Source organism: Maylandia zebra, linkage group LG4, assembly GCF_041146795.1.
Source record: "Maylandia zebra isolate NMK-2024a linkage group LG4, Mzebra_GT3a, whole genome shotgun sequence".
Classification (NCBI taxonomy): Eukaryota; Metazoa; Chordata; class Actinopteri; order Cichliformes; family Cichlidae; genus Maylandia; species Maylandia zebra.
In genome coordinates this window covers 33,732,780-33,804,000 of record NC_135170.1, presented here as the reverse complement: position 1 = coordinate 33,804,000, position 71,221 = coordinate 33,732,780, and the positions used below count along the sequence as shown (strand labels likewise).

Genomic DNA, 71,221 nt, shown 5'->3' with positions numbered 1-71,221 from the left:
TATCTATAACGTGTACAAATTGAAGTGATTTATTTTAGATTTAAGATAGTTTTTTTTTCTCCAAAAGTTTGTTTTTAAAGAAAAATGTTCAAAGAATCATTTCACTTATATCACTCAGCATGTTTTGAAGTAAACAGAGGTGACAATTCACACATAACCTCGAAGAAACATTTTTCATAACTGAGATTTTAAACTTTCATTGTTATTTACATTAGGCTTCCACTGACAATCTTGTTTTAAATCAACCAAAAAGCCAACCTAGATGTGTCAGGGATGTGCCGAATTGAAGGGTGGATCATTGCAGATGCAAGAATGTCTTCAACGAGGTTAGTCAGGGTGTCTGTTTACGCCCCAAGGCAAGGCAACTATAAATCGACGTCTATCCGAATGGAGTTTGGTTGGACTGGTGCAGCAAGTTTCTGAGTGGAGAAAAAACATACTCCCGCTCAGCTTCCGGCTTCTTCCCCATGCTAGCCGCTGCTGTTTATCTTTGCTGCTAATAAATTAAACTAAACTTATACTCAGCTTGATAACAGCTCAACGTTTTGACAGAGAAAAGGTGGAAACATAAAACAGCGACAGTTCAGGCTCTGCAGCGCTCACCACATTCATTCAAACTGGCTCGCCGAGTCGCTTTTCCTGCAGCAGAAGCAGCAGTTTGACTGGAGATTTCCTACCTTGTCATAGAGCCGGTAGATTTTCACTCCCATCGTCTCCACGAACAGCTCCCATCCTCCCTCCAGCTGCGGCTCGTCCAGCTCCTTCCACGCATTCTGGAACTCCTCATCCGTAAACCGCAGCGACATGATGGACTCTCACTGTGACACACCGGCCAGCCCGCAGCCAAGCACCATACTTCCGCTCCCGGCCTTCAAAATAAAACACGCAGTGCAAACAGGAGCATTTCTGAGATAGGACGTACAGGATGTTTGGACATCACGCTTCTGTACAGATTTGACCTCTCCACACTTCTATTCAGAATGATATTTAATTAAGCTGCAAAATGAACGTGAATGAGAGCAATTTAAAAAAAATGCTGGTATTATTATGAATTTTCTAGTAATGTTAATAAAGTGCAATTATATAATAAAACTAGCTAATATAGATTTCATATGGATTTTATTTAACTTTTCAGTTTCAGTTTAACTCAAAAAAGTATAGCAACAGTCTCAAGGCGCTTTATGTTCATGCTAGAGACCCTACGATAATACAGAGAACATCTCAAGAATCAAACAATCCCCTATGAATAAGCACTTTGTGACAGTGGGAAGGGAAAACGCCCTTTTAACAGGAAGAAACCTCTGGCAGAACCAGGCTGCCATCTGGGATGGCCAGATTCAGATAGTGGATTCTGATAGTTTGATACTAGTTTCAGGACAAACTCTAATAATTAGCCATAATTATGATTTTTTTTCTTAAATTGGTCAATATATATAAAAACTTGTATGAGTCTGTTTAAGAAAAAAAAGGCTAAAGGGCTAGGTTGGAGAAGAAGAAGAAAGACCTGGACCCAGGTAAGAAGCAGAGAGGTAGAAAATGGATGGATGGATGGAAAAGCTCAGTATATAGGTGACTTATATATATATATGCATGTATATATTGTGTCTATTTCTTACTTAGTGTATTGTCTGTCTTTGTTACTGTTTATATTGCAGCACTGTAACCAAAATAATTTCCCCTAGGGATCTATAAAGTATTCTGATTCTGATTCTGATATAAATCTAAAGAAGTGAGGCACTGTTTATTGCAGGGTGTTAGAATGTTTACTCAGGCTACATACAGCCCAACCTGATGTTATCAGTGAACAGTCATAATGATAAAAGATTATGGAGTGATATGCCATTATTTTTCTTTCATTCATTTACATCGCTTACACAGTATGCCCTTTATCAGCTGATAAACTCAAGGCGTAACAAAACAAACAAAGCAAACCTTCGGACTTCAAAATAAAGGCAGGCAATCAACGCGTTTTATTTTGAAACGCACCGCCGGATTCACCAGCTTTCCCCGATGGTTTCTATCTTCGCTCTGCAGTCAGAGGCGCATGAAACAGTCCCGCTAGAATGAGGATGGCAGTGCGGCTGGCAGCTCCTAACCTGACGACTCTACGGTGCGGCAGTTCTCATGAATGGGAGTCAGATTCCAGCCCGGAGAGTCCGCTGTGAGCTTCAACACTGAGCGAGAACAAACAACATTCACTTTTAATTAGATTAGTCTGGTTAAATAATTCATCAGCTCATAGACAAGTCTCACTGCAGCAGAGGGACACTTTGCAAACTTTGCCACATGGAAAACGGCTCTGAGGTAACGAAGCTTTCTTCTTTATTTCCCACCTAAAACAGGCTATCTGCACTAAATTTACTACACATTAACAACATATATCGTTACCAGCTGAAGCCAGGCTGTGTTGCTGCTTGTTGCTATAGCTGAACTGGATTTGGTTATTTGCTAAGATTTTATAGATTTACTTTTAACTTTATAAATCCTCATTTTTTGTTACCCCAATAAACAAACTTTCATGTTTACCACTAAGAAAGCCTGCAAGAGTTAGTTTGGAGAGTTCCCCACTCTTCACATTTTCTTGTTGTTTAAAAGTCCTGTGGCTTCACAGCTTGCAGCTTTCCCCCCTACAGTATCCTCCCTTCTTTAAATGGTCCAGAGCCACAAACTACACTTAATTTCTTCAGTCTGTCCCGATGCTGGTCATTTTCATTGCAGCTGTGTATGAATAATAGATCAGTCACTTTACAGGAACTTTGTGTACTGCTGAACTAAAGGGTTAGGGTTTGACATTTATATGATTTATGTCCTCTATTTTTTTTTTTACTTTTAAGAGAAGACGACTCAAATCAAGAAAATATTTAATCACAAAAATATTAAACAAGATTCATAAATAAGAGTGGGGGGACATACTGGTTACAGTTACACTGCTTCTACCATGAGTAAATCATTTACAGTTATTCAAATTTATTAATTTTTTATATAAAACAAATTTTAAAAGCTTTTGTTTGAGGGAAAAAAATACATTTCTTGACTTGAAGTAACAGAAATACACAGATCTGTGCTCTCTTTTCTGGTTGTTTTGTTTCATTGTTTGTGGATAGTAAAGATTTTGACATGTGTGCTGATGTACACAGAAGTTTCTTCTTCATTTATGCGGTGACCCCGCTCTAAGGACTTTTAGATACTAAAATCCATACAGTGTGAGACATCAGATACCAGCAGATACCAAACGCAGCGTCTAAATTTAATGCTGGACATTAAATGGCTTTCTTCATCTTGATAAAGTTGTTTTCCTGGAGGAAAACAGGGAAGGTGATGAGATTTTATTATCTTGTGTTTTTCAGTGTCATTACACAGTTAAACCAAACGGGTCTCCCCTCTGTTGGGAAGTAGTTTTGGTGGTAAAATGCTGCGGCTTCTGTATTATTTTGAAATAGTGAGCCCCAAAGTATTGGCTGCAGAAGACACAATCCTGTAGGTGTAGCACTGACCATTGGGCGAGGAAATTCTGCTCATGTTTAGAAACTTGATTAAATAATTTCAATTTCAAACATCTGGACTGATAAAGTCCCAGCAAGTCTTTTCTACCCACTTATTGTGACTCAGCTTTCCATGCAGCAGGCGTGTGTGTGGAGGCGGGGTGAGCGCTTGTGAAGATGTTTGTGATTTCGAAGCTCCTTGCATTTCATGGAGCAGTTTGTAATGTCATATCCTGCGCTCTCCAGGGAATGTCTCAGCTCGTGCTGGGACGAGTGGTCCGGCGTCATTCTCCTCTGACTGGGTCAGAAGGAGGCGGCTGGGATTGTGCAAAGAGGTTACATGGGTTTATTAAAGCAGCATGTGGTCAGGAGGGGGGAGTTGTGAAATGTGTTGAATTATAATAAAAAGCTTCTGCCAGAGTTTCTTTTGCTGTTTACAGTGTTGAGCAACACGTTTGAGCACTTTCACTGCTTCTTTCTCCACAGACTGGGAGATCCTGATCACAGGGAAAAGATCAATAACGAGGAACCATCTGTGGTCTGTTAACAGAAGACTGCTGGATCCTGAAATGCCAGAAGACGCTAGCAAGGAGGCCATGAGAACACCAGCGACACCAGAGAAGGCCAACAACGCCGAGCGCCCTGCTGTCGCCATGACAGCCCTAAACATCCCCCTAGTTAATGAAGTGCAGCTGACCGCAGCCACCGGCGGGGCAGAGCTCTCCTGCTATCGCTGCACGATCCCGTTTGGTGTGGTAGTGCTCATTGCGGGCATCGTGGTCACCGCGGTCGCTTACAGCTTTAATTCGCACGGCTCCACCATCTCCTATTTTGGCCTGGTGCTCCTCTCTGCAGGACTCTTGCTTTTAGCGTCCAGTGCCATCTGTTGGAAGGTGCGGCTGGAGAGGAAGAAGGAGAGGCGGCGGGAGAGCCAAACGGCCTTGGTTGCAAACCAGAGGAGCATTTTCACTTGAAGCGGCAGTTTAAACAACGCAGCTCCAGGTTTTCTGAGTCTGAAAAGGCCTGATCTCGACACTGTTTGATGAAGAACCAGCTGAAGGCAGATGTTGTCCAGAATGTTTCTTCAGTTTCCGACCTGTAAAAGCTCCGACTCTCAAGGCTCAGAATTCAAAGCTTTACAGACATTGTGAGGGATTTATTTGTCAAACAGACGTGGAGCATCTGGTAAGCTGGGAACACAGCCAGAAGGAATGTATCACAATTAAGATGAATTACCACTGTGCGGAGTGGCGTAGAGGAAGTCTCCCATTAATCGGCTGTTGGATGTGCTGCCTTTGATTGCAGCGGGAAGGACTGTGGTTTGAAAAAGTCCAGAACAATGACTCTTGCCTCATTTGCTAGGCTTCAACTTGCAAATATCTGTTTAGAAAGTCTCATCTTGCAGGAAATGGGGCGAAATGACCTGCTTTTGAAGTATGGTACGTTATAATGGCTGAGAAGGACTATTAAATTTTGAATATGCATCCTCTTAAAGCACTTTGATCCTACATATTCATCATATTATGTAATACATTTCTTTAAAAAAAATAATGCAAAGATACATCCACATTTTATGTAGCAATACTTAATGTGGACAACTACATTTTTACTGTCTATAGCTCATATTGTGTAAAATTAAACTAGCAGCTTTGTTTTAGCGTAATCATTTGCATGTATTCATTGTTATCACATGATCATGATGTTTAATAAAATCATTTTATCAAGCATGTTGTTAGTGTCGCAACTGGACAGAATTAATTTAGTTTTGTCTTGTTTTGTTGTACGTCTTGAAAGGAAAGACTGTATATAAAAGATGGGTGTAGCCATGTCACCCATTGGTTTGAAATTTGAAGAGCTAACATAAGTGTTTTAGCTACGATGTTGGGTTTGTGGAGCCACGAGTGACGGTATTTAGACCAAAGGGGGGAGTGTAGCGCTAGCAAGAATGGTTAGCTAGCCGCATCCAAAAATTCTGACTGCATCACACATACAGACACACCTGCTAAATAAAAGATTAATAAAATACTAGCATTTCACCAAGTGAAACTGGACCATAGACTTCTTGTACAGTTCAGTGACTCAAATTAGCAGAGGAAATGCTTAGCAGATAGCTAGGCTATTAGCCACAGCACCTACATTTAAGCAAGTTATTTAAAAAATAAATATACCACCCACCATAAAGTTTTTATAAAGAGAGAAATCATCCATAAAGCCCCCAAAATGTCCCCAAAATGCTGCAGTTTTGCTTTTTAGGGTTTTTATTTCCACTCGCTTTGTTTCTTAGCCCCAAACACTGTAGCCACTTTAGCTTAGCAGAAAAATGTGAAACTGCTAGCCTGTGTGTGTCCAGATTATCAGTGTTCTAAAGTGTTCTTTTTTTTTTTTTTTTTTTTTTTTTTTTTTTTAAATGACATCAGAAACAGCAGTATGCGATATTACGTGATGGCAGAGCTTCAGTTCATCCTTTGTCATTTTTTTTTTTTTTTTTTTTTTTTTTTTTTTTTTTTAATAAATAGGACAGGGGGAATGAATGAGAGAAAGAGGGGGAGAGAAAGAAAGAAAACCAAAGGGGAGAAGAGACGGTGAGAAGGGGGGGGAAGAGAGAGAAAAAAAAAAGAACTCCTGGGTCACCTGTATGGAGAAAAAAAAAAAACAAACAAACAAAAAAAACAAACAGAGGAGACAGCAAACAACAAAGAGCAACATAATAATAGAGAAAACAAAGCACCATCACAATAAACTAGCTAGTCATAGATATCAATATTTACTAAGTAATAAACGATATTGTGCAGCACGCAAGATAGACAGCGCACAGTGTGCTTTGAGGCAGCAGCCAAGAAAGCTTTAGTCCGCGTCTGTGAATACCCATGTGTGCATACCTGTGTGGATCAGCATGCTTGCATTCCAAAGGTTTCTCCATGTAATGATCTGCTAGGGAGTGTGGGGGGGCCACAGCCCCGTCCTCCAGGGTGTGAAGCGGGTATGGAGGAGATCAAAACTCCAGACATCCAGAGGCCCCCAGAACACAAGAGACCATGGAAGACCAACAGAGGGGCAGCCGCGCCACTGTTCCAGTAAGAGCTGAGGAGAGTCCCAGATGAGGGCTCGCCCAGCAGCCGCGGAGCAGAAGTCAGGGGGAGTTGCAGTGACGCGCCCGTGAGCTCCGCCGGCCCCCAGCTGTGCCTGAGTGACCGAGCCCTAGGCCGAGAGGCCGGGGGCACCCCACCTCCAAAGGGGCCCGAGCGAGCCCCAGGCCCCAGGCCCCGACAAGCGGCCGCCAAGGAGTGAGCCGGTGTGTACCCGGACGCCCACCCCCAGAAACAAAGAACCACCAACACACCGACACCTGAGGGAGTCCGCCACCGGCAGGGGAAGTGGTGGTGGGTGGAGATAGGCCTCCAAACCTTGGAGGGCCTGAGGTGTCCCCAGAGAGGTGGCGTCTGATACCCAACCTGACATATAGACACAGACATACAGGCACACACAGACACAAACATCCATTCCCACCCTCATGCTCTCATATGCACTCACTCCACACTCAACCAACGTGGAGACAGACATAAAGAGACGCTGTACACACAATCACACTCCCCAAGCGTACTCTACAAACCGGGTCTAGGTACCCTTGCCCCTGGAGGGGGGAATTGCACCCAGACCCAGGTGGTGTTACCCTTTTCCCTGCGGTGGGGAGAGGCAGACCACCCCGACTCCGCAGCAGCAGGGAGGCCCCACACCCCAGACCGCAGTCGGACGGCCAACTCCTCCTACTAGCCCTCCCGCTCCAGCAGGCCGCAGAGAATGGGGGTGGGAGAAGACTCCAAACCTCCCTCCACCCGCTCATTGTAGTGTTGATGCATATGTGTTCTAAGGTGCATTTAAAACCCAGGAGGGCATGGAGCTACCTGCCAAGGAGCAGCAGGTAAGCGCATAGTCCCTCCTGCTAGCCCTCAATGACTAAGTGTATTTAAAATTGAGAGGTGGGCAACGACGTCAGGGGTGAGGTATACACCCTGATGGTAATTTGGACTCCGTGATTGTGCCCACCCCCAAGATCCTATATGTATGTGTAATGAGAGTGTGAATAATGTGAATGTCTAAGTTGTGGGATAAAATTGAGGCAGAGGCAGCCAGAAGGGGACGGGGGGGGGGGGGGGGGGGGGGTAGCCTCCTCTGCACCCTGGTGACATGCCCCTACTCCAAGGCCCTGCATGTGTGGGTGGTTGTGGAGGAGCGGGAAGAGGGAGGCAGCTGGAGATGGGGAGGGAAGGAAGGGAGGGGCAGGTAACCCCTCCCTGGGGCCAGCTCCCCCGCTGACCCCAGTAGGCACTCCCACCCTCCGCGACCCGCCAGGGAAGGGGGGCCCAGGCCCATCAGACCGGGGCCCAGTGCAGTAGCGCCCCCCGGCTCCACAGAGCCCTGGACAGTCCACCCAACCCCACCACAGAGAAAACTGCACCCACCCCACCATCCACACATCTTCCAGACTACATAAGACGGTAAACGCCCAGGCTGAGATCTTCCTCCACCTCTCCTGTATCTCCCCCTCCTGCAGAGAGTTCCTGAAGAGAAGAAAGCTCCTGCAAGATGTGACCATCCCCCCCACCAGTAGAAGAGCCCCCCAGGCGGCTCGACGCACCGGCGGCACCCTGCTCCATGTTCTAAGTGTTCTAAAACCCATTGAGTGACATTTAATTAAATATAATATGTAAAGCTTATTTTTCATTTGCTAAGATCACCAGGTTTTTGGTAACATGTGTATGCATAGATCAAACACTTAGCAAAGTGCTAATACAACATTAGTAATGTTGATTAGGGACACGAGGTTTTGGTCTACCTTTAGACACAGTGAGCTCAGCTTAATCCTCTATTTGCAGTTCTTCTAAAATTTTAACTACACACAAAAGTCACCCACCGTCACCTGGGGCATATTCAGTATACAAACAGTGTGGGTCTTTTTGCTACAGCTTGAATGACGTATATTAAAAATGGAGTAGCAACACTGTCTTATCCATCAAGCCATCGTGTCACCCCTCCACTTAACATTTTAACATCTTTGAACATGACGGACAGAACAGATGTAACTGAATCAGCAGCTAAACAAACTAGGAAACAGGTAAGGTCACAAATAACAGTATGTCAGTTTTCTCAGAGTTCTCTATAATACTACACAAAATATGTTTCCACCACCAAAGGAACTGACCACTGCTGGACAAAAAGATTCATATCACCTCCTAGGTGAATATGTATATCTGTTAGTAGAGGACTATTTTCTTAACCAAAAAGCTGACTACCAAAATGATAACACACATGATGAGAGTGAAATCAGTAAATTATTAAAAATGCATTAGGACAGAGATAATCGTTGAAGCACATAACATTAATAAATATTCAAATTAAGATTATTTTAATATTGGTATTAAAAATGTGACCAATAGGATAATTTTACTGTCAATATTCCCTGGTCACACAGTTATGCTCCAGTTTGCTGTCGCCTTACACTCATAGAGTGGATTAGTAAGTGTGACTGTTTCTTCAGGCTTGTTACATTCATAGGAAATGTGACTCTCAGAGGTTTGACGTCAGTGTTTGTATTTCTTAGAGACAGTTTATGAGTAGGAGAAGCGATGAGTTATTTTATTAACATTCAGTCATTGGCTTTCACTGCTGAGTTGAGGGAAATGTTTTGCCTCTCATGACGTACTTGGGTGTGCCTTTGAGTCTTCGCACAAATTTACTGCACATGTCTTCTGGTGACAAATCCAAAGCCAATGTATTCACTTGAGAATTTAGATTTCATTCAAAACACAGTCATCACGGCCTGCCCCGTTAAAATATCAACAACAAAGCAGAGGCTACGTTTTGGTTTATGTCAAGGAAGTACTCAGAACCTCTATGTAATTTAAATAAGAGGATGTAACTGCAAACAAGCAAATAAAAGTACTTTATGTAAAAAACAGCCACTGATACTGAATAACTACATTACTTTTACTCACATATTTATAGGATTTTACTGTTGTAGTTCATTAAGGTGGAGTCATTCTTTTCCTATTTCACTCTGGGCTACAGCTAATAATCACTACTTTCATTATGGATGATCCTGATGACTACTGAATGCTCTGTAAACAATTGTAATTTGTAAAGATTTGTGGAAAAAAGAAGCTTGAAGACTAATTTTAAATGGTATAAAGCAAATCTTGTTAAATTCTAGTTCCTGTGTGAACTAAACTCTTGGATAGATTAATCTATGGCAAAAATTTGGATTTTATAAACTCCAAAAAAATCTTAATTTGTAGGTAAATAAAAGTACAATTTTGTCCAATGGAGAGGAAATGAAACGTAACTCAAAGCATAAAAATACTTGAGTAAAAGCTGCTTTGTTGTACACTGCCACAAATGTCAAAAACATGCAGACCAACCTCAATACTTTGTTCAGATATCGAGAGTTACAGATGCAAATAAAAACTTAACTTGAATATTTTGACATTTCTGTGACATTTCTTCTTTTTTAAATTAAAAAATAATAATTTTTATATTTCTATTCGTTAAGTAAAATAGCTTTTAAGTTAATCAGCTTTGAAAATATGAGGCAATTTAGTTTTAGCTGAGTTACATTTCGGTGGATTTCCAGTTTACAGATTATTTGACATTACAAACTTGCAAATGTAAAAATAACATCAACTGACAAAGGAAGATGATTCTGATGGAAGTTGCAGAAAGTTAATTATTCTGGCAAATTTAAAAATCACAGTCAGCCTTTGCACCTAAACTCAAAGCAGTCGGAATCACTTTAGTAACAATTTAACACATAGCTTCTCTCTATTTGTTACTTTTTTCCCACCACCATCATCACTTTATGTGTCTAAATATTGGCTGTTTTTCTTCTGCTGGACGACTAATTGAATGTTTCAGGACATAAATTCTCTAAAGTAAAAGGAAGTTGAGCGCTGTCGTCTGACCCCGTCAGGTTTAAAATAGCCTGGACATGGAAGTATATTTATAGGCAGCATTTGCGTTGCTATGCGTCCCCGTGACACCAGACACTACAACTAAATGGTTTCCTTGCGTCAGAGGAGAACCTACAACACACTTTGTCACTTTTGGGAGATCACCACCACACATGCAATCGGCTGAAGACGTGCACTTAATAGACTCCGAGATCAGCTCAGTAACACGTTAATGAGACACATGACACGGTGAGGCGTCTCCTCCTGCTTGTCAGGTTAGAGGAAGCCAGACTGAAGCTGGAAAAATGGGTGACTTGAGATGAAGTTTGACAGGTGCTCTCCCCCGGCGTCTTTAGCCTCATTACACACTGCTGGCACCTCATGTAGGGACTGTGTGCGTCACTTTTTGTGCCTCACATAGTTGTCATTTCAATCAGTGCCACGCTGCTGCTGGGTTACTTTATCAATAAACTGAAAGAAGCCGGGGGCACGTAGTTTAAAAAAACAGGAAAGAATTTCAAGAGTTCCAAAGGAGAATAGAAGCAAGAAAACGAGTGACGTAAAGAATTCAATTGGAAGGAAGGAATGAGTGAAGGAATGAAGGAAAGAAGGAAGGAAGGAAGGAAGGAAGGAAGGAAGGAAGGAAGGAAAGAAGGTGATCGGAAGAGGAAGAATTAAGAGGTCAATCAAGTATGGAAGTAAAAAATAAAGAAAAGTGACTAGCACGGAAAAAGTAGAAAGTGTTACAAATGAAAAGGAAGACTTGTGGAATGAATGTGTTCTCCTTCAGCCTCTTTCAACAAAGGAGAACAAGCTGCAGTGTTAAATTCCAGACTTCAAAACAACCGACTGCACATTGTTGAAAAAATTAAACATAACGAGCTCAGCATTACAGACATCCTGCTCCTTCCTGCTGCCTCTAATGAAACAGCTGTGCAGCCGGAGCGTGAAGAGGCTCGGACAGACCCGACCTGACAGCTCTCTGACTAGCTGACCGGACTCAAGTGACATTTGCTCATTTTCGATAACAACCTGAAAATTACAAAAATTTCTTTTGTTTGACTTGGTTCAGGTTGCCTGATGAGGGTGAAACAAGCACAGCACTGTTAATATCCACTCCAAGAAAAGGCCAAAGTCAAGTTCTGTACTTGTCGGAGCAATTTTAACCGGTTTTTCAGGTGTCCGGAGATGGAGATCCACTGGAATCTTTTGTTCTGCATATTTCTTCATCTTCCATCCCTGCAGCTCTCAGAGGTCCTGCACAGTGGTGCTTTGAGAGTAATGCTAACATCAGCATGCTAACACATAATTGCCATCTCAAATTGCATACTCTTCCATACTTACACTAACTATTTTGAGTGTATAAGTGGGTTCACATTGAGTACACAACAAGTGCAGTGATGATGTACCATAGATTATATAAAAGACGGACATAGCTTCCAGGTCGGAAAAAATGAAGCCAATGTGGAAGTGCCTTAAACCGATCCGAAGGCCACCAGAAGGTGATAGCTGTAGTTGCAAAAACACGTCTACGGGAAGGTGGCTGTCTTGCTTGACTCTGTAAACACTTTGCTGTTGAGTTTATGGGCTCAGTCGGTCAACTTCAAGTCTGTTTTGTAAATCTTGGCCATTCTGTGTATCAAATGAAAGATCATGTGTAACATGAAACTGCATGCTCATTGGTCAACCACTCCTCAGCCAATGAGCATGCACTTTCACAGTCAGACCTGCCCCTTCTTCATCACGTCCAAGTTTGTGCAACCAAGATGGAGAACGATGGCGATGCTCATCTCAAAACTTCATACAGGGACTTAAGAAACCAGTGGGTGACATCACAGCAGCTGTGCCCATCTTTAATACTGTTTGACTGTTGTATTCATAACAGTCACAAAGGTGTGCACACTCCTTAAATAGTTGTCATCTTTCCTCTGTGGTGTAAATGTTGGAGTTGCCAAACAACCTGCTTCTTAAAAGCAGTTTCGTGTTTCCAAGTCCGTCCATCTACTTGGTGTTGTGTTAGTTTGAACTGTTTTCTGTCTTCTTCCCGTGTGATCTCCATATGATGGTGATTGAAACCATGCTACATCTTCCCTACAGTAATGTGTTCATGTTAGCCACACCACAGCTCTGTAACAGTAGATCATTTATAGCTATCACACCTTCAATAAATCTCCAAATGTTGCTGTTATCATTTTCTGTTGCTTTTACATCCAAAACTATTGCAACACTAGATATTGTTAAAGAAGTTATTCAGTTAGAACAAGGCACATCGTCTTTATCAACATCAGTTAGCTAGCGAATGCAACCAACTTGCCTGAACCTCATAAATTCTCCTTTTCACGGATGCCTGGATGTTTGAACTTTATTGTTACACCTGGGAGAACAGCCACACTGGTCATTTTATTGGAGCTGAAAGAATTTAGATGGTTTTTACTCTCAGTGGTGCCTCAGTGCGTGTTTGCATTTGGGAGCTGAGGGAACATTTGGACCTGCAAATGGCTAAAGATGCCTTACCGAACATTTCAGCCATTAGTACATGGATGTTGCCAATGACAATTTGTTAGCTAACTTCAGCAGGTCAAAGTACATGTGCTGTGGTAATATTTGGTGTTACGCTAAAATAATAGCATGTGGAGAAAACCACTTGTTGGTGAAGCTGATCTGTGACTTCCCAGCTTCAACGCAAAGTTCACGTTGATCAGATCCAATGTAGTTAAACACACTGAGCTCAGCTTTGTAAAACCACTATGATGGTGCAAAGTTAAATAGCCTGAGCATAACCCGGGGCTAAATCCATCATCTTTTCCCTAATTAAACATTATAGCTTTGAGCTTTTGGGCACTTTTTAACTCTAGTTTAGAGAGCGTGTGTCAGAAACTCTGCACGACATGCTTTTTCTTCAGTCCTTTCATGTGCTGCCAGTGATTCTTGGAGTGTCTGAAGAGTTGGCTGCCCACAGTCCCAAAGGTGCTGCCGGATAGGTTTGCTCTCATTCTACCACATTATGAAGAAAAAGCTTTTCCTGACCATTTCCTCCAATTTTTACATTAAATCCCACTTCACCAGGACTCCTAATGTCATTTCCAATAAAATCCAACCAAACGCAGAACTTTAACCTGTCTGCAACACCAGCCATCCGGAGACACGCTGTTCTGCGGCTCTGGATCTGTTTACATGGTTTTGGCTGATAGTTTTGGTTCTGTGTTAAAGTCATTGTTTTAGTTCCTGTATTCAGCATCACTAACTCCACGATTTATCCTACAACAACAGAAAAGTTTGCAAGGTGAACATAAAATAACATTTAGCAACTAAAGAGTAACGATTATATGCCAAAACATCGGTAATGAGCGTTACCGCGGAAAAAGGAAATAAAGACATTAAATTGATCTTTATCCGGTGAATAGAAACGCACCTCCAGTTGGTTAGTAATGTTTCCTCTTGTCACCTTTTTAATATATTAATAAAATAACATTTTGAAAAACTGTGTGAACCTTGTGTACTCAAGGTCTAAAAATCCTAGAAACTGCAAGAAAAACTAGATAACACACTTGATGACAATACGCAGCTTTAAATAACCAAATGTAAAGTTTGTTAAGAAGTTCAATGCCCTGTGATGAAATCTTCCTGCTCTGCATCAAGAAAATAACAAAACTGACTCTTCTTTGCTCTGCTGAGCAACAGAAAGTACTGAGATGTACCTTGCAGAGTCCTTACGCATCCGCCTGCTATTAAACTGCTGAGCCAGCAAATCAATTGCCAGAACACTTTCTTTAATGCAGCTGCTTTTGTCCTCTGTTAGATTCTGACGTCCTGCTTCTTTATGCACTTTTTATTTGAACCCACAGTTGAAGGTACTTTTTCCTCGTGGGGAGCAGGGTCGCACAATAGATCTGATTCATATGTGAAAGCGTCTCGTAAAGCATTTGATTTATGACTGCGCAGCATCTGAATCCTCTCTTGTGCAATGTTTGCGGTAAACAGCAGACGAGGACAAAAGTGAATGAACAAAAGGAGAGTCAACACCCTGCTCTCAAGATCATCGTGCACCAAGAGTGATTGCATCCATATGGAAGGAGAAATTGTGACTGTTTGTTTGTCTTGAACTGGGTTAATCTGTTTCTTTTCTTTTCTTTTCTTTTCTACAGGCAGATTTTTGGCATTTCGTTAGGCTGAGCATACATGGCCATTATGTTTGTCTTTATTGTTCCTGATCAGCCCTGTCCACTTAAGGAAGTTTAGAAATTAGAGTTTGTTATTCAAAGATTTCCTCTAACTTAAATCACTTATCAGCCTGTTAGATATATGTCTGATCCGAGGACATTAATCTTATATTAACTGCATGATTGGACACATACTGTGTAATGAGATTTAAAGAAAGCGAGAATAAGAACCGGTTAATTGTCAGAAGATAGCTTTTTTGTAATCCTGATGACCATTAAATGACCACAAAAACATGAGACTCCTCATTAAATCTGAAGTTTGCTGCAGCTGTTAACCTCTCGTTTCACAACAAGCCTCTCTAACCTGCGTCCAGCGTCTCATGTCATTTTCACCTGTCGAACTTTGTAAATATTTACTGGCGAGACTGTGGCAGCACTGCAGAGGTGCTACAGTATCTGTTGTCTGCACTGTCTGGAAGTTCTTCACTAAGAAACATATATACATATATAACATAACAAATTAACAACTTCACTCGTTGTGCAGCTGCTATGAAAAGGGAAATTAGCTCTAGGGAGCAGAGTTTTAGATTTTGCTCGCAAGACATTTTATCACACGCGTGTGAGTGGACTGACTCACTTTTGGACTCAAGTGGCCACTTCAGGAATCACGGTTTTTAGCACTCCTCTCTCTCATTGGCTTGATGCTCCCAGTTTGCTGCTTGGTTGTGTGGAAACAAGATTTTTGATGCTGACTGAACAGTGTCCCCTTTACGTCAGCAGTTTCTATCAGATCTCTACGCCTTTGATTACAATGTAATGCAATGCTGTGCTTTAAAAACGTTTTAAAAAGTTACAATAAAATGATAGATATAATTTCCTAAATCTTTTTTGTTAAAAACCTTTAAATTAGCGTGCCTGCAGATCATTCTTTGATTCAAATCTTTTTATCTTTTAAGTGTTTTGGCAAACGTAAACTGCCATTTCCCTCTTCTGTCAATGAAGTAAATAATTTGAATGGCTCGGGGAGGATATGAGAAGGTGTGTCTGTCGTGCCCGCAGAGGTCATTTAACAAACACGGTGATGTCATGGGAAGTAGCTTCTTCACAGCACTCAGTTTCCTTTTCATGTGAACAGCTGAGCTGCTTTGTGCAGCTGAAACTTTCCTGCCTGGGCCTCATAAAGCTGATATACCCCCCCCCCCCCTTTCCAGAATCACTTCTACGTCCTCGCCCGCAATCTATGCAACAACATGCAATATGCAACCTACATGTTTTACTTTGACTTTAAGCTTGAAAACATGTTGATTGCAGAGTTCTGTTCATGTTCAGTTTTTTGGATTATATTTACTCTGATGTCTGATAAAAGTATCACACACAGACTCACATCTGTTTCCAGCAAGCCGTAGTTCGAGCATGAAGTTCTATGTGCTTTTCTAACTGAATTTAGACCTCACCCTGCACACTAATCAACTCTGTTACTTTTTAGTTTTGTTAGATTTCACTTTGTGATTTTGAGTTTTGTATGTCAGAGTTTGTATCAAGCTGCCAGCTGGTATCATCATGTGGTTGACAAATGTGTTTCTGTTGTGTTGGTTGGATTAAAATTTGTTGCAGGCCAGGGTAACTCTGATTCGCTGATTTTTTGTTTGACATTGCCATTATAGTAGATGTTTTTATTTTGTTTGTTTTTTTAATGCTGAACCAACCTGTGAAACCATCGAGACATGCATCCCATCAGCCTCAGCTGCAGGGACCAAGCAGTAAGGACACAGGGGTTTAATTCAATTTCATTTATTGACCCCAAAATATGAAAAATAATTAACAAAGCCAAAAACTTAGACAGGCAGAACAATAAAAGAGGTCAACTCAATAAACTAAACTCAAACAAACATAAGGCAAACTAACCTGCTGAGATGACGCATGAGGGAACTTAAATACGGGCTTAGCTAAACCATAAAACACCCCCAGGCAATGAAGCATTTGGTTCAGTTTTTGCCAACCAGGAAGGAGAAGCCAACCCCCCCCCCCCCCCCCCCCCAAACAAAAGTTTGACTTTGCATTGTTGATCTGTGTGCACTCCATATAAACATTTTAAGGTGTGATGGAAAAAACTAATTTAATAAAGAAACTATATACTGGAAAATTAGTAAAATATATTTAAAGTCGGGACTGCAAAGTGAAGTGAAGCAACTAGCGGTGAGGTGCTGATCTTACCATGTTTGGCTCGCCATCACAATAGTATTTTGTGTTAATAACAAATGTCAGGCTAATGCACTGAAGTATTCAAAGAGTCAAAGACCACAAGGCCATTTCAACTTCTATTACAAACTGAATGGAACGGCACAACACAGCGTTACCTTGGAAAATAATTAAAGCACGATCTGGTCCAGTTGTGCAGGAAAAAGCTATCCAATGTCACAGTATTGATACCAAAGGGTGAAATCTGATGCTTAACAATCAACTAAAGTAACACTATAGGTATCGACTCCTAATAATCTCTTATTGTCTCTTAAGTATAAAACCAGTTCAGAAGTGCAGTGTGTGGAATTCCAGGATGCTCTCATTTCCATCATGCCAACTATTGCAGTTTTGGCTCTGCCACTCCCAAGTCCGATCACGTGGATGTTTAAATGTACTTTTTACAACATGCACAATTATTCCACGTTCCTTTTACCTTGTGAAACAGAGGTTGGAGCTAGGAGTGACATCGGACGTGAGTTGACCTCATTCCAGTAACAGTAGAAGTTAAAATGGGCAACGTTTGCTCTCTAGCAGGTACAGCCATTCAGCCATCACTAGTTGCACGACCAAGTGAATAAAATCTGCAGTCAGCAACCATCTGACAGGTCTGTGATGCTCACTGAAAACGTCCTTGCATTTGCTTTGGTCTCTACTAGATCCCCTCAGTTGTCTGTAATTTGCATGGAAGATGCAACTACTCTCCCATCAGAGCGTAGTTGAGTTGTTAGCTACAGCACTGAGGCACAACTTTTATTTTAAATCCTCGCTATTTCTCCACCTGGCTGGTTAGCAAGTGTTTGCAGTCGATCTGCTAGCAACCAAAGCAATCAGAAGGAGAGTTTTTTGGGTTCAGCACACTGTTTGTGACTGATTTCACAGAGCTACTGTCAGAAACCTGCACTGACCAACCAGTCAGGAAATACATGTCTCTATTGCAAATGATGGTTGTATCACATCCAATATGGTAGACAACTTCCACACAATGTGCACACAATGTCATGTGAGAAACCTCAAAAGCAGTGTCTGGAGAGCCTGATCAGTGCTGTGTGTGGCTTATTTAGCGAGTGCCAAATACAAAAGGAATGCAGTATTGATTTTAGAAGGAGGTCTGTTAGATAGAAAAGGCTCTAATAATATCATGAAAAAGAATTCTGTTCCATTTCTGCCAACAGATCCCTAAATCCTATGCACCGAGCTTTTAATTCATAGCATTTGGGTCTACTATGGCTTTACATCTCTAAACTTCTGGAACATTTTGAACAATGAACTGATGTCCCACTGTTGGGCCACCCTGAATGCCAATCACCAGGCGAGCCAGACTTGACCATAAGCCCCCCTTTCTCCCCCTAACTGAGTGTAAACACTCAAACAATCACTGGGAATGCCGGGAGGTGTGTTTTGATGAGGTCTGGGTGAGCTTTTTTGGGTTTTATCAGCTGTGGACATTCCTCTGAGTTTCCCCACGGGGAGAACACACAAGCTGCTCTGATGACGTACACGAGACAATGGCGAGAAGTCAGTTTTACAGCTTCCAGCTGATTTAAACTCCAGACCACACATTTAGACCGAGACAAAGATTTGACAGAGTCAATTATAGTCTGTTCACTTTGCCCAGGACCCTCTTGGACAGAATAAGCATCTGAAGATTATTAAAATGTAAAGGTATAAATGTTGAGCTTCGTGAGCTTTTGATGCTTTAGGTTTCTGAGGCAGGCACGTGCTTAAACAATATAATCCTCCTCTGAGTTTCTGTGTTATGTCAGTGATGTTTTAGCATGCTAAACATATCTAAGATGAATAAAACTGCTACATTTCATGTAACAAGTTGTCCTGATTATGGTGCCTGACCTGCTAATTTATATCTTCTTTTTTAAAATAATAATTTAAGCTAAATACACAAAGTACTCTGAACTGTCTTTGTGCATCAAGCTGCTGTATGAATACGTTTCGTTAACTCTTAACTTATATGAAGTCAGAAAAGCCAGTTTTAAAGTCTGAAATAATTGTACGTAAAGATTTCTTCTTTCCTTATATCTATTTTCTTTTTTAAAAAGTCAATGTGACTTTTTAAAGGCAAACTTAGGTTTCATATGTATATCAGCAACACCATTATTTTTAAAATTCTTGGCTAATATACCATTGTACATCTGCATTGCAACTGTATGCAGAGGATAAAAAGAAATTAGAGTTGTAGATACATTCTTTATTTTTATATATATATGTGTTGTATACGCTTATATTATTACAAACCCTCTATAACTTTGAGACGGTTTATCGTACATGCAGATAAGCACTTCACTTGAGCAGATTTTTAGCATTTGCAGCTCTCTTCAGTCACATTTAGGGCTGAGTGAAACATAGGATAGCTGGTGGCGGGTCCTTGGTGAGAGGAAACCATGGACTCTGGGAGGGGCAGGTTCCCACACCCAGAAGAAGAGACGCAGAACGTTGTAACACAAACAGTTCTCCACTCAGGAAGGAAAGGGCTCACTTGTTGGGTCTTTATCAGATCTGCGAGATCCTAAGCCAAGCCACGCTTCTCCTGCATGTTTGGGATGAGCGCCTCTCGAGTGTATGTCTCATCAGACTCTGTAATCACGAATAGAAAAGGAAATTGCATTTTATTACAGGGAGAGACTCAGTGCTACCTGCTAAAATGCGACCTGGCATGCTGGATCTTTTGCTCTGTGTATGCCCATCTCCTCAGTTTAATACCTCTGAAACACCTCAACTTAATTTGGAACTTGGAATATGCAGAGAGCAAGAGTACAGTGTGTTATTGGACGTGTTTTATTTATAATTATAATCTGCATTATTTATACGTACTCTAACAGGCCAGAGGTGTGGCCCGAGGCTCATCCAGCCAATACTGCATAATGAATAATGCAGACTTGGTCTTTAAAGTGGAGTGTGATCCTGAATGAAAAGGAGAAGCACCTGCTGTTAAACGGCTGAGACTTTGATGGGATGTATCAGGATATAAGCTCATGCCTGTGTCTTTTTTCTGACGTAAATTAGCTTCATGAGATTAGCTTTAGCAGTATTGTCTATAGCAGGTTACAATGTCAAACCAAACAAGTTTTGAACACAGTGTCGCTCTCACCTGGGCTGACTCGAGCTCAAGTTTCCTTCCTGGTTCATTTAAATTTCTGGTTTGACATACAAACAGTCTTTGTATGCAGGCACAAATTTACACATTCAAAGTAACTTAAGACCAGTGAGATTCAGATTTCCAGCTTTAGTTTACAGGATTGGCCAAATCATTCTCATAACAAATTCCAAAGATAATTTTGTAATACTTAAAGGTACAGTGTGCAAAATCTCACCACTGTTGTTCATCTATAGCAGGGGTGGGCAACTCCAGGCCTCGAGGGTCGGTGTCCCTGCAGGTTTTAGATGTGTCCTTGAACCAACACAGCTGATTTAAATGACTAAATTAGCTCCTCAACATGTCCTGCAGTTCTCCAGAGGCCTGGTAACGAACTAATCGTGTGATTCAGGTGCAGTGTTGGTCAAGTTACTTGAAAAAAGTAATCAGTAACTAATTACTGATTACTTCCCCCCAAAAGTAATCCCATTACTTTACTGATTACTTATTTTCAAAAGTAATTAATTACTTAGTTACTTAGTTACTTTTTAAAAACACAATTTACAACCTGAAGAGGTGATAAAGCGATAGATCTTTCAGCCCAATTCTACTTTTTCTACATAATCCATCATACAAAATGTAATCAAATGGAAAAGTCTCTTTTTTTTAACTTGTTTTATTAGTTTTAATCTTTTAACTTTATGCATCAAGCAAAAATGTAATTATATGCAACATTCTCTGAGTTGAATAAATTAGTTTAACATTTAAACCTATTTTCTGCACTTTCCAGCACATAAAATAAAATATTTTTTGTGTTTATACTCACTCTTTCAAATAGATGCAAGTAAAACACAGCAGAAAATAAATAAAGTCAAAGACTCAGCCGCCCTGTTGCTCTATTTTCACCTGTAAAGCAGGAGCAGGGTAGGCGGAGGTTTACCCTGGTGCAGGTGTGCCGCGGTCAGTTGAAGAATCCGCGAGTTTCTCTGTGAATTTCTCATTACGTCGTTACGCACTCTGTGCTTGTTTGGAAGTTTAGGGTTTTTTTCGCTGTAAAAAGAAGTTTTCTTCCCACGCACGATGGACGCTAATGTTTTTATCACTTTTTATGGAATCAAACTCAAAGTAAGGTCAGTACTTCCACGCTTTAAACGCTGCACGCTCATACTCTCTCCCACAATCGATATGTGATCCATTGTTGATCTGCACACAGCTGTTGCCACTAACGTCGCACTTGCTTACGTCACTGTCATGAGACATTCTCGCAAAAAATCACGGTTTAGTAACACAGTAACGCAGCGTTCCTACGGGAAAGTAACGGTAATCTAATTACCGTTTTTGCAATAGTAATCCCTTACTTTACTCGTTACTTGAAAAAAGTAATCAGATTACAGTAACACGTTACAAGTAACGCGTTACTGCCCATCTCTGTTCAGGTGTGTTGACCCAAGGTGAGATCTAAAACCTGCAGGACACCGGCCCTCGAGGCCTGGAGTTGCCCACCCTGATCTATAGTGAGTGCAGACCGTCTCTCTGCTGTTTACCTCAGCTGTCAATATGCCACGTGGTCACATCTTGTCCGATACGAATCGATGACTCAGTGAGGTTCACTCATGAACGCTATACTGATGTGTATTGTTGAATTTCTGTTGGTAAGCGCTGCTGTTTCTGCAGCTGTGTTAGAGAAACTTTCTTTGAAATGGATCTAACATTGTTGGACTTGGATAAATAAGATGTGAGAATGTAATCAAACTGTTTATCAGAGGGAGAATATGATTTTAGAACACTCGTGCCTAATATTAGCTGGCATAATGTGAGTTTATAACCAGCTGTTGTTGTTGTTTAGCCGCTTGTTGCCAGCTGTCTGTAGATGGGAGGGTCGCATGTCTTATCTGCTGACAGTAAGTAATTCTGGCAATATTAGGAATAGATAAGCATGCTTATGCCTTTGTGACTTAATTCCAGCAGATGGTGACTGAGGTAAGGAGGAAGAGGATGAGTGTGGAAATGAGGGAGGAGAGAGCAGTTGTGGAGGAGGTGTATGAAGAGGAGGAAGATATAATGAGAATGTATAAGTTTGATCTCTTACAAAGAAGAGTTTCTCATTAGTAGTGACCCGTCGTGTGTATGTGTAGATAACAACCATGCTGTAGAATAAACCCCAGATAGACAAATAGTGAGTGAGTGTTTAAATATCAGGTACTTCACCTTTGTTGGGCTTCAAAACAGCTGATTTTTAGTATTATTTTAGTCTTTACATCAGTTGCTTTTATTTAACCTTTTTTTCTCAGTCTTGGCATCACTTAAACTCTTATTTTAAAAAATTACAATGAAGAAAAGATATTTTTAATTTGCATAAATACATAAATGATGAAATGGTCAAAGGAAAGAATTGTTACGTAGCCCCGATCGTTCTCTGAGCAGCATCTCGGTTGTGTAAGACTTCATGGAAAACCCCTGCTGTTACAGGGAGAAGACGAAGGACTCACCATCTTCATCACCTCCTTCCTCTGTGTGTTTTCTGCCCCTGCAGGCCAGTTCAGCCTGAACAAAATATTCCCTCATGGCCCACTAAAGGAAAATGAGCAAATTCTAATTCCAAGGATTGAACGGTGGATTTGAACTGTTGTGTAACTGTAACTGTGTAACCCTTTCTCCACTCAGTTTTATTCTCTTGAGATTTTAACCATTTAAAGCCAAGTGTGTCATGTGTTACGTGACTTTAGTGAGTTTTTGAGACTTCATCAGTGTAACTTATATAAATCACACAATACATTTTTAAGTTGTACAAAATGATGAGGTTATTTTTTTAATTACAAAAAACTGCCTGATGTGGCGAATATGACACAGATTTAAACTCACATGTAAATATTCATATTTATTTATTTAGAAATTATTATTAGAAGCACCGTTTTTTTCTTCTTTTCATGAATGGAGATCACATTATTTGTATGTTAACATTAACTAGGAGGGATTTACAGCATGCATGCATGTCGCACATAAGCTCAGTGCAATTCAGTTTCAATTCAGTTTTATCTATGTAGCACTAAATTACAACAACAGTTGCCCCTCGAGGGAGAATGGATGGCCATACCTGTTATGTGTCTGTGAGGGAGAAAAAGGAGAGTTGAAAAGTACGAGTTGTCACTGAGCAGAAACGGGAAGCATGTAAATATAATAATAACAAATATAATTATTTCTACTACGTGAACACTACAGTGGCAGTCCAATGAGATGACGGTGCCAGCAGTGGCTTGTGGCTCATTTGAATTTGAGACCCCTGATCTCAAATTAAAGTGGTGGGTGGGTTCTTTTACATTTAGAGAAGCCAGTTGAGTCTATTAAGAGATTAAATGCTGTGTGGAGGCTGTCATTTTCAGTATGTGCACATATATATTAAGCTAAATAAGTTATCATATAAGTTATTGGTGCACCATCTCCTCTGAACATTATAAGATTGCGGTGTGTTGAGGCTTGAAAAGAGCCTATGTCCATCCTTTATTTACAGTCTATGTTTCTGCTATCAGAACAATATAAAATGATAATAAATGCAATGCGGGATCCTTTGTTAGGTTTTTAAAGGGTGGACAAACAAACTGAGAACAAAATGATGCTCTACAGTTTTATTCTCTATTCTTTTTCCACTGCTCAAACAAAGAAAGGAAGAGTAAAGCAGGAAATAAACACTATCTGCATTTGTCTGTATGAGTAATCTATTGGCCTTTTACTCCACATTTATCATTCTTACGTTGTTATCCACACCCAAGAAAAACGTACAAGCTTTTAGAAAGAAAATACCAGAAGGGTTTTTTTTGTTTTTTGGTAAGGTCATGTCTTAAGGTCACTCATTTGTTTTGGGGGATGGTTGACGCAGGGAGAGCAGAGGTGAGGTCAGGATGTGTGAGATGGAGGGGAGGATCCCCCGCAGGGAGAATCAGAGGCTCGCTGTGAAAAACGAGCAAACAACCTGTCGGTGCTTCGTGCCTGAGAGACACAGGAAGAATATAAAAACTCTTAACATCCTCGGCTCGCAGACGCACACGGCCGAAGTAAAGTGCACAATTTGTCAACACAATCCTTTCCCATGTGTCCCAGCTGTCTGTCTGCCTCCAGGTCCCGCAGACGCTGCCGGACTCCCTGGCACCAGAGTCTGGCGACGCTGGGGGAAGATCTATCCCCAAGATATGAGCAGGAGAAACTCCACCCGAGAGGCTGCTGTACACACAGACAAACCTATTACATCCTCTGAGCTAATCGTTCTCTGAGAGCACGACAACACAAACATCCCCAGGACAGAAACATCACTCTTCCTCTGACTTGCTGCCGTTTTAAGAGTTTCGATTAAACTTTTTTTAGTCTTTAAAAGTGCTCGTGTTTCTAAAAAACAAAAGGAACAGTTTGGAATGATGGTTTTTATTTGTATATAAAATTGCAAACACAAAAAGGTAGTGTAAAGTTTTACAAAGGTTAGAGATTGTTTCTCGGTGGAGTTGCCCCTCCAGCAAGCTTCAAGAGGAGCTGAGTGCTCGGGCAGGTTCAGGGGTTAAGCCTGTTTCCTGGGACATACAGAGGGATTACAGGCCTGAACGTGAAGAGAGCAGTGAGGTCATTTTGTACTCTGCACATTTAATGTGTACAATCTGCTGCTCAAACTCACTTTTAAACCGCGAGGCAGGAAACATCACGACTGATTGTCTGCAGGAGAGCTGGAGCAGATCGGTGCCTGATTTCATCCTGAACTGTTTATGTTATGAAATCTCTTTGTGGGGTGAAAATCCCCCGAGATCCAATGAGACTGTTAAACTTGTAGACGTCAGTAAAAATATATATTGTAGCAGGTCCTGATATAATTTCTCAATTTTCTGAACTGATAAGTTGTTTTTTTCTGAATTCAGGGGAAAAGTTTCAGTCCTTAAAATAACTTTCTAGTAGATACAATAGAAATAGGCGGTAACAGTGGGAGTTTTTAAGGGAAAAAAGACGCATATGTGAGAGTAAGTATTTTCTGATCCCATAAGAGCTGAGAAAACCATCTTCTACAAAGTATATAATCATGCCCAAGGTCCTAAAGTTGGAAAATCTGTAAAATAAATCAGGAAATTAAGAAGACTCCAAAGTTTTAAAACATAGCAAAGACTCGTTTAAGTACAACGTTAAAGGGAAGGAAATAACAGAAATAACAGAAGAAATCGTAGAGCTCTAAGTAAAGGCAGGAAACATTACAATAAAGAAATAAAAGCTCCTTCATCTACTCTTTTCTCTTCCTTCTTGTTTTGTAGCTGGAGTCTCTGGTTTTCTTGCACAATCAGGACTCTGAGGTCCCAGAGTGATCCTCCTGATTGATTATGTTGTCTGAAAACACGCTTGTGGGATCATCTTTTCTGATTTTCTATTAATCAAATGTCATCTGCAGTATTTCTGCTGCAGATAGTATTGTAAAAGGTTTTAAACCAATAATTTCATGACTTTGGTTTTATTTTGCTATGAGTGCTGTGTGTTTAATACTGATACCACTGGGACTACTACTCATGAAGCACATGTATCTGTATCTGTGATGACCTTTAGTGTAGCTTATTCTGTATTAAAACTTGGTTCCCAGCTTGTAATCTCACACCACACAAAGACTGTCTTCAGTGTGGAAAAACCAGAAGGTTTTGCACTAAAAATTGTAGCTTTCTTTATTTTTCATGTCATTATCTCAACACGAGTTGCTGTTTGATTTCTGCTCTCTTTGTAGAAAGGTTGTCTGGGTCAAAGTTGACCTGCAGCTTTACTTCTTCTAATGCTGATAACTGCTGCCCCCTGCTGTCCATCACACTCAAAATTTCCTGCACTGCAGCAACAGGTGCAAACACGACCTGAGACGTTCCACATTATTTATTGCTGTTTTTATTTCCTGTTTTTCCCACCTCCGTGTGCCGTGCACAAGCAGAGATGATTCCCTTCGTGGTAATCTCTGATTCTGTGACACCCGGAGGTCAACGGGTGCCGTAATCCGTCTGGATTTGAACGTTCTGCAAAATCAAAATCATTGAAAAGATATTTTAGGAAGAAAGTGTGTCGCACCCTCTGTGAGACTGAGTCTTCTGCTTGGTGTGTGAGCTCTATCTGAGTGACTTTTTAGTGGCTTCTATTCAGCCAGATGGCTTCCTCCGTCAATCCCCAGTTACAATCAAGATTAAGATTACACCACACACACACGCTAAAATACGTCACACACACAGTAATTAAATATTCCCATGATGATGTAACACAGAATCTGTTGCTGTGTTACAACTGAAGCTATTAAAGAGAGCTAGGGATGGCAGAAATTCCAGGTTGGAGGAGAGATGAGGATTAAAGTATTTTTACCTCAAAGCCACACATCCACAGCGCTCGTCTGACACAGAGAGGAGGAAGAAGACAGGAGCGAGGCAGAGAGGATGAACGGAGGGCAAGGAGGGAGGGCGGATTGAAGAGGATAGAGAGAGAGAGCCCTGCTGTCACCAGGCTTGCTTAGTGTTCTTGGTGTGTAGCGGCTGTTGACGCCTTCTGCCTCTCCGTCCACTGAGGTGCTGGTTTCAGGGCCTTCTGGGCCACCCAGCATGAGGCAGGCATCATGGGCTTTCTGGAAAACTACCAGGAGATTGACCCCGTCACTTTGAACCTTTGCATCCTTATCGCCAGCTACGTTATCTTGCTCCTCGTCTTCCTGATATCCTGTATAATGTATGACTGTCGGGGCAAAGATCCTACCAAGGAGTACGCCCCGGACCCACAACCCACTCAGCCTCCCATCAGACTGGTGGTGATGCAGAACTCCTCAGCACCTGTGGGACGGTGGGACACAGCCAACATGATCACCACCTACCACGAGCCATCGAACTCAGACTTCAGGGAGAAGAAGAGCACGATGGTCTGAGTGCAACTTACCTCTGTTTATACCCAACTCATTTTTGCACTTTTTCTGGGGTTATTTTTGTTCTTTTGTTTTGACTTTTTTCCTGGGACAATGCTACGATTTGACCTACATAGGACCAAACTCGGACGGTAAGGGAGAGTGACATGTGTTGATGTATTTAAGTACTGTGTGCATGCACGTGAAATCCCTCTTTATCTCAAGGATCTAAAGGCAAAGCCTGCAGTCACCTCTGGAAAGCAAATGTCACAACCAATAAAAGACGAAGAATAAGAGGGGCATGTCTGTTGCGCTGACTGAGAAGAGTGGGATGAAAGGTTCTGGATTAAGGTTAGAAAAATATAAAACGTGCTGTTATGCAGAATAAATATTCTTCAGTGTCTTTGGACTTTGCACCTCTTTGCCATATAAAACAGTCATCTTGGCTTTATTGAAACCAAGCGCTCAGATCTGGCTGCAGTTCAGGGGTCAGTGCTGAACAATTGTTTAAGGCAGGACTAACTGTCACCTCTTACATAACTCGAGGAAATGTGACGTGCATCGATGTAGTTGTTGAAAGTTTCTTATCAGGTTCCTGAGCGAGCATTATTAGATCCCCACGTTAAAAGTTAATTTGCTTAATATCTTAAACATTTCGATAAGAATAAGCAGCATAAAGCCGGGGTTAAGCTCGAAGGGTTTCCTTTTGTCTGCCACATCACCGAAGTGCAGATAAAGCATATCAAGGTGTGAGAAACAAGCGAGCACTCACATTAGCTGTGTTTGTCGAGCAAACAGTGCACAGTTAACATAAAGCTGCAGAGTGAGAGTGCACGAGAGGGTGTTATTAACGTTTCCATCTCTAAAGCTTTTCCAGGACTTGGCTATGATCTGCTTTTATGCTCCTTCCGGTTGTGATCAAACTGTTTACATTTTCACTTCAGGTCGTCTGTATTGTTAATCTCGTGTGCCTTTTATTATTCTAACTGCTTGTTGTTGTTTTAATTATAATATAAGTGATAACTGACAGGAATTCAGACCAGGTGTTACAATACAAACACCCACGCACAGTCAGGTCTGCGTTTCAGAAATCAGACCGACTCCTGATGGTTGTGTTGACCAATTTGATCACAGACACTGAGACTAAAACTAAAGATGTTTCCGGTAAATTATGTTTTACTTTAGTTTAATGAGATTCTATTGTATCAGTTGTAGCGTTTCCTAAAAAGAAATCAGCTAACAATAATGACCCCGGTGCTCCTGGCTCTGTAATCTGAGCATCTGAGACACTAGAACCTGTCAACCTGTAATGGTTTCTGTCTCGTACTCAGTGTCACAGGGCGGATATAAGTTTAAAATACCAAATATAATTAAATACCGCAAATGCCAACCCTGAGAGAGAAGGTATTTTAACAGCAGGTCACTGATTTGACCATTTTTAACAGTACAGTAATGTTTTTCCTTCAAAGGGTCAAAAAGGAATGTAAATATTAACATTCAAATGCGTTGCTTTAGTTATGTTGTGTGTGTGTGATGTTGTTTCATCTCTGCCCAGTGCTCCCATGCTGCCTGTTTTCTTTTAGTACTTTTAGTAGGTTTTTTTCACACATCAGTAAATCAAAAGATATTCACTTTACTTTTATGTCCCTGCAGCTTTCACCTCCTGTTCTTTGTATTTAAAGCTCCGCATGTAAGAACAAAAGATCCAACAAAAAGAAAACAATCAAATTAACAATTGATAATATAATATACATTTAATAGATTTAAAAAGCAGAAAAGTCAGTTTTCAGTTTTATTTGTCATATGCAAGTTAGCACAGGGTCAACATTGCAATGAAATGTGTTTGACGAGCAGCAGTCACTCAGCAGCATGGTACAGTAGAAGAAAATATAATAAAATATAATAAAATAATAAAAAAAAATAGAAAAATAGTAAGGAGCAAAATATTAGAGAGACGTGGTAAAAGAGAAAAGATGACTAAATATATATGTATCTATAAATATAAACATATGTACACTAGTGATTAAATAAGAAAATCTTGAAAAGAAATATGACAGGAGGGCAGATGGGATATTGCACAGGAATACAGTATTACGAACTAATTATCTAAGAATCTCCTAACAGATGTAAAAGAATTGCATTCATTTTTTAAATTAATTTTAAAGACCTATCATCATTCCCTTTATCATTATTTAAATGTGTGGAAATAAATAGTAGCAGTACAAAAAGCTGAATCGTAGCTTTAACTCATCTGCATGTATTCTTTGTGTGATTGTTCGTAACCCCGTCGGTTTATTTCTCCATTTCTAATTTTCCTTCAATGTTTCTTCACATTTAAGAGCAGAAAGATATTTTTTCTGTTTCATGTTTGAGTCCGCTGGTGAATTCCCAGGAACGTCTGTATATTATATTTCTCTTTGTCTTTCTCTTCATTTGGTAAACTATGTTGATTATTTTGTCTTTGTTTCAAACAGATTTTCAGAGACAACAGAAGAATTGTGATTATGTGTCTTTGCTTCGAGCACCCAGAGGCGACTCTTGTTGCTTTACATATAAAAACACATGTTGCTGAACTGAACTCAATTTGCTTCACAACATTTTCTCCAGCAGTTTGCAACTTTCCTGTTGCACATTTGGAGATATAAAATATTTTGTATTTAGTTTACATGATTGTTGTTAACTTTTCAGAAACAGTTTGGAGTATACACAGTAATTGTAGCTATAAAACACTGAAATCATGGTACAGCAATGTGTTTTGCAGTTTATTCATCAATGATAGCTTCAGTTTCATTTTACAGAAACAAATATAAAAAGACATCTGGGATTTAACAAAAAGGAAACAACATTAAACTTGGAAAAAAACGAAGCTAGCCGTCCTGTTTGCTGATTATTCTGGACATTGTGATTACGGCTGTGCTGTGCTGCCAGCCCTCAACAGAAATAGCTGTCTGAATCTGGATCTAAAGTCTGGATGGCTCTCAGTGTAATCCTGGATCTTCTAAGAAATGCACCATAAACAGATCACATTCATAAAAGAGGTCAGGATGATTCTTTGTAAAGGGAAAGGCTCGCCAAACAGAAGACAAATATACAACGGCTCCAGAAATAGCCTCAGTTAGATTCTCTCTGGTTTGTGCAAAAATTAAATCAATAAATAATTTTGATTGTGCAAATTAAAATAGTGCAACTAGCATAAAAGATAAGGCACATAAACCTGATATAGCATGATAGAGTAACTGAGTTTTAATTAACACCAATTTAAACACACTAATTTTTTTTTTACCTAATTAAAAAGGAAACCAATTCATAACCAAAGGTCAAAGGTCAATGGGCAAAAGAGGGCGTTAAGAGATCTTTGCTACTGTTAAAACTGCACTTTTAGTTTATAATTTACAGCCTTTTAATTATTATAAAATTACAACCTTTTAATATTTGTTTCACATAGTACGAATGCGTAGAATAGAATAGAATAGAATAGAATAGAATAGAATAGACCTTTATTATCCTGCGGATGAGAAAATTATATAAAATATAAAAGGAAGACACAAAGTGGTCCTACATACATGAGCAACTGAAGTTTGTATATACAGGCAACAATGTACTGAAATATGTATAGAAAAATTGTACAGAGATATGTATAACATGTATGAGGATAATCTCATGTACTGTACATGTGCTACAGTACATGAGAGTAAAGGTGTTACTGTGGTCATGGGGTCCATGGATGGCTTAATCTCACAACATCGACAAGTCAAAGCCGAAAAACATCAAAACCGAACACCAATCACAGCACTCCTAAATAAATCTATAACATCTATAATAAACTATCCATCCATCCATCTTCATCCGCTTTGTCCGGGGCCGGGTCGCGGGGGCAGCAGCCTAAGCAAAGAGGCCCAGACCTCCCTCTCCCCAGCCACCTCCTCCAGCTTATCCGGGGGAATACCAAGGCGTTCCCAGGCCAGCCGAGAGATATAATCTCTCCAGCGTCTATAATAAACTACAGATTATTAAATAAAATATGGACAAAATGTGAATATGTGCACTAAGCACTAATTTCATTTAAGATAGGTCACTGCATTTAGTTTGGTGGTTAAATGTACTAACAGCAGACTTTAATTATATCATGCACACATCAAAATCACACTGTAATATTTGAGTTAATGTTTCAATCACTCTAATTCTTGTATTTTTGCAGATTTCAGCTACTCTCACAATAGTTTCTCCTCCAAAATGAAAAATGTGACATCGTGATCAATACTTTCCAGAATCTAATAGACATGAGACTTTAATAAAACTGTACATATAGTATTAAAACTTCTTGTGTATCGATGGAGTTTTTTTTACATTTTTTAAATGAGGCCAAATTATTTCTGTCTAATGAGGATGTGTTTCCCAGCTGACACAGTTAAAGTACAGTCAGTTCTCGTTCTAAGTATTGGTTGTGATATAATAGATGTTGGCCTTTGACACTGAGGTGTGTAAAAAGAGGACAGAACGGCAGCAATAGTAATCCTGCCTTTGTGCTTTCCATTACACAGAGCGGCAGGCTCAGCTCGATAGATGCGAGATTAATTAAGATGGGTACGGAAAACGCTGCAGCGGGAGAGCTCCTGACCTAAATACTCTGTTTAGTTTTGCATTTTCGTGCTGCGGTGACTGTGGCTCTGCCCGTCAGACCAGTTGTCCATCATTAACAGGCTCAGAGGTTCAGGCTGTGCCCTCTCTGCATGGCAATGGCATGCCAGCGTGCAGCACAGGTGATTGGATGAATGAGAAGCTTTGTAAAATCACTGGGATTTAAAGGTGCTGATCCATTGTACTTTTATATTGTGCATCATGCTAAAGCCAAATTAAACATTTTTAAGTTTAAATAGTTATTTAGACTTAAAAACGTTTCATTCATTTGACATTTTCTTTCTTTCGATGGCAGTTAAACAGATTGTTCATGATTAATTAACACTTATTCATTTTATTATATTCGATTCAGTTTTTTCACTGTGGAAGACGAGAAAAGGAAAATAAGCTGTTCCTGTGTTTGTAGTTAATATTAAATTGCATCTATTAAATAGATGAGGAAAACTGTGACACCATGAGTGGAGTGAGTGAGTGATGACAAACAGGAGAGTGTAAAATAATCCTCTGCTCAATGTCAAAGTAAAGCCCTGTGATGGCAAGCTTTAATGTTTCTATTAAAGGTTTGCAACATGATGAGGCAAAGCAAAAACATACTGTCAGTAGTGCGACACTGATTGTCCTTTTTTTGAGAAAGCAAAAGGAAACAATTTGCAATCAAAAAGTGCATGAAATTTTAAATAAAATAAGCAACTATTTGCCTTCATTTTTAGTAAAGTTATGTTTGGGGTTTGTGATGACACTTTAAATACATTCAGTACATTTATTTCATTACGGCGACATACGTGTACATGAAAGGGATATTCTAGTCTATTCTATTCTCAAACACAGTCGGTTCATTTAGCTAATATGCAACAACCAAATGATGTCTTAAATACTCATTTTCTTAATACCTCCCCTCCCCCTCATCACCCACTGGATATTACCCATGGACTTTGCATTCTACCCTGAAACAGTAAACCAATTACAAAGCTGTTTAACCCCCTGTCACATGTACACATAAAGCCTCTTTTATTCCAAGGGCACTTGTCTATACGTTTCCCCTACAAGACAAATCTACTAAGAGCCGAGAGCCGTGCTTTCTCTTTGGTTTTCTGCTAATCCTGCATCAGTATTTACATGTGGAGGACTGAGTCGTGTTTTCCACCTTGTGTTGTCTGCAGTAAATGTTTTTAAGGAAACTGAAAGTTCTCCAGGTGCACCATAAGCATACCTGAACCCTGACCCCGGGCTATCAGGAAGATTAGATAGCGTGCATTTCTAACTGTAGCTATTCATACAGTTGCAGAGAGATTACAAAGATTTGATTTGTTTTAGCTGTGGTTACACACAAGCCTGAAGTAAAACAGGAATAACACAGAATCGGCTCAGCTTACTCTAAATTGCTGTTGCATTTCCTTTTCAAAATAAAGTAGTACATTTAGGAATTTCCATAGTTATATAAACATTTCTCAGTCTCCTTTTGATATTTCTGGATTAACGCAATTAGTTCATAAAATAATCAAACAATAAATGATTGCAGGAATGAAATATTACACTCAGCAGACTGAAACCTTAGATTTCTGACGCGCGTGTGTTTTTGGTTAAATTTTTACTGTAGCAAAATAAAATGCAAAGAGTCTGTTAGAGCAGCGCTGCAGCTGTAGTTTGTTAGTGTAATAATGTAATCGCTCTTTATCACAATCATTCTGACGGCTGGGTAAATCCTGCTCTAACAGGTGTGTCAGTGCTAACAGGACAGAAGTAACGCATCACAATCTAATTGCAGGTCCTTTGGAATAATTTCACATATATGGAGAAGTTTGTATAAAGGCTTTTAGGTCTCCAGCGTGAGCTTCATGACTCAGTGAAACATAAGCTGCTTCATTCTCTGACTGGGCTGTTGTTGGTCGAGCTGCACCGGAGGCGAAGTATTTCCACGAGACAATAAAATGACCATTTGGTTCCTTTGCTTTGATCCCTATAAAACTTTTCATCTTAATTCTGATTAAATCATTGAATAACTCTCAAATTCAGTTTGAGAAGAAGTCGATCAAACCAATTAAAAAAGATACAGTCTGATATATGATAAAAGATAACAAATAACTAGTGCTGGACTCTGCAGTTCTTCTGGGCTTTTGTGAGTGAGTTTCAGGCCATTGTTTAGCTTTCTAGTCCATACTTTTACTCTTCAAGTTAATAGTCTTTTTTTTTTTCAAATGCAACAGTCACTTATTTACAGAGCACCTGATGATTGTACTTGATCGTGTAGCAGCTGAGGAAGAATGTGACCAAAACAGAGCTAAAGGAGAGTAAACAGAAGGCTGGAAATGTGACTCAAGAGACTGATAATGATAGTTTCGAACTGTAAATGAACACAACACCTCAAATTAATTCGTTAATTATTGGTTTATTTTAGTCGAGATAGGAGGAAAATACAAATCTGCTTGATTTTCCTGAACTGTAGAGCTTTGGTGAAGCACTGGGTGTTGTTTTCCGTGACAATAGTATTGGAAGCAGTAAGATGAGGTTGCAGCTTTAAATCCAGTCACTGCCCTCATGGTGACAGGAGTAGGTGCAAATTGATACAGCTGCTCCTGCGATTCAAGAGTGCAGGTTACACAGCAGGGAAACTCCATCCAGCTGAGAAGGTGATCAGTGCAAGTGAGACACAGACAGACCTGGACTGTTTAGGGACAGGAAGCTACTCTAGGCTGCTGTGACAGGCTGCCACCTGCAGCTCTCAGGCCAGTGTCAACTAAGAGAGAAACCGAACAGAAGAAGACATTGTCCTTTGACACATGGCCTCTGGCACTCTCCCATTGTCTGTGCCAACGTCCTTTTTAAAACTCAACCAAGCACAATGAGCCGTTTGTCTTTGTCTGGATCAATCCTATTCTTTGCCCTCGCTGGTGTAGTAACTGCTGTGTGCTGATTTTTATTTACAGTGACAGGCTACACCCAAGAGGGGTGTACAATTTCCAATGTGCAATATAACCAGATTTTTGTGGTGTTTGCTAAAAATATTCAAATTCTTTGAGCTATAAAACATTCGTAGACAGAGAAGATGGTACGAATGCTCTGAGGTTAAAACTGCACGGCGTGAACTTCATTAATCCGAAGGATTTCACTCCAGTCTTACATAAACACTCTTACAGCTCTCTTATAGCTAAGGGGCACTGGTCAAGTTGTGGTGCTATTATGTAACAAGGCTGTCACAGTGTGATACTGTGTGTAGTTCACTCTCTGCTTGTGTGAGTCAGTCTGCTGCTGCATAAACTCGTGCTGCACCATAAGAAACTTTTAAGATAAAGCGGCCCATTTTTCATGTTTTAAGCCTACTGTAAAATCCGTCATATGATTAATATCTGCAAAAAGAAGCTGAAACTGAGTTAAAGCATTACATGCTAAGATTTCATGGTGACTGTATACTGTAGGGACAACAACAGTGATATGTACCACATCCCCATCTTAGAAGATCTTCCCACAGAGCTTGTTTTGCTTACTAGAACAGCAGCAGACTACTGAGTGTGCACAGCCTGGCATATTTTAGGAAACTTAGAAATCACTCTTGTTTTAATTTGCAGGAAGTCAGTTAAAAATTAAACAAATCAAATAATGGTTAGGAAACCATTGTTCCCATATTTACAAAGTTTAACGTCAAAGGTCAAACAGTTCCTAATAAACTGAAGTTTAATGATGATGGACAGCAACCGGAAATCTTTGCAAACTATTAAAAAACTATTAAAAGTGCTGTTAAATCATTAATTAACTTTCAATTGAGCCTTATGCATCTTAGAAGGTGAAAAGACTAATTGTGTTTTATTACTATCCTTTCAACCGTCATTGCCATAAACTGTGCCATTGTCACTATTTTAACTGTCAACCAAAAATGACACATCCCTCTACAGGATCCCGCCCACCTGAGATCTGATTGGTCGTTTTCCGAGGTCGTTGCTCTTCATTGGCTCATGCCGTGCCACTCAGCATCTCACCACTGCTGTGACTCTGTGCAGCTCAAAAAGAAATCATATTTTTTGTAGAGCGGATCAGCGGGTAGCAGCTCGTCTTTGGCCGGCGGGGTTGCTTATTTGCGGGGGTGTTTTTAGTTTGTCTTGGCTGCCACAGGGTGCTTATGGATCTTTATTGCGTAAAGAAGAGGCAGTGAGTCAGTATTTGCTGCAGAATGGTATTACGAAAAAGACTAAAATGGTGCCTTTGCAGCAGGGGTATTAATTTTGCCGGTGCCTTGTAGCCGTAGTGCAAGTTAGCTTATGAACAGCAGAACGTTAGCCGACTAGCTAATGCTAGGCCTTTCGTTTCCTTTGGCTTGTCAGGACAGTTTATTGTTTTATCCCTCCCTCTTTAAAGCTGGGCTTTTGCTCTTTACTTTGCTGGCTGTGGTCCATTTTTCGTTGCTTCCCGCGGTTAAAAAAGACACCGGAATGAAGCGCGTGAACAGCTTTCAGAGGTAAGCGGAAATCTGAAAAACGAGAAATGCTGTTTTGGTTGTGCCTGGATGAGATTGGAGAAAAAACAGGGAGGTTTCAACGCTACATACTTTTATAAAGCACTCAGTGTTTAGGTTCCTCTTTCTACTGGCCGTTAGCAAAGCGCTGTTTTAGACAAACGAAAGGAACTTTCACTTTAAATATCGAAACGTTTAAATTTTAACAAACTGGCGCTAAACTGTGATTTAAAATTAATAATTCAGTCTACGAGTGATAATAAATTATTTTTCGAACATTGATTTTAAAAAAGTGCTTCATTTTCTGGCCTCGACTTACAGCTTACACTTAATCTTAATTAAATATCTTAATCTTTTGGTTCGGAGACAGTAAAATAAGCTAATGGCAGATGTTGTTGTTAATTCTAGACTATTTAATATGATCACACTGAGCCACTGTTTATAATGATTTGGTTTATTTTTTAAATAAAGTTTAAAACAAAATCATAATTTACTTGAAACTGTGTACAGACTTTTTTCAGTGCAGGAGAGTAAGTGTGATTTGAGCAGTATTTGCATTTTTCAGTGTTAAGAAAAATATATTTCAAAGCATTAAATGTGAGAATATTGTTGTTCATCTGTCTGCTGGTATTTCTTTTTTTGTACTTGGAAGGTAGGATAGCTCTAATGATAAGAATAAAGGCCAGGCACATATATAAGCACATATACAACATGTAACCTATGTTAATTGTTTTGCACGGGTTGTGTAATATGTGATGTTAGAATGAATAAATAAATGTACATAAATATTCAAAAAAATCAGTGTACGCATATTGTCTAGATAAAGTTCTTCTTTTGGATGCTTTTGTTTTTAGGGACATCCACAGCTCAAACTTTGTCTCCACCTGAGCTGTCCCTCTGATGTAATTAAATTCCTCTCTTAAAGCGCAGATACTGAAGGGTGGGTTTGTTGGTGAGGTGCCGTGGGGTCTTTTAATGTTTTGTTCTGTTTGTTTTTGTGTGTGTTTCAGGTTCATGAACAGACGGGCCTCTGCAAACTGCCGCTACCAGCCTACCTGCTATGAGCATGCTGCAAACTTTTACACCCATGCAGTGAGTGGCTCCAAACTGTTTAGGCCTCCGTGTAATTTCACAGTTGCTCTTTAACTGTCTTAATAATTTATTTATTCTGTGATTTCTCCCTCATCCTTGCAGCTCCTCATCGTGCCAGCCTTCGTGGGGATGACGCTGCTGCACTGTCTGTCGGACAACCGCTGGGAGAGGATCACGGCCTGGGTGTACGGCATGGGCCTGTGTGCCCTCTTCCTCGTCTCCACCGTGTTTCATATCATCACCTGGAAGAAGAGTCACATGAGGTGAGGACTGAAGCATTAATAAGCACTCAGGCAGAAGATTCATGCCAGAAATACTGGTGGGTGTGTGTGTTTTTGTGTTAGTTTTGTTCCAGTGTTTCCAAAGTGGAGCGTTTAGTCTGCACAGGCTCTTTTATTTTTGGAAATTGCCCACATTCTCTGTGCCATTTCTCTGACTTCCTGTCCTCATCATCTGCTTCGTGCATCCATTAAAAAAAAAATAAATCTGGTGCTATTTTAAGTGATGCAAAGCAGACGGACCCTTATGGCCCACTTCTAATCTGTGCTTGAGGTCATCTCATGGAATTTCAAGTATTACCTTGAGTGACTGTTCTAATAAAAGCTTTCATACATACGATCAGTCTCCGGATATCGTGAGTTTTTTGGAAAAGACACATTTGGACAGTCCTTTGTTTTCTTGTTATTAAATAATTAAAATATGATGATGATATTTGGTGTGAGCTAAATGAATAAAATCAACATTCTTTGTTGCTTTGCTTTCACAAATACTTTGTTGCTTTTAGGTAGATATACGCTGCCATCTTTCTTCTCATCCATCGGCCATTTTTCTGTCATTCTATCATTTTTGATCACTGCGCAGGACATAATGCTACATATTCAGACGCCGCTGCGAATTACAACATTACTGTGTATCGAGTAATGCTTTCGTTAGCGTGTTCTTTCCATTTCATTATTTCTTTTGCTTTTTTTAAAATCATGTGAGTGGGTGTGGCGCTTCTCATACTTTGATACTGTGAAATGTTGACCTGTTATGGTGACTCGTATGTCCCATCTTCTTTTGTTTACCTTTAGCGTGTTAGCAAATTCACTTTGTTTGCATTTGCGTCACGCTGCAGACAAATGACCTGCGACCTCATTGTTTTGTTTTTTTTTGTGGTTCTTTGTCTGTCCTGCTCAGACAATAATTTCCATACACTTGCAAATTACTCACTGCTGGTATGGAAACACAATCTCACGTCCTGTTAGGCAGAAATGTTTCTGCCTAAGTGGGCATGAAAATGATGGTTGTTGAGGAAAACGGCATAAACCTGAGTGTCGTCTGTTTCAGGTCAGTGGAGCATTGCTTTCACATGTGTGACAGAGTGGTCATCTATTTCTTCATTGCTGCCTCCTACACACCTTGGTGAGTGTCAGACAGACAGCATGATATACTCCCCTGGACCTGAGTCATACACGGAGATCTAACTTGATCTAATTTGGATTTTCATCTTTATTCAGGTTGAACCTGCGTGAACTGGGCCCCCTCGCAGCACACATGCGCTGGTTTGTGTGGCTCATGGCTGCTGCTGGAACCATTTATGTCTTCAACTACCATGAAAAGTGAGCTCGCAAAGTGTTTTTCACTCTTCATTCGTTTTTTTACATTTTATTGAGAAAGCCAGGAAAGAAAAATCACAATAGCTAGAAATGTCTTTCTGTGTTAGTCTGAAGTAACCACAGTGCTTCGAAACTCTTCCCTGGATACAAAACACGTCTCAAAACTCTACACTCATGCCCGAAAATCCGTTTTCCTCATGATTTCACTTTGTCACATCCTCCAAACGCCGCCTGTGTCAGATCTGATCATCTCCCTGCCTTGCTTGTGTTTCACTTTTCCTTTGCATGGCACAGACCTCGTAAACACACACTTTCCCCCCTTTTTTGCCTCCACAGGTATAAACTCGTTGAGCTGGCCTTCTATTTGTCGATGGGATTTTTTCCCGCATCTGTGGTGACATCAATGGTAATATATATTTTTATTAATACAAGCACAATCACATTCAGCTTAATTCTTAAACCCTCACATCACTTCTTCATCTCAGCCGATAAACCGAACATCTGCAGGGTGGAGCTGTTAGCAGTGTGTCTTACTTCCTCTTTAGGGTGTTTGACAAGAGTTCACAGAAAACAAACGATGCATTTAAAGTTTTCTTTGTGATTTAATGATTCATATAAAACGATTCAGAGCTGAAAAATAATTTTTGAATCCTGCTGTGGCGCCTCGTCTTTGTTTTAATCTCTGCTTCTACTGGTCTCAGTGGAAATAGCAGCCACACATCTCAGTAATCCTTTTCTGTGCATGCTGCATGTTTTATTGTTAATATTTTGCAGGATTTTGTGGTGCTTTGGTGGTTTGTGTGCACTTTCTGATATTTCATTATGTCCATTGGCTCCTGTTATGTCCTGCACACTTTACTTGGGTTAGCTGCTCAGGTGTAGCAAATCATTCTTGCAAAGTTATTTTCGACTTTGTCTTCCGTCTGTGAAAACGGCGCCGTCCACGATGCGCTTACAAAAAACGGTTTACTCAATCTCATTTTGAGGGTTCAGCTGCTACAAACCAGCTGCCCGATTCTTCCTACCGACCTGCTCACTGGTCAGGTTGTAACGATTCAACCAATCAGTGCACAGTCAGCAATGTGTTTTAAACAGTAATGTTTAATGAATATGTTACATGTATCCATTTTTGTGTGTTTTTGCAGAGCAACACAGACGGTCTTCAGGAGCTGGCCTGTGGAGGACTCATCTACTGCCTCGGTGTCTTCTTCTTCAAGAGCGATGGCGTCATCCCATTCGCCCACGCCATCTGGCACATGTTCGTGGCGCTGGCGGCGGCAGTGCACTACTACGCCATCTGGAAGTACCTCTACAACGCTCCCAGCTCAGACACCCTCCTCGACTCGTGACCGCGACCCCAGACAGGGCGCTTCCCGTCCCGTCACCCTCGTGCTCTCGCGCCGAGCGCGGGGCGACTCCCTCGACTGCCCGCTGAAGCTGCAACGACAGCCGTAAGGTTTACGAAAACAATGACCGTGAATTGTTTACTGTTTTCTAACAAGGAAAACAGATTTTTAAGCCAATGAAGAAAAGCTACTTTATAGCCGTTTTGTAAAAATAAAAACAAATCCTTTGACAGTCAGGAAGGGAATTTTGAACTTTTACACTTGCTGTTGACCTTGGCACATTCATAAATATTTGAAAGAGTATTTGAGAAATTTGATAGCCGTCTTTTGTATCACTTGAAGTCAGTCACATTCCACTTTGGGGGTTATTTGAGTGTCAAAACTCGGAGATTGATCAGTTTCAGTGTTTTGAACATGAGGGAGGATATCGAATGAGGTGCTAAATATCCACTCTGATCAGTAGCTCTTATATGATGTTATATCAGACGTTAGTGTTAATGTAGGAGCTGAATTTAACTTTTATTTAACAGAAGCCAAAGGTCTGTAATGTTGTCTAAACTGAAGCATTTCTTCAAATGGAAAACTGATTTAAACTTGATCAAACAAGAAGCAAAGTAGTGATCTAACCACACGTTCAATGCCAAACAAGCCGACATTGAAAACTCTTCTCAGTAGTTACACATGTACAGTGTGTAGAGCCGCTCAGTGCTTCAGTGTATTCTGCTGTTAACGTTTTGTGAACACATGGAGTTGTTTTTGTTTTTTTGCTTTCTGTAAAGTTACAGTGATGTTTTAAATCCATCTGATTCACATTTGCACTTTTTTGGTCTAATGCACAGCGCTTTGTTTCTGTGACCAGATGCAGTTTTCAGAGAACCACTGTTTCTTTTCTAAGTAGTTGGCGCCCCCTGCTGGTGGGCAGGCGTAATGAAAGCGACTCATGCTATTTCAGTTTGACTCGGGCAAGGTGGGATTTTTGGTAATGAGCCAAACCATGAGAGAGAAATCAGGTGAGGTGGATAAAGGAGACAGAATGATTTTTTTTTTTTCCCCACTTTCTCTGTAATGTGAACAGTGTTTGTATGCACGACCTTTGTACTGTGGTCCAGTATTACATTTGTTTCCACTGACTGCTCAGGTTTGAGCAGCGTTCCCCGTCTGCAGTCTTTGGAAGGGTCTGATCAGTGGGGAAATCCTCGTGTTCCTGTCTTTGTCTCATGCTGCTGGTTTTGTAAATTAGCTTCACGGCTCCTGATTTGTACAGTTATAATCCTGTTGCTTTCCTCTTAGTGATGTCTGGAGCTGAATGATTTCCTTAACCACTGTTTTGTAATGTTTGTACATTCTCTTCTTTGCTCTGTTAATGACATGCTCCTGGCCTTTGCAGGGGAAACAAAATTCTTCTCATATCTTCTGTTGGCTGTTAACGGTGCTGCATAACCACGAAAGCTTCTCCACCTTTCTGATGTGAGAATAAAAAAACGAGGAAACCCTACGTCTGCATCTCTTTCAGGTTTTCTCCTAAATTCACTTTGCACTGACTGTGTCTGTGTCTAATCCAGCTCTCATTAGACGCTCCATACAAAAGAAACTAGAATCTGCCTTTGAGTTTCTAAGAGGATTTAGACGAGCACATCTCAGGCTCTTCATTTAGGCTGCTGCTGGGTTTTTTTAATATCCCTCTACAACAGATAAATATGTAATTCTGCTTTAACAAGAAAGCCCCAGAGTCTGCTTAATTATTCGTTATATTATATTCAGCGCTAATGTCACAACTTTTACTTCTTTGTGGTACAAATATATTTTTGGTAGTGAGTGTCAAGCCTGATTTATACACTTTTAAACTTATTAATTTAAACTTTTATGATCATAATTTTAAAAAGTGATTCAAGGCCCTGAAGCACGAATCCAAACAGGATTCAGTATTCGGTGTGATATTTACATTACTTTGCGTTTCTTAGACACAAAGCATCATTTCTCTTCACACAAAGCAGGAAATATCTCTGAGGTTACCATCCTGTGATCCCACTGGTCCATCTACTGGGTGATTTACATTCCCACCCTCACCTACAGCCACGAGCTGCAGCTGTTGACCCAAGGAATCAGATCGTAGCTCGAAGAGGATGAGTTGAGCCTCCGCCGACGAGTGTCTGCGATTATGGGAAGTGCTCAGACTGGAGTCTCTTTTTGGCCTTTTTCAGTTTTATTAGATAAGTGAAGAAACGACAGGAAAACGAGGACAGACAGGTAGCAAAGGGCTGCGGGTCGGACTCGGAACGGCCGTTCTCAGCACTGACATGTGGGCGTCCTCTCAACGCACCCAGTTAAACCGGCACCCCATAGTGGAAACTTCTGAACACATTAAGGAAAAACTGATTCTTCAGATTAAGTAAATGAAGGTTGTATAAGCTCACACAGCACGTATTGAGTGCTTTTGAAGAGAAGATTGATGTGCAGTTCAGTTTACTTTAAAAACTACTCATCCATCCTTTTCTAGTTTTATTTTAATAAATATTTAACCGATTGAGTTAATTAGTTTCTCAGTTTTACTGGATCATCATGGCTTCCTGTTTTGTGTGCCAGTTTTTTTTTTTTTTTAAAATAAGGATGCTGACACAAAAAAAAAAGCAAATTGACTGTCACACTGTTCGCAGCCAGCTCAAATGTGATTGGTCAACAATCACGTCCCTGTCTGATGCTTTTCATGTCAGGCACAAAAAAAGATATAAAAGTCACAAATTAACATCAGAAAACACATTTTTAATAACGAGTCTGACCCAGAGTTCAGTGCCACACGGACTCTTACCAAACGTCTGCGATCTTTTGTAATCGGGCAGAAAAATACGACAAAGCAGAAAAGCACTGGGATTTTATTAGACACTACAATGTACAGAGACAGAGGCTGAGGGCTGAACAGCACAAGTAAATGTTATGCATCCATTCCATGACAAGCAAGACAGAGTACTCTAAGCCGCACACTCTGAAACAGTCTTTTGGTGTTGCCATGAATACAATGGTTACAGTTCTGGTGTAATGTCCAAAATAAGACATGAGAGAGTTATTAGTATATATAATGTGTAGATATTTTGATGCACTAAGAAGCCCTTCAGTGCAGATCTGAACTTATCCGAGTGGCGCTGCGATGAAAACTACATTGCTGAGAGACTGGGAAACAGTCGGTGTATTCAAGGCACTGGAATAGACTCAGGATTATGGATAACATTTCCGGGTGAGGTAGTGAAATCACTTGACAGTGAGGTCATTTTGGGATACACGTGGGTTCATTATTGGCTTTCTCCTGTATTTATATATACACGCACGGCATACGATTTCATAGAAAGGTGCTCCGGAGATTCTGGAGGCATCGTTCCAGTCTTTACCGCAAACTCTGTTTACGCTCTCCCGTGTGCCTGTGCAGCTAGGATGGAGAAGGAAACGTCTAAAGCGCTGAAGCACTGAGATGATAGTTTACAGTTACAAAATAATCATTTTACATCGCGCACGCCTTTGGATCAGATAGATTACGTTCAACAGACTCTGGTGCTGAGGCTGGAATGTGCGAGTTTTGTTTTACTGGGCGGATATCAGCCTTTTTTGGGGTCGTTCCTTTTTTCTTCCAACTTCGTAAAGAACAAAATGGAAATTCACGACTAAAATTTCAACACGTCACCACAAACATAACAAGTCCAGGGATGCCAGTAAGAAAATAAAATCATTTACTCAAATCAAAGTTCTGTTTACCAATTATAGAGATTTACTTACTTTCAAAATGCAAATAGATAAATTAGACTTTAACCTACTAAAATGTGAGTTGTGCAGGAATGTAACATTATTCATGTGGAAAATGCCATACGTGCTGGATTACATGAATAATTCCGTATTTGGGAATATCATCTCCAATACTCCAGCACATAAAACCACAAACTGAGTTTATTACGTGTAGAAAAACAAGGATAAGGACCAAAAAAAGTGGTGGGTGGTAATTTTGTTACCAGATGATCCACTGCAGAAAAATTCCATTAATTTCATTTTAATGCTGGCACATCTGAACTTCCATACAATAAGCTGAAGCTTCAGCATTGGACTGAATGCTCGGAAATGTCTACACTACAACAACGTTGTAGATCTTGACTGTCAGCCTTTGTTTAAAGAAGAAGAAGAAAAAAAAAAAAGCTTCTCGGTGTCTATCACTCAGGTTCGGGACACGTTACAAGTGCATTGGCCAAAAGGAACCAATCGCACGGAGCAGCAAGAGTAACCAGCGACAGATTTCCCTTCCTTCATAGTAACTTCATCCCATCGAAGAAGAAAACCAACGAGCTGTGTGAAGCGTTTCATTATGTAGCAGGAAATTCAATTAAAAGCTTGCTCACGGGCAGCTTCGGATCCCCGGGGAGGCTGTGACGCTAACCGCGGTGAACGTGCGCGGGCCCAAATCTCTCTTCTGAACCGCATTTGCTTCTTTTGAGTTACATGAGATTTATATGGGAGCCTAAACGTGGCACCTGCACAAACCAGAGTGTCATAATAATAACGATGCCCGGGAGCTTTTTGGGTGCCGCTGGATGTCCACAAATCTCTGTAAATCTACCACATCCTACCTGTTACAGAATATCAAAATACCAGTATATGCATTTGTCTTTGAGTTATACATTTGTATTCTTTAATTATTTTCTGGATCTGTTGTGCCTTTAAAATACACAGTTCAGTAATGTATAGGAAAAATACTGTACAAAAAGAACAACTTATAGAATAGGTCTATATAAACATATCTCTTGTAACCAATATATCATCTCTGTTGTGAATCGTTTGGTCTGCAGTAAACAAATCGATTGGGTTAACCACAGTATTGGACAACACCATCCAACTCTTTTTGTCAACACCTTTTACATTCATACAGCCATCTTTAAAAGAAGGCAAACATAGAGCTATGAGGAGAGACTACAGACATCTGGATTGATTTCTAAAGTAAAAACACTCATATTAATCATGCTAAGTTGAACAGAAGCAAAAAAAATCGACAACTTTGCAAAAACAAAACAAAAAAAAGGAAAAAAAAGGGAGAAAATAACCGCAAAGAGCTTTTCATTCTGTCAAAGAAATCATGCTTAAATCTGAAAAACAAGGAGGCTAAATAACATCAATGTCAAGAGTAGTATTAATACTAACAATTATATCAACAGAAATATATATGTATATATATATATATATTTTTTCTCAAAACAACAATCTTCCATCTGAGAAATAAAAGGTAGATAAATATGAGTTAGAGGAAATTGAGCGAGTGGAAACATTGCACTGGATCAGATTGTGAGACACGCATTAGTGCAGATGTCAACTAACGTTAGCTTAGTTAACGAGCTAGGATGCAATGTGGAGAGAAGGCGGAGCTAAGAGATGCTTGTGTCGGGTTAGCGGTGGACAGGAATTATTGCTCAGTGTCCGAGAGAGATGAAGGAAAGAAAAATGGGCATGACTGCAGAGGAAGAGACATGTTTTCTTTACGTAGGGGGGGGCGGAGTTACCCAACTAAAATACAACATGAACAAAAAAAAGAGATGATGTTGTTAACAGAAGAAGACAACTTTAACAGGGCTTAAAAAACAAAAACAAAACGCAAGTTTGAAGCAGGAAGCGGGCGCTTAAGCTCGTTACGGGGACACGAAGAAGAAAGGAAATGACAGTTTTCAGTCCTGATGTCACGTATAAAATCGGTATGAAAGTGAACAACAAACATGGCATCACTTCTCAAAAGGTGGAAGGTAGCGGGCGGGGGGATTCAGCTGGTGGGTTGGCTCATGACTCCTCACAGTACATTAAAGTGGGAAGTATGCAGGTGTAAATATATATATATCATTATCCATGTATATGTATATATATTTAGTCAAACAATGTGTACAGAAATTAAAAGAAGGTACAGACAAATTGAAGCTTATGATAGAAGTCAAAAATACCAGAATCATACAGGTGTGTGTTGGTGTGGGAGGAGAAGGGGCTCAAGGGCCAGGGGGTACTGGGGGGGGATTCAGTGCCACCAAAAGAGACACATTGTCCTTCAAATTCGAGGGGAAGGGAGGTCTGGGGAGTAGAGTGGGTGTCAGGTGGAAGGAGGGGGCATGGTGGTGGTGCTGGATGGGCAGGGTGGGGATTTGAGGGCTCACAGGGGCCCGTGCCGGGTCTCGTATTTAGCCAGAACGTTCTTGCAGCGGCCCAGCTCCTTCCTCAAGTCCGCTACCTCCAGGCGGAGAGCGGCGTTCTCCTTCTCCAGGAAGGAGGCGCGGATGGCAATCTGGTTCTCCTTCAGCCGCCGGGCGTCCCTTGACCGCTTGGCTGCCACGTTGTTCTTTCTGCGCCGGGCCCAGTACTTATCATCCTGTGGAGAACAGTGGGGACAGGATGGGGAGGTCAAGAGTCTGAGCTAAAAAAAACAGTAAACACAGCTCTGAATGTGATGCCTGTTCCCGATCCATCCACTAGGGGGAGACAGTGATTTATTCTAACTGCTGAAAGCTTATGCTTTTCCTTATTTTCTGTCATTTGTACACAGTTAAAAGGGTGAATGCTCATATTTAACGTGCTCACAAATAATGATGCTCTAAACACTAAAGTTTTAGTACCTTTTCCTACTTTTGGCTCTGTATGATGTCATAAATAGGGGACATTCCTAATATAGTTGTCTCGAGCATACCTCTCTGTGAGCGAGAACAGAAACACGTTACTGTTCGAATTATAGTTGTTTTGTTTTGCTGCACATGCACGACTCATACATGCATCACTTACACCGTTAGTGCAGACTTACAGATTTCATGTGTATTCCTTTTCAGTGAAATAATTATTCATAAGTATGGTTGGGGAAACAAATGGGGGCTCATCCGGGATTTAGGTGTAAACCCTGCAAAATCGCTACGCTCAATAAATTTTAAATGATCCCCAGTCCCACATTTCAAATGCAAAACCCTTTTTTTAATTGATATATAAATATTATCTCCAACTTGAATGTAGCCATTATCTTTGTTTTTTTTGCATGACTTGAATTTAAGAACACAGATTGTTTTGCTTATAGTTCAAAAGTCTTCCTCCCCCTCATTGTTTAACTTGCTTCAGACTCTCACATTCTTACATAACGGCATTTCAGCCAGAACATGAAATCTGATCTCACACGGCTATAAACACAAACACAAAGAGACGGAGCAGCGGGTCACCTTCAGGTCCTCGGGGATGAAGACCTTGCGGGCTTTTTTGATCATCGGCTGTGGCTTCAGCTCTTCGGCAGAGAACTTGCGTTTCCTCGGATCAAACATCTCCTGGCCCGGCACGCTGGACAGAGCCAGGTCTGCTGGGTCGGGGTCATAGGTCACGGGCACCTGAATGGACTCTGGGTCGATGGGGCTGGGGGTGTCCCGGGCTGAGGACAAAAGACACATTAGCTGTCAGTAAGTGCGCAGAAGCATGCAATTCTCTCAGCAAGAGCTACATGTTGAAAGCCTTTCGTGATTTGAAATCAGCAGGACCTAAACAATAAGCACCTCTAATTTTGGCAGAAGCAGCGCCCTTAAGGTTCTGAGTTGTACTTCTATTTAAAGAAAGCAGCGAGGCAACACGGGTGAGGCCCAAACAGCAGCTCTAAAGCTGGACCAAGGACAAAGGAGGACGCTCTTTCTCTCCTCTGAATGCACACATCTTAGAGCAGCAGGAGGAGACGTCAGGCTTTGACTTGAGGACAGGTGGCTACTTTTATAGAAGACAATCTTTGTGCCTCATTTGCCCAGCAGGTGGTGCAAGCACACAAGCTTTAAAAGGACAAAGAAACACACACACACACACACACACACACACACACACACACACACACACACACAGGCCTCACTTCTTACAAGACACGAAGACAAACAAGATCTACGCGCTTATTATAATGAACTGTTAATACTGCTGATTTCACTGATTGTCTAGAGATCTCAAGGAAGTCAACTCTCAAACCATCTTGAAAGCTATCAGCAGCCCCCTCCCCCCATCTCTACCTGCCTGTCGTGTGAGACTTCTCCAACCAATCTCAAGCTGAGGGCCAACGAGTCCAGTTCGCTGAACATTTACTGAGTGATTCATCACATTAGCACTAATTAGTTTTGTGATTAAAAACCCCATTTGTATTCCCCACTTAGAAAAAAAAAAAAAACAGCGAATAAAGCGAGTCACAGCGGCCTACATTCCCACGAGCTGCCGATCCACTGGCAGCTCATACATCACGACCCAAATTGTTGGACTTGTGAGCGGCCATGGCCAATGAATGCTGCAGACCTTCATCCAGCGTGCACACAGTCGCACCGCTTTCTGCTTTTGGATGCCGTGGAGGTTTGAGAACACTTGCATTTAAAACAGAAACAGACTGAATCCTTGAGCTCACTCTGCATCTGTCTGCCCCTCAAGAGGCACCGTCCCAACCACAGGAAGTGACGGTTCCTTCATCACATGACAAGAAAACCTCGAGAGAGTGGCCACCCTGCTTCGGATTTCTCATAGAAAGTAAAAGGAAAACAACATTGAAGCAGGTTTGTTCGGAAAAAACGATGCAGGAGTATTAAAATGACCGATTATCAGCTCATAAATCTGAGGAAAAGGGAATTTCCTCTGGCATTTTTTCTGGGAATGGTTACAGTTGGATATCTTCAACCTCTTTATTAACTTTCTTGAAAATTCAGCATTAAACTTATTTGAAAAAACTGGAATTATATAATAAAAAAAGAACAGATTTAATACCAGCTTTTGATATGTCAACATATTTTTTGCTGTGGTCCCAAAATGTGGGCTGTAGCCCCCTGTTGGTCTATCATGGTATTGTGGGCTTTTTTTTATTTATTCTCAATGTTATAATTATGAGTATAGATGCTTAAAAAAACCCTCAATCTGAGATAAAGGCTGCGGGTTAGACAACGAGCAATACTGATGACCTGTTTGGTGAATAAGGTGTTTTTAATAATATCTTTTAGCAAGTCAACTAAGGTCGGGTCGGTAAGTAGAGTCACCGTTTCCAGAGTAGAGATACATCTGTCTGTAAGCTAAGATACAAATAGCTGAACTCTCTTCCACCACCATTCATAAACCGAGCCCTGCTGGAGAGCAAAGCCTCTTACCAACTAAAACTGGAGTTTGTCTGCCAACCTGCAAATACCCAACCTCACCCTAATCACCTTTACGAGCCACTGGGATCTCCTAATTACCAGAGTTACAACACAAGCCCGTTCATTGACCTGCAGTATCCTAAACTAATGGACCGCACATTCCAGGGGAGAGGAAGTAGTTGAATGTGGATGCACAAAATAGTTCCCTCCCTGACCAGGAAATCTAAAATTAACAAGGCATGAAAGGTAGTCTGTCTTATAAAAAGCTGTGGGAAAGCAGGATTGAGCTGAGAAATACCCGTGGAACTTGTTTTCCTTTGTGGACTTTATCTCTTTCGGTGCGCCGCTGGTTACAGGCTGTTGTCACGCTAAATGATCGTATCGAGCTTACTGTGAGTGTAATCATGTGGCTGCGTGGGTGATAACACGACGGTCGGCGATAAGCGGAGCTGGTGGTCATATCTGTGCGCGGGGATGGAAGTGCAGCAGAACTCTGACCTCGGAGTGACACGAGCCCAACAGCAGTCACTCGATACTGTGCAAAAGCGTTAAAGGCCACAAGTGCTGTTCCTCTATGTTGGCTTTAAATGATGCTTCTTTAAGCTGGCAGTCAAAACGTATTTGCATGACGTAAAAATCCTAGTGGCAAGGTAAAAAAAAATGCACCAACTCAAAACAAATTTGATTAAAGCGTCCTAAATCAGATATTAATTATACCTCTGGGCCATGGGGCTCCATTGGTGTCTAAAACTATTAAAATTACAGTGAAGCACCAAATTCCCTTAAGACCGTGCACCCACCCCACCCCGTTCATTATGATAAGTGCGTAGATTTTGTTTGTCTCCGTGTCTTGTAAGTCAACAGGACTTCATTCCTCGAGGGCACTCATGCAGGACGGGCTGGTCCTGCAGAGGAAAGCTACCATTTCCACAAGACCAGCGGAAACTGGCCACAACAACAAAGCGGAGAGATATTTTTCGCCACGGCTCATTTTCCCCCTCATCAAGCCACCTTTCATAACTTAGTGGAATGCGCCACAACACATCCTTTGACCCCTCCTAGATCTGACTTCCCCTTTGCCTCCTGCCAACGGTGTAGCAGAGTCCATCTTCTGAACCAACCGCTAGTTTGAGGAAAACCATCCCCCTCTCTTTTATTTGTTTGTTGCTTGTGATAACTTATCAGCTGCCTGTATCGCTAGACGACGGTGGCAGTGTGGCTGGTTAGACGAGACTAGACTCGCTGAGCTGGAACAATATTGCGCTCACGTGACCGAAGCACACCCGAGTCCATGTGATCTCTGCAGGGTACAGTCTGTGCCTTGGCTCTGAGTCCGAGGCTGTTTTAGAGCTGAGCCCGGCGAGGGAGGGGGAGGAAGACTGGACAGGAAGTGGACAGCATTGTAGGGAGGGAAGGAGAGGTGGGGAGCGTGAAAGTGAGAGTGAGTGAGAGACGGAGGGAGGAGGAGACAAGAGAAGCGGGCAGGTTTCATGCCGTGACAAGCTCCTGTTTGCAGCTCAGCGCTGCACACGGCGCCTGCATGTGTCCGTCACATGGCCCGGCATGCTGCAGGAAACCCCAGCCGCGTTCACGTGAGAGACAAATGTGAAGAGGCAGACAGAGACAGACCCAAGCAGAACACACACACCTACACACCTATATATACATACATACATATACACACACACATACATACACATGTGTATATATATATATATATATATATATGGAAGGACAGGCCCCTGCACGGTATGTACCACCGGCAGATAGAGGAGGTGGCTGATATCCAGAAATCCTACCAGTGGCTGGACAAAGCTGGACTGAAAGACAGCACAGAGGCACTAATCATGGCAGCACAAGAACAAGCTCTGAGCACAAGATCCATAGAGGCTGGGGTCTATCACACCAGGCAAGACCCCAGGTGCAGGCTGTGTAAAGATGCCCCAGAGACAATCCAGCACATAACAGCAGGGTGCAAGATGCTAGCAGGCAAGGCATACATGGAACGCCATAACCAAGTGGCCGGCATAGTGTACAGGAACATCTGTGCGGAGTATAACCTGGAAGTCCCGAGGTCAAAATGGGAGATGCCCCCAAGGGTGGTGGAGAATGACCGAGCTAAGATCCTGTGGGACTTCCAGATACAGACGGACAAAATGGTGGTGGCTAACCAACCGGACATAGTGGTGGTAGACAAACAGAAGAAGACGGCCGTAGTGATCGATGTAGCGGTTCCCAATGACAGCAATATCAGGAAGAAGGAACACGAGAAGCTGGAGAAATACCAAGGGCTCAGAGAAGAGCTCGAGAGGATGTGGAGGGTGAAGGTAACGGTGGTCCCCGTGGTAATCGGAGCTCTCGGTGCGGTGACTCCCAAGCTAGGCGAGTGGCTCCAGCAGATCCCAGGAACAACATCGGAGATCTCTGTCCAGAAGAGCGCAGTCCTGGGAACAGCTAAGATACTGCGCAGGACCCTCAAGCTCCCAGGCCTCTGGTAGAGGACCCGAGCTTGAAGGATAAACCGCCCGCAGGGGCGTGCTGGGTGTTGTTAAAATGATGTTATTAAGTCTATTCATTTGATTTTATTATAAATGGGAACAGGAAATGGTCTATATATAAATATAAAAAATAAAAATCACACTTTTCTAAATGTTTGCCTCGCTATTGTTGTCGTGCAAACACTGTGAAACTCACAGCCGACACCACAGAAACTTTGGCCAATTACAGCGTCAGAGAGAGCGCCACTATTAGTCACTTGCGTCATGAAGAGATAGCAGTGTAAGCTATGTCAGCGCAAACGCTGAGAGGTGAAGGTCATAATATTTGGTTTTTATTACTGTTTTATGGATAGAAAGGCTTAAAAGGCAACAGGTGTTACAAATGTAACAGCTGGATATTTTATCGGGTTACCCAAAGATGCAGTTTTTTTGTTACTGATTCGACTTTTTGTGCCGCGAATGCGATCAAGTCTTTATTATGTCTTCTAGCTCTTCATCACACCATCTTTGAGCACTTAATCAGCATAAAGAACGACACAGATATCAATCAATGCCGATACTAATCATCGGCTTTCATATACATAACGAGGACGCAGTGGAACGTTTCAGTGTCTTTGTAAAAGCCACTTGGTCAATAAAATGTAGCTAATTAAACTTTCATTTGAACCTTCTTTCTTATCAACGCCTGGTAATATTTTGGTAGCTTTCCATGACCCAACTTGGTTCAAGAGCTAAGATTTGGTGCTGTGTAATGTATTTAGCATATTAGAGTAAAGCCAACACAATGCTGACAATACCTCATCAAGGTTTGTTCCTTCCTAATCTCCAAACTCAGAGGCACGACGCGCTGAGGGGGAGTTTTCTTTTCAGGTGCCAGTACAACAGCTGCGTAGCATTTATGTCGGGACTCTGTTTGCGGCTTTTAAGAAAAGAGTGATTTTATAGACGAGGAGTCGACCTTGACCCATCTGATGTCAGGCCAAATCACCAGTCATCCTCTATTATCATCCAAAGTCTTTGGTCAGATCAGTCCACGTTCATCCTGATTATCAGTTGTGTCATTGAAATATCACTCAAACTATTAGGCACTCACTTAATCAGGACGCCCCCACTTGAGCATCGAGTAACAAACATAAAGAACTTCTTGCTTCCCTTTAAATGCAGAGACCTCGCTCCGTTTACATTCGTACCGAAGGCCGGTCCTTTAAACTGACTTCAATCCTTCTGGTGTCTGGCGTAAAACCCAAACAGAATCTGGCAGCGCCTTAACAAACTCAGTCACACAGTTTAGCGCCTCCGCCTGAATGCAAACTGCCCACTTAATGTTAGCTCATTACAATAAAAGAAATCTTCCTGGATGAGGAGCTTTAGCTTATCAACACGTCACTGAAACGCTGGAGCTCTGCACCGAAACAAAACATGGTTCTAACACCTAAAATGCTTTGAGGATTTCATGCAACCAATAAAGAAATAATTAGACGGCACCTTAAAATTCATTCAAAAGTCACATCACCGAGCTGAAAAGAAGTATGTGTGCAAACTAAATGAAGCTCAGCAGTATGTAGTAGTCTCTGAGTCACATTTCTGAGTAATGTAAACAGCCGATGTCAGTGTTTGCCAAACCCAGCAGGGATTTATTCTGAATGAAGACGATGGAAACTAACTTTAAAAGGGTGAATCTGAAGGCAACAATACAACTTTAGAAACACAACACAGAAAACAACCATGACTAATGCCTGACACGGTTGGTGCGGGAAGATTTGTTCTGCTAATCGGAGCTTTGTGAATGAGATTGTACACCACCCTTGAACTTGAGCTTTCTTACAGGCGCTCCAAAGTTCAGTGCAGGGCTGTATAACAGGACTAAAGTGTGTCAGGGTGAATTTAAGGTGCGATGCAACGCTCCAATCAGGAGCTAAATGAGAAAACGCACAAGATATTGTTCTGTCTCAGCGTCCTGGCTGATAGTGAGTAAATGTGGCGAGAGTGTGCTTGCACCAGGTGAGCAAACAGGAGGACGGACCTCTCGAGGCCTCCGCCCCCCCACCCCGACACTGAAAGGGTACAACTAACTCACGTGGCCTCGAGTATTTCGAGGTGCATGATAGGCTCCACTGCATAGGCTGCCTACCTGCTGTGCTGGGGCTGTGGAGGCAGGTCTGAGGCGCCATGCCCGTGTGAACCGATGTGGTGGCACGGCTGCTGAGGTCAACCACGGAGGGCGTGGGCGGGGCAGGTGGCGGGGCCTGCTGCAGAGGGGCCTGCGGCGGCTGCGCCGTCTGCGGGGCCTGGTCGCTCTGGGCCGAGTTGGCGGGGATGCCGTTTTCCGACAGGAACTCCTCCAGGTCCATGTACTCCAGCTGAAAGTTGTCCCCATCGTAGGGCAGGGTCTTGTCCCAGAGGGTCGGGCCAAGGAAAGCCGACTGTGGATGGCTGGCTGCGCTGCTCTCATCGTCCAGCTTCTTCTCCTTCTCCTTGTCCTTCCCGAATCCTGCAAATGTTTGCACACAGTCATTTTATTGTCTTGCTTTATTGAGGGAAATCACGGGTCAGATCTTGGTTATAAATAGACAGGGTCTCATGTTAAAAAAAAGGGTCAGTTTAACCAGTTTTCCAAAAAGGGACCAAATTAAACGATTAACCGAATTTAAAATACTTTATTTATCTGTGCAAGCACCAGATGTTAAAAATAACAAAAAAATAATATGTTAACTTATTAAAACACGCCAATAAATTATTTCTGATGGGATTTCAGTGTGTCATCTTCCAATAATGTAAGCAACATTAAAAGTATTGGCTCCAAGTGTGCTGAAGCGGTGACAAAAGTCCAACATTTTACACCACAGACAAATAAAACCATAGAAATGCACATAGAAACCTGTAACTTGGATGGAATCACCTTTTAAAAATTAATAACCTGCTCTCCACTCATATTTAAATACATTTTCACTCAATGCATCCAAGAATCCAAACAGAGCGCAAACAGCAGCAGCTTCATAACGGAAACGACGCCCTCTATCGGCAGCCAGAGGTGGCGCTACTGTAAATCCCACAGAAGACGAGCGGGTTTAAAGGTTGCAGAAGGAGCCCGCAAGCTCAAAACGGCGCAGTCGGGAGCACATAGCGTGCAAATTAACACGCACTGCGCTAATTTACATGACAAGTACATGCTAAACAGCTCGAGCCAAAGTTCACGTCAACCTGTCAGTCAACTCACATTTAACAGATACGGACAGCGATCTGTGATAAATAACGTTACATCGACAAACGTCGTAAAAACGTTAACAGGAAAGTCACAGCTGATGGATTTAGCGAACCAGTGTCCTTCATCGCCTCCGATCTGTCAAATCTACGCACTGAATGACCACAACAGCCCGCACGTAAACACCACGGCCGAGAGTGCGCGCTCGCGGCTTCAAGTTTTGGCCCGGTTTAAACGTACCTTCATCGTGGTGGAAAGGCAGCTTCAGCGGATTCTCCAGCAGGGATTTCAGCACGCCGTGAGTCGGCGGCAGAAAAGTTGGGTTTATAGGAAGAGGTCTGGCCATTTTCTCCATATGTCTTGAAGGGCAATTTGAGAACAAAGCTCACAAAGACTTAAATTCCCCCCAAACAAAAGAAAAAGAGGCGACCGAACTCGCTGGCCGGTCCGTGAAGGTCCCGCGCAGGTGGAATAAACGACGCCGGTGCTCGGAGGGAGACGATAGGGTTCCGCGCAGCAGCAGGTCGGCGAGCGGCTGGCTGTCTGTCGTCGAGGGCGGCTGGCAAATAGCTGGAGGAGGAGGGCAGAGGGAGGAGTGTCGCTGTCAGAGCTCCTACACTCCTCCATCCATGTGCGGAGACGGATGCCGGTGACGTCAAAGCACCGGGAGGGCGGGGAGCGCGGCGCGTTCGGAAAAAAAAGAAAAAAGAGTTGCTTCAGAGGTGCGTTCAGTGACAGTCGGAAACATTGGCTTTAATCAAAGTACGTGTCTAGCAAGTACACATACATTTAGATTTACTTTTAATTATTTTTCAGTTTTTTAGGGGAAATATTAATATAGAGATTATTATAGTTTAAACTGGCATGTAAAAGTGTTATTTAACACTGCCTTTCAAAATATGATGAAATACATGTATAACGTATAACAGGATAGATCGTGTCCAGAAGAAGTCTGGCCCTGAGAGACCAAATGCACTGCAAAATAAGAAAATATCATAAAAAAATAAAAATGCTGCCAAGGCTCACAAAATACAGCAGAAGTAAAAACCAAAACTAACAGCTGTAGTAGAAAAATGCACCAAAAGCATCTTTTTCTTCCTCACAATCTTTTCAGCGCATTTCACTTCTGTCCATTGGATCTTTTGGTTTCTGTCACTTCCACAGCCGGTTTGTCACTTTATTGTCTCACCTAAATCATTGTGGTTTGTGCGCTTTTGCAGCATTTCTTTATTTGCTGGTGTTTTCTTAGGTTGGAGTCAATTTGAACTCTCAAAGCCACCAGAAGTTTATTACGTACATATTTACTTTACTAGGCCAAGCATCTTTGTCATAAAAGATTTTATGGAGATGAATAAAACCTTTTTATTATCTTATTTCACCCTGCCCTCTCACCGTAGTTGCAAAGAAATATACATACTACACTACAAAACCCCCAGATAGCCAAAGCACTATCCATAAAACTATGTAGAGGTCATTAAATATCTGTCTCCTTTGCCCCCCCCCCTCCCTGCCCCCCCTTAAAAAAAGAGAAGTTATTTCAGCACAACAAGGGCATTTTCCATGAATTGTTCCACAAGAGCTAGATCAGACTATCTGCAAAGCAAACAACTGCCCCAGGACTCCAGATTCTTGGAGGTACCAGAAGTCACAATTTTAGCTGCTGGTTTTATTAAATGCCATTTTTGGAATGTGCATCACCAAAGAACAAACAAAATAAAATGAAAAATGCCTTAAAAATTGAGAAAATGTGACATCTCCCAGTATTATCTAACCTCGAGGAGGGTTCAGAGCCAGTTTTAAAGTCAGATCGAGAAATCTAGTCAATTATTAATGATTACATTTTAGAAATTGTTTGGGTTTTATTAGTTTTATTGTTTTAATCGATGTTAATTAATTGAATAAATTGATAGGTAAAAACTTCAACAATTTCAAGTTTCTCCCACAAAAAATGCAAAGAATTTGGGACTTTCTTTTATGCACAGTGCATACAATTATTAAAAGATTCAGAGAATATGGAGAGACCTCTTCAAGGAATGAACTAGGCTGTAAGGACCAGGCTGCAGGTCACTGCATAGAAACACAAACTTAGGAACACTTGAAAGTTAAAACTGTACCATGCAGAGAAAAATAGAAATATTAGACAGATTCAGAAAGACTCTCCGGACGCTGTGTCCTCTAAAGAGAAGGACAATTGTCTGGCTTGTTATCGGCATGCAGTTCAAAAACGTTCAATGAGGTTTAAGCTAAGGCAGATAGAATAACTGTTCTACATATAAGTGAGGGTCCCATCAATGCTAAACGATCAGTTTCAAAGCAACATCCAGGATGTGCACAGTTAGCACGCTATGAACAACAAGGGTCAATTTTCATTTCTTGTCTTTGAACTTTTAAATGAATGTCACGCGGTTTTGCTAAAAAGTGGGTTGTACAACAGGTTGTGTAATGCTCGCCCACACATGCCCACCACGAAACTTCAAGCGTATGTCAGTTATAATCTGTAGCCTATTAGTGAAATGTTTAACGGTTCAGATGAAACCATGTAATTTTCCAATATTTGCTACAACCTCAAGGAAATTGGAGGATTTATGCCAAAATGTAAAATCTGTTACATGTTGCAGCCCATCAGTTACGCTGGATTTGTACCTCAGCTATACAAAAAAACAACAAATGTTCTTTTTCAGGCCAACCAAAAGCATTTAAAACATTACGAGTGTGGGCGCTTTCCTCCTAAAAACACATTTAAATCATTTTTACTACATTACACAGAAAAATGTACACGAACAGCATTTGGGGGGGTTTTGTTTTGTTTGTTGGGTGGTTTATTTCACCGAGGTTTAAACTTCCTAAGCAACATATGAGCAAAAAACTTTTATTTAAGAATATTTTATGTCAGAGTTATTTAAACTCATTTGGATGCGAATATGTTCCCACCTCGGACCAGTAAATGAACCAGCTTGGTTTTGTGATAACGGCACAGATTCCTGATTGCTACAGTTGCTCCTCAGGGTTAGTGCATGCTCATATTCGAACATGAGCTCCTGCTTTTGTGTACTTTACACTGTCTTTCTCTCAGGCACGACAAAACGAGCTTCTTAGAGCAGCTGCGTTCAACTGTAAATCTGAGCAACAGGGAAACGGTCCACTGTAATTCCACAGCGGAGAATGACGTGAATGTAAACTTGACCTACTTTTATCCAATGGGTGTTGCCCGGCTGAAACTCTGTCTGTGCAGGTCGTGGCACATGGAAACTCATGCTTTCTAGTTTTGTAGTGGCTGAGTCATAGTATCAACTGCTGGCTCTGCCTATCTGTTTGTTTTTAATGATTGGACCCTGTCGTCGCCACAAAAATGCTCTAGAAAAACAGAAATAACAAGAATGACGAGCTGAGGAAAACTTATTTTATTAGCAGATAATAAAAATTTAAAGCAAGGAACTGAAATGCAGACAGAGACTGAAGCTAGAAGGGGTTAAATCCTGTCACAGAGCATCACACCATGCCTTTAAAGTCTTATTTAGTTTAGATTCAAAGCCCCGCTGATTGGAAATGTCCTCTTGTCCCTGAAATTCAAGCTGTTACAGTATTTTGAATTTGCCTTTCAAATTGTGTGATGCTCTCCAGGGGGTGTGTGAGGAAGTGTTAAACTGTTGGATCATTCAGAAACTGTGTTGTTGGCCAAGGACATTTGCCATTTATCATCTCATCTCTCTTTATTTGTTTTTCATGCCAAACATTTAATCACTCTCTTCATGTAAAATACAACAGAACAGCTAGCTGCAACGATGACTCAGTGCATTTAATTTACCCTCAGACTTCAGCCGACTGCAACCTTGAACCACGAGGAAAATGAACGGATGAAGAGAAGATGTGATCATTTTATCAGACACTGTTTGAAATGTCACGTAATGTTGGCTGTATGAGTAGATGGAGACACGTTAGTGCAAACAGAACACAAAATGAACCTTCGGATCCTCTGGAGGTCTCGTAATTCAGTAAATATGATCTCAGATGAACAACAACACACATTATATCATGTCGTTATTTATTTAACAAAAAATTAAGCCAAAATGCAGACGCTGTGTGTGAAACACCAAACACACCCATAAAGCTTCCATAGAAGGATAAGTAGATAAATTAGTTTATAATGAATTGATTAAAGTGTAAGCACCTCTGTCACACCTGTTGCTGCTTTCTCACCTGTGAAATAATGCCATTTATGCTGAGGACACGGGCATAAGTACAGTATATGCCATACCTATATATTTACACTGTATTTATTTATCTTTATTTATTTATTTTTACAACTGTTATCTTTTATTCATAGAATAAAACTTTACTTTTATTTACTTTTAGCATTTTTTAGTGGTTGAATGTTATGTTTGATTAATTTCTGACGTCAAACAGCTCAAATTTGGGTATAAAACATGAATTCAGTTTTTCTTTTGCCTAATAAATAATGTATTGAACACAATGAGGGAGAGAGCTGGGCTAAAGCTTCGTAGAAGTAAACTGCTTCTGGACTTCCTCCCAAACAGTCCTCATTAAGGTGGAAGTCCAGTGAGTAGGAGTTTGTGTATTTAGATGTAAAGTAACAAAGTAACAAAACAGTAGTACTTTGTATGCAGACATATGGTGGATATGAGAAGAGTATGAACATACGTTTAAAAAAGTATTCTTCACTGTCATTGGTGTGGATGTGGAGTGCCGTGTATTGTCAGGTTGGGTTTTAAAGATGTGCAGGACTGGGTCTGTGTGACCGCCTCCTCTGTGTGACACACTTTTCAGTACTAGAAAGCATTATTAATGGTATTTCCTGTGGGATTTGTATGCATTTAGAATATAGATAGTCATGGAAATGTGCCTACCTTTTTTCACCGAGCACACTTAAGACGTGGCACAAATTCATCACGGTGAATGCCCCCGTGATATCCCATAATATTCCCCAGGACAACACTCAGAGGAAGTTTTTCCTTTGCGAGGCGAGACAGCAGTCTGACCGAACGGCTGAAGGTAAGCACAGACCACTTTGGCAACTTTTATCTTATGTCAACTGAATATAGCTAAGTCACGTACACAGATTTTTTTTTCTAGACAGCAAACATCATGGTAAATGGCCTGTATTTGTATAGCGCTTTTCATGATAAATAGTTTGAAATCTGAATGTCCTATGTCGACTTTATCCTTCGTTAAACTGTGCAATCCTCTCTGCCTGTACACACAAGTCTTTGTAGTCCAGAGTCACAGTTGGAAATCACATTTTCAAAGGGCCGGAGTTCTTAGAATTTGTTTTTTATGCGTCCTTGACTAACTCTGCCGCAGTGATTCGGGGGCATGATGCTGCCTTCAGCTGACCGCTTTCATACAACACATGTTTTGTTCTTCTCATACGTCACAAATTTCCCTCCACAGAGTTTTCTCACAGTTTAAGAGGACTCATTTTTGCACGTACACCACAGACAAAGACAGAAACGCTCTAAAATGTACATAGTTTCTTGTACCTGATAAGGCCTGCGTGACCCAGTGATACGTGGAACCGGAACGTCCTCCTTTGGCCATAAGAGAATCAGGTCATTTTCTCCTGTTGAAGTGTAAAAAATTCAATTTTGTTTCAAGAGAACTGGGCAAAACGTAAATCCTGCTTAATGTGATCAGCGTACAACGAGTAAATATGCTCACCATCTCCCAAAAACTTAAAAATGTTTGGTAACATTTCTCAGAAGTACAAAAAACTGTATTGCTTGTCAGCTGAAGTGATATTGATTCTGATATGAGAAAGGTAGAAAACTGTTTAAATCAGTAAGTCCAAGACAGAAGAATGAGATAATGAGAAAATATGCACAAAGGTCGAGGCCACAAGTTTCCGAGGACCCTTAGAGACGTGGAAATGCTGCCACTGCAGGTGAACAGGTACGTCTTGGAGCGACTCTTCCGTAAAAACAAAGGGATAAAAGTTTGTCCCTGTCAGCTGAAAACTTGCCTGCAAATTATCTCATTTTTATTTTTAGTTATATTCAGCTTGAAAGTAATCCAATGACAGCTGGCCATTCATGTGTGACTGTTTTGCAAACAGGAACTGCTAATAAATGATTCAGCGTACTTTTAATGGTGCCTATCTGCTACAGAGGGGGGGTTAATATTGTAAAACACAGCATATCTGCCTGGATCCACATTATGATGTTACGACTGCTGTGGCAGGCAGCACACTGCAAGCTGATTGGCTAATGACTTGTGATTGTTAGCTTATAGGCATACCCCGGATATCCTCCTGTCTGACTCTAATAGTCACATTAATTTACTAAATGCAGCTTTAAGGCGCCTCCGTGTAGCGGCACAGGCAGCTGCAGCGGGTCGTTGTCTGCCTCTCCAGCTATCGGAGCCCTTTGGAGCATTTTAATAAAATAATCTGACAAGTATGACACGTGAAACTACAGATATACAGACAACCAAGCATCTAGCATTACCTCAGGACTTGGCATTCCACTTGCTCATCCAAATATGGCCACTGCTGGTTGAGGCTTCCAAATTTGAAGTCTAAGACTACTGCTCACTTTAAACAGTCTATGATGCCCACCCATGTAGCACCTGTGGATTTACCACCTCTACTTCTGCTGTCCTTCTTTGGGTCCTTATTTGTGACAATTTGCATTGCAATGAACCCCAAAAATCTTCACTTTTTGAACTGTTCCCATTAGGGGGTCTTACATCTGCCTTCATCTCATCCATAGATCCTCTCTGTGATCTTCCTCTTGTCCTATTTTTATCTTTGTCTAGTGTGTACACTTAGGTGTGCCTGTAACATGGGTGGAGAACGGGCACCAAGGAGGACCACTCTCAAAAAAAGGTAAGCATAATGCCTCCATCCACACAATGAGAATAGGCAAACAGAAACCAGCAGGGTTGGAGAGCTGTGACACCAGACAGCTCGACCTGAGCTGTCCCTCTCATATACGCATTTCTAATCCTGTCCATCCGGGTCACTCCCAATGAAGCTCTGAGCCTCTTCAACTCCAATCTATGCCTCCACCTCCGAGCCATACATCACAGCAGGTCTCACTCTTCTGTAAATCTTCCCTTTCACTCTTGCTGCTATCCTTGTGTCACAAATCACCCGTGACACTCGTCTCCACCCACTCCACCCTGCCTGCACTCTCTCCTTTACCTCACTCAATTGTGTTGAATGACTGAGCCCAAGTATTTAAGCTCTCGACCTCTACACCTTGCACTTTCACCTTTCCATCTGCCTCCGTCTCATTCACGCACAGATTCTTTCTTGCTTCTACAGACTTGCAGTGCATACTTTGACTTCTCCAAGCTCTCATCCACCTGCCGGCTCCTCGTTACAGATCGCAATGTTGTCTGCAAACATCATAATTCATAGAGACTCCTGCCTGACCTTATCTGTCAGCCTGTCCATCACCATTGCACCCCAAAGCAAAACCCACATCGTTCCGATATTCTGGAACTCCTTAGGATCAGATACAGGATCAAACTGGACTCTATCCTGTTATTTTTGTCCAGTATAAATGATACAAAAAAGCATTTCCTGTTATTCTTTGCTAACCACCATGTAATGTGTTTATGTGTAATAAAACATAATAGCACATTAAACAGTTCATTTCATTATTAATGAAATCTGTTATCATAAGAAGAGTCATTACATACATGGCAAATTACTGGTTGGTATTTCACCCGTGGCTACGTGCACATAGCCAGGGGTGTTATCATGTTGAAACAGGAATGGGTCTTCCCCATACTGTTCTGTGGAACAAAGCTGAAAACTATCTGCATAACCTTTGTAGGCCTGAGCATCATGTTTCCTTCCACATAAAAATATGTGGCCAGGTATATCACAGACAATGAAACTGAAGGGCCTTTGTTTTTGATATGGAGTAAGTTCATTATTCCACGAGATTGACTTTAGTCCATCCTGACAATATGAATTGGAAAAAGTAACAAGTGAGTGTAAGAAATGTAATATTAAATGCTACTGGGCACGCCTTTTTTCTCTTTCTGAGAAACAGGACAACTCGAGGAGAAGCGTAAGCGAATACACTGGATGAAATATACTGAATAATCCAGCAGCGAGGAGGCTTTGTGCCTGCTGTTGCTGCTGCTGCTGAAATTATCCCGAATCTGCAACAAAACTACTCCTGTTACATAACGCTCAGCAAAGCAATTACACAGACTCAGGCGGTTATCCCTCGCTCATGGCAACAGCGTGCCGAGTTCAAATCTACACGGCTCGCCCTGCACACGCTGTTCAGACAGGACAGGAGGGAAGCTTCTAAGAGTTTGCAGAAAATCTGCCTTGAAAATACTTTTGGAAATTCCATATAATCACCTGATATGTTTGGAAAGCTGATAAAACCTTACAAGTTGTATATTGTGCAAGTTTCCGTCCTAATTTGAATCCAAAGAGGGAGCAGTGCAGCCTACCTGCATTAAATCCACAAGTGTTGCAGAAATGATCAAATATATATATTGGACTTGAATTCTGATAACATCACTGTTCTCCTATGAATTTGCTTTTGTTTCTTAAAAAATGATAACGTCAGACATCTTGCAAGCCCAATCACCCAGCAGTGTTTTCAGACCTATCTAACGCTCTTATGCACGAATGGGATCAAATCTGGTTCAAAGCTCAGATCGAAAGCCAAAAACAACAACTGGAGCAGATTTGAGTGCTGTTAAAATGACATGCTCAATAACCACGTGGTGTCCACTTACTGTATGCTGAATAATCACGTAACTGTAGGAGTTATGAACAGCTTTAAAAACACAACAGCAGCATTCAGAACTTAACTCATCATCAAAGCTAATATGTTCTCTCACAACAAAATAGAGTTTACAATAAAGAGCAGATTTAGCAGCCTGCCTTTGCAAACATCTCTGAGAGAATGGGGAAAAATAGAGAGCTCACTGAACTCGAGTGCACGGTAACACGATGCTGACGCTGCAACAAGTCCATTCCTAACGTTTCTTCCTTAACAGATATTCCATAAAATGCATAAAATGCAAGCATTAATATTGCAAAGTTGATGCATTTAGGAATCATAGCACCTCAGCTAAGTGACAGAACACGTAAGCTCCAGAGCGGGATGGCCGAGTGCTGAGACATACAGTGAATATAAGTGACGGATGCTCTGCTGACTCAGTGACTGCAAACCTCCTCTAAGGTTGAAGCTCATCCATGAAGAGCAGGTGATTCCAGTATGTAGCAGCTGATGTGATTAAATCAAATGAATTTGATTTAATCACATCAAAATAAAATCAAAATAAAATCTTGCTCCATGTGGTGCGTTATAACATGACTGTAGGTAAGTTCATTTTGTTCTGTTTAATGTCTACTTGTATTAAAAGTATTCTGCAACCAAACAAATTATAAAATGCAAGAAAACCCCCAAAACTACCAACCTCCCCCCAACCAGATATCACAGAGTAGTGTACAAAGAGCTGTTACAGCTCGGTGCTGTATTAAAATGACATGCCAGGCTCACTGAAACAATGCCAGTGGAAAGTCAATTAGTGCTGGTGGATACACAAATGGAGCGAAGCCCGCGAGCTAGTTCAGGCAGGCAATCTGAACATCATACACCAAACACACCCTCCAAAACTGGTTATCTATTTAGGATAAAATTTCCCATCTTTCCTTCTGGCATGTTTCAACCCCTCCACCACTCATCCATCAGCAGGGTCTGGAGGATAGTCATTCATCCAGCACAAAAATATATTTATTTGCACCGAGTAGGAAACTAAACCAATTCATTTTATATTCTTCTGCTGAAACAAATGATTAATTTCCACCTGTGAGTGGTCTGACTCAGCCTAGCTTGTTAAGAGAAAGATAACAAAATTCGATATAAGACGTTGGATATTTTTGTGAAGGCAGACTCGTTGTCCACTCTCACTGTTATTTGGCTTGTTTTGACCAATAAACCTCTCACGTGTAAACCACCTCTTACAGCCCTGTAAGTGTAATCTTTCCTGCACATAATCTGTCATCAACAAGGCAGCGGAGAAGCTGTTTGCAGTGGTTCGTTTTACCCACCGTGGTGTTATATTAAGTTCATAAGAGCGATAAGGTTACAAAATAGCTACATTTTCACCTCAGCCTGAGGTGCTGAATATGCTGTTAAGGGGTCAGAATTGAATCAAAGGATTCAGTGCATGGATGGCTCTGCAGGAAGGCTTCTGCAGAGTGTTATTATTTTAGAAAAGTTATCAATCACACATATTTTTATTCCTTACTAAAAATGTGCTGAGGCTGGCATTAGTACACAGGAGTATAAATGCCAAGAAATGTGTTTAGATCTCACAAAAACTACATTCACTAATCCCGTGACATTAGACTCAGCACATGTGGGCCAACTCCTCAGGCTGCTTTTATACAGTGATGTACAAAAGTCTTAACTCCTCCTTACCTCCAGCTTATGTTTTTGTAGCGTTCACATGTCATTCTTTATGCCTGTAAACACAATAGCTCAGAAGAAATATTATGCAGTATAATATTATATACTCATCCATCTTTTACCTACTACTACATAATATTTGTCTAATCTGTAATTCTAACCTTGTCTTATGTGCATGTGTAAATGCAATGAAGAAAACAAAACGAATATACAGAAAAGACAAAACGGTTTCCTTAAACGTAACACTGCACAGAGAGTGAGCTCTCTTGCACTGTCACAGTGCTTCTTGTTTCTGCATTTTTTGTTTCCAAGGAGCCAGACTTTGTTTTCATTTTTAAAATATTCTTAAGCAACAGTTTTCCAGGCATAAAAAACATCTCAAGGGATGAACCAGTGTTGTGTCTACACATAACAATCAAGTTTTGCAAAGAACCCATTTTAAATTGCACTGTTACCACCAGCCTGTCACAAAAACACATAATTTGTTGTCTTTTCTTTAGCTGAATCTACCAGAAAAGCCAAAGCTAATGACTCTCAAAGAGCTTTTGACTAAAAACTTGAGATATATCAGTACAGTGTGTGCTGTAGCCTTAAAAAACAACTGGAAAAATGGAGGATAAAAGAAAGCGTCAAGCCTAAAAAGCTTTTTGCAGGAAGTTATATCCTTACAAAATATGTAAGTCCAACAATTTCTGACACAGGACCTCAAAGATGCATTTGACCCTTCAGTTGATTCATCTGCTCTTCACTGAAGCTTCATCAGAAATGGTCTCAGTGTAAGAGTGGTAATCAAGAAACTATGGAAGGGGATTAGGGCCACTAAAACAAAATCTGGCGATGAATGGAAGGCAGACCCGTCCTTAAATGCTAAAGCTGGATGAGATGATGAAGAACGGGTATTGGAGTCCATGAACACACCTGTAAGAAACCCCCAACACCACAGGTATGAGAGAACAGGAGTAAAAGCACACGGCATCAGGACACTATGACAGACAGAATTGAGGTGATCATTTGTACAAGTCTGTTTCTGCCTTGTATACTATACACATGTCCTTTTATCTTTGCACGTAGCAAATAATCACTGCACTTGTATGTCATTTTCTAACCAAATAAAAATAAACGAGGGGTGTCTCAAGACTTTTGCACAGTAGACTTATCCTTAAATGAGAAACATAATCTAACAAGAAATAATACCACCATATTTTTTATGGGGAGTGCAGTAAGAGTCTTTCACTTTGGCTCAGGTGAGCACTTGTACACTAACTGGAACATTTTTTCTGTAATGGTTCAGAATCAAACTGACTCTGTGTTGCACATAACCTGAAGTGAATGTGACACTCTTGGCCTAGTTGTTATTACTCCTTAGGTTCTTCCTTGGGGCAACGAATGTCCTCGAACATGGAAACATAATGATCCGTAGATGCTTCACCAGCTGGAGCACTAAGAAATGTTTTTGCTTAAGGAAAGGCTGACTAACTTTTTACAAAGCTGCTCTTTAGCAGCTTGCCCACAATGATTAAAAACCATTCCCAACAGCCTGTCAGGGCATTCAAGTATTTGCTGAGTGATTTGCAATACGTCATTCACAAAACATGAATCCGTCTCCTTTAAAGCACCAAACTCACTTCAGCCATGTTCTGTTTTGACATGCGTCTGTTATTTTCGCCCCGAAACCCACACCAAGTATTAAAATTAACCACATTCCCATATTGAAGACACCCGATGCGAGCTTCCCTGTTCTGGAAAACCCCCAAACAAAATGCGTCTGTTTAGTTGCATTTGAGCAGGAACAGCTCTTCCTTTGAATCGAGGACGGAATAACGAGGAAAACTTTAACAAGATCTAATTTCAGTGGAAAGCGCTCAACAAAACTCCAATTCAGAAAATGGCTGAATCATGTGACGAGAGCTAAGTGTCGTGTTTTTCCTGGCAACCTAAATCCAAAGAGGGGAAAAAAATCTTTATGACTCACGATCTCCTCCATGGGTTTAATAATTAATTGTATGGAACATAATTAATTAAGACAACAGCTTAGCTTAATTTAGCTCGTTTCAAGGACCACTAACTAATGCACGTCCAGCACACATCAAGTTAATTATGCCAGACACATTCTGGAGGGTTGTTTGGTTCTCTGCTTCTGCTGCAACAAAGTCAAGAGCCATATCTCTGCATTTCCTGCCGTCTCTCCCTCCACCTGCTCATCATCTCCTCTTGCCAGCAGGTGAGAGATGCCGAGGTGCAGGGTTGTTCATCTCCACATCCCACACACTGCATTAAACGCTCACATCTCCCCCCCGCCGCTCGCTGCCCACACACATCGAGAGGGCCGCAGGTGAAACAAGTGGCTGACAGTTACAGTGTATTTCTGGAGCCCGTAATGTGCAGGGAGTCCATTTATAGAGGTAGGAGGGAAAAGCGATGCATGGATAGATGCCCTGCTGGGATCCTTGGGTTTTTTAGGTGTAGCTGTTTAACATGTGGGGAGATAAATAAATCATTAGACTGAAAAACACAAGTTGTTGAAGGAATATTTTGTCATTTGGAAATGACAGAAATAACCAATTAAGTGATTTTTTTTTTTTTTTAAATTGTGAGACGGCAGAGTGACAGAGAATTTGGCAGCTTTGGTGAGAGCAAGTCTCAAAAAGTGTGTGAAATTCAATTTCCCTGCTGTGGAAACAGAACTTTGGCTAATTTGGCAATTTTGATAATGAATGCTGAGATCTGAAACTTCATTTCAGCTGTTACGCTTCACTTGTTTGGCTCTCTGTTTGCCTCTTTATTAATCCCAAAGTAAATGTTGGGAGTCTCAAAACGAGGCCACGAATTTAGGTCTGTGGGAAAAATAAAAAAGATGCCAATAAGTGACTTTTATAAAAGAATTCAAGTGTAGAGATACAGGAAATAGGCAAGAATTGGGACACCACAGTGTGAAAGACTCACAACCTGACAAAACACTCAGTGAGGTGATAAGGAAGGTGTGGCAAATGACCTGGAACCCGCGGGAAAACCTGAGGGTCAACGGAAAAAGAAATTACGTTGGAACCAGGAATATGAAACACATTTTTATTCCCATGGTGTCAAATTCTGCTGTTTGGCAAAAGTCGCTGGCATCCAGCAGAGATACACAGAAAGTGTCCTTTGGTGCAATGATTTGCTTTTGTGTCTTTATTTTGCAGACAGATTAGGTTTACAAGGAAACTATAAGACTACGGGCAGAACTATAACACAAAACTTTTGTATTCCAAATTAAATTAATACATATTATAATCATTTAATTAACATTTAAAAATGTAAATCAAAATGTTTTGTTTTCTGTTGAGCTGCTGAATAGACGTAAGACACAGGTGGACAATGTTCACTGTTAGAGAGAGAGTTCAAGACGAGAAAGAAAAAATATATTCATGTTTGGGTCTACACCACAGTTTGAGAACCATTGCACTAAAGTAAGGGGATCCCCCCCCCCCCCCCCAAAAAAAGAATAAAAATAAATAAATAAATAAAAACAGCTGATGTTGGGAAGGCCAGAGGATGCATGCTGGGGCCATGGTGTGACGTCAAAGTAACTCCCTGGTTGTTGCAGCAGACTAAGAGCCTCAGACTTTGAGACGTTAATTCTCAGGGTGCGTGAGATTAACAGAGAGAGGTGCAGTGGACTTGTACCCATCTGTTGCGGTGAACAAGGAGCTGAACATGAAAGCAAAGCTTTCGATTTGCCGGTCCATCTATTCTCCTAGCCTAACTTATGGCTATCAGCAGAGATTGCAGAGACTAGCTGCATAAATTCGGTTCCTCGGTAAGGGTGTCTGGGCTCAGCCTTAGAAATAGGGCGAAGAGCTTCGTCATTCAGGAGGGGCTCAGCGTAGAGCTGCTACTCCTCCGTGCTGAACGGAGCCAGTCGAGGTGGTTAGGGTATCTGATCCTGGGCACCTCCTTGGTGAGGCGTTCCTGGTATGCCCGACTGGGACGAGGCTCCAGGGTAGTCCCAGGACACTCTGGAGAGATTAGATGCCTCAATGTGCCACCAGATGCTGATGGAAGAGGTGGCTGGAGAGAGGAAGGTCTGGGCATCTCTGCTTAGCCTACTTCCACTGGAACCCCGACCCAGATAAAATGCAAAATTTGGATGGAGGGATGGTCAAATTTCCTAATAAATACCCACATGTAATTTCTAGCACTTGAAAATTGTGTTGCTTAAAATAATCTTTATATACAAATCATTTTAATTTTCTCTAAAGTATAAGCTTAGGCTAGCAAACCTGCAGACGTTTGAATTTAATTTTATTTATGTAGCGCCAGAACAGCAGTCGCCTCAAGGAGCTTTATATTGTAAGGTAAAGACCCTAAAATAATACAAATAAAATCCCAACAATCAATCAGACAATCAGACGACCCCTGTCTGAGGAAACATTTGATGACAGTGGGAAGGAAAAACTCCCTTTCAACAGGAAGAAACCTCTGGTAGAACCAGGATCAGGGAGGGATCGCTAATAAATGCTAAAGATGAGAAGCATCTGTTGGCCCACAAAAAGTGATGCAGAAAATAAATCTTTTAAATTTGACTCTCGTGGCTCATTTTGTAATCCTCACTTACTGTCTGAATCTCCGTGAGTAAGAGCAATAAACGATAGTTGTAACACACCTGTTTTCCCCTCCCCTCCTTTTTTGACTCATCATGATCTTATTCTGTTGATGCATCCTGTCCTCACCACCTTGTCCCTTTCACGTGGCACGCTGTGTTTCCTCCCGTGTGGAAGCCTGGATGGGGAAGCGTTACTCGGTAGGTGACAGCACACTGACAACCCAATCCTCCCCGTGGGATACATTTTGCCAAAACAACAGTGCCTGCAAGGATTAAACAGAAGGATCGCATTGATCCCTCTCTGTTCAGTATGACGGACACGAGGCAGCTGGTTTGATTTCATGCTGTTTGGAGTTTAACGTGACACAGAAGACAGACTCAGACTGAAGGTAGTAGCAGGTTTAAAAAAATCAATGTTTGCAGCCTGCTCACACATGCAGAGGGAGACATTAAAGACATAAAGAAACACACACACACAGTCACACACTCCCCTGCACGGAGTCACACGCTGTCATTGTGGACAGACACGTTTCCAACCGCATGTCCTCTTGTTTCTGTCTCCTGTCTTTGTTCTCTTCTGTTCTTTAGCGTCTCCGTCATCTCCATCTTTTCCTTTCCATTCTTTCTACATTACTCTCTGGCTGCTGCGGTCTCGCCTTCTAAACAGAAAACCTCTTGTGTTGATATTGTGGGCCTGTGTGCCAGTGTGCTTCCACGTTCATGCCTCTTGCCGGAGAGTGAGTCAGAAAGCAGTAAATGGGTAACGAGTGTCCGCACGGCACAACACACCATTTTAATCTAGCCCTCTCATTTTTCCATGACACGGAGCGTAAACAATCCGGACCCAGCGGAGCGCCTCATTAAGCGGCTGCTGTCTGCTCCTATTCTGATAATCAGCTGAGTGAAGTTATTGCCGTTGAAGCGAAGCATCCCTCATAAAGAGAAGGACCCCAATCAGAGAATAAGTGATTATCCCATACAATTAACTTCATTTGACTGTCATGGGCTTCTCCAGATCTGCAGTCACATTAATGTCCGTGTAATGGCAACAAGAAAATACCAGCGTGACATGGATGATAGCAGCAGCTATTATCTGAGCTGCAGATTTGCAGTGTATGACACTTTGGCCTTTTGAGTTTAGATGAGGAAGAGCACTCGATTGCTCGATTAAAGTTTAGGAATCAACTTAACACGTGACGTGGTGGTCCCCATTTCTCAGGCGTCTTCATAAGACCTCACACTGCAGCGTTCGAGTTGTTCCCCAAGCTTCCTCAAATAGATGGGAGGCAGATCCTTCAGCTATCAGGCTCCTCTCCTGAGGAACCAACTCCCAGTTTGGATTCAGGAGACAGACAATGTCTCTACTGGCTTCAAACTATATAATTTCTGATAAAGCTAATAGTTAAGTCTGGTTAACTATAGGCTCATAATGCTGGGGGACTTTCCATGATGCACTAAGCATTTATATGGGGTGGTCCAGTCCCTGCAAGTCTTCTTGCAACAG

The 71,221-nt window shown here is 41.3% G+C and overlaps 4 protein-coding genes and 2 long non-coding RNA genes across 12 annotated transcripts in view; 3 read left to right on the top strand and 3 right to left on the bottom strand.

Annotated features, from left to right (window-relative positions):
- pctp (phosphatidylcholine transfer protein) overlaps window positions 1-865 on the bottom strand; it is a 4,473-nt gene extending 3,608 nt beyond the window's left edge. The window contains exon 1 of the mRNA XM_004556383.5: window positions 678-865. Coding sequence (XP_004556440.3) covers window positions 678-806 — 129 coding nt within the window. The 5' untranslated portion in view covers window positions 807-865. The remainder of the gene's footprint in view (window positions 1-677) is intronic.
- The window catches only part of tmem100a (transmembrane protein 100a), a 13,243-nt gene extending 8,034 nt beyond the window's left edge, over window positions 1-5,209 (top strand). Inside the window, exons 1-2 of one of the 3 annotated variants that reach the window (XM_004556382.4) lie at window positions 1,812-2,304; window positions 3,969-5,209. In XM_004556382.4, coding sequence (XP_004556439.1) covers window positions 4,052-4,456 — 405 coding nt within the window. In that variant the 5' untranslated portion in view covers window positions 1,812-2,304; window positions 3,969-4,051 and the 3' untranslated portion in view covers window positions 4,457-5,209. Of the gene's footprint in view, window positions 1-1,811; window positions 2,305-3,041; window positions 3,818-3,968 lie in introns of those variants that run through there. The other 2 variants (XM_024802088.2, XM_024802087.2) reach the window with 2 other exon arrangements.
- A 13,815-nt stretch (window positions 5,210-19,024) lies between these two features.
- On the bottom strand, window positions 19,025-20,211 carry LOC101485918 (uncharacterized). Its single transcript, XR_191319.3, has 3 exons — window positions 20,154-20,211; window positions 19,654-19,743; window positions 19,025-19,416 (listed from the first exon to the last, which is right to left on the bottom strand). It is a non-coding gene; the product is annotated as an uncharacterized LOC101485918 (long non-coding RNA).
- Window positions 20,212-26,290: 6,079 nt separating this feature from the next.
- Window positions 26,291-41,405, top strand: mmd (monocyte to macrophage differentiation-associated). Of its 5 annotated transcripts, none has more exons than XM_076883443.1 (7): window positions 26,291-26,944; window positions 27,018-27,143; window positions 36,885-36,966; window positions 37,069-37,229; window positions 38,296-38,370; window positions 38,466-38,567; window positions 39,710-41,405. In XM_076883443.1, exons 2-7 carry the CDS (start codon window positions 27,094-27,096, stop codon window positions 40,017-40,019), a joined length of 780 nt encoding a protein of 259 aa, XP_076739558.1. In that variant the 5' UTR covers window positions 26,291-26,944; window positions 27,018-27,093; the 3' UTR covers window positions 40,020-41,405. The 5 variants fall into 5 exon arrangements, with proteins under 5 accessions (XP_076739558.1, XP_076739559.1, XP_012776013.1 ...); XM_012920559.4 differs by lacking the exon at window positions 27,018-27,143 and adding an exon at window positions 38,901-38,970 and having other exon boundaries at window positions 26,300-26,944; XM_004556381.6 differs by lacking the exons at window positions 26,291-26,944; window positions 27,018-27,143 and adding exons at window positions 35,429-35,877; window positions 38,901-38,970.
- A 1,357-nt stretch (window positions 41,406-42,762) lies between these two features.
- Window positions 42,763-55,311, bottom strand: hlfa (HLF transcription factor, PAR bZIP family member a). The gene is made up of 4 exons (XM_004556380.6): window positions 54,967-55,311; window positions 53,656-54,015; window positions 47,113-47,315; window positions 42,763-46,283 (listed from the first exon to the last, which is right to left on the bottom strand). The coding sequence occupies exons 1-4, from the start codon at window positions 55,079-55,081 to the stop codon at window positions 46,068-46,070; spliced, it is 894 nt and encodes a 297-aa protein (XP_004556437.1). The 5' UTR covers window positions 55,082-55,311; the 3' UTR covers window positions 42,763-46,067.
- A 4,075-nt stretch (window positions 55,312-59,386) lies between these two features.
- Window positions 59,387-62,334, top strand: LOC101485190 (uncharacterized). Its single transcript, XR_191318.3, has 3 exons — window positions 59,387-59,736; window positions 61,498-61,567; window positions 62,009-62,334. It is a non-coding gene; the product is annotated as an uncharacterized LOC101485190 (long non-coding RNA).
- The last annotated feature ends 8,887 nt before the right edge of the window (window positions 62,335-71,221 follow it).

Coding starts and splice junctions, on each gene's coding strand:
- hlfa (XM_004556380.6), bottom strand. CDS start 55,081: ATGGAGAAAATGGCCAGACCTCTTCCTATAAACCCAACTTTTCTGCCG. Junction 54,016..54,966: donor GCCTTTCCACCACGATGAAG/GTACGTTTAAAC, acceptor AAACATTTGCAG/GATTCGGGAAGGACAAGGAG. Junction 46,284..47,112: donor TCATCCCCGAGGACCTGAAG/GTGACCCGCTGC, acceptor TGTTCTCCACAG/GATGATAAGTACTGGGCCCG.
- mmd (XM_076883442.1), top strand. CDS start 35,711: ATGCTAGGCCTTTCGTTTCCTTTGGCTTGTCAGGACAGTTTATTGTTT. Junction 36,967..37,068: donor CAAACTTTTACACCCATGCA/GTGAGTGGCTCC, acceptor TCATCCTTGCAG/CTCCTCATCGTGCCAGCCTT. Junction 37,230..38,295: donor TGGAAGAAGAGTCACATGAG/GTGAGGACTGAA, acceptor CGTCTGTTTCAG/GTCAGTGGAGCATTGCTTTC.